General features: G+C 42.8%; 1 long non-coding RNA gene across 2 annotated transcripts; it reads left to right on the top strand.

The window, feature by feature from the left end:
* The first annotated feature begins 18925 nt into the window (after positions 1-18925).
* On the top strand, positions 18926-66504 carry LOC141047598 (uncharacterized). Of its 2 annotated transcripts, XR_012219842.1 has the most exons (4): positions 18926-19079; positions 19160-19188; positions 40836-41005; positions 66240-66504. It is a non-coding gene; the product is annotated as an uncharacterized lncRNA (long non-coding RNA). The 2 variants fall into 2 exon arrangements; XR_012219843.1 differs by lacking the exons at positions 40836-41005; positions 66240-66504 and adding an exon at positions 24144-25983.
* Positions 66505-72089: the final 5585 nt, after the last annotated feature.

Genomic DNA, 72089 nt, shown 5'->3' with positions numbered 1-72089 from the left:
CTCTCCTCATATTGAGTGGGCATCAGGGAAAATACTGGCCTGGAGCAAAAATTGTGAGGGAAAGTGTCTGAAGGGCAGTCTTCTGGTGGCTTCCACTGAAGTGCCTGCGGATCTCTCTGCACTTCCTAAACCCTACCATCAGTACGCGGACGTCTTCTCCAAAAAATCTGCGGAGACGCTCCCGCCACACCGCCCATATGATTGCCCGATAGATCTCATGCCAGGCACAGAACCTCCTAGAGGCTGTGTGTACCCATTATCACTCCCTGAGACAGAAGCTATGTCACAATACATCCAGGAGAACCTGGCTAGAGGTTTCATCAGGAAGTCGGTGTCGCCAGCTGGTGCAGGGTTTTTTTTCGTTCAGAAAAAGAGCGGAGAGTTACGTCCCTGCATTGATTACAGAGGTCTTAATGCCATAACAGTGAAGATCAAGTACCCTCTTCCGTTGATCTCTGAACTGTTTGACAGGTTGCGAGGGGCCCGAATCTTTACAAAACTAGATCTACGGGGGGCATACAACCAGATCCGCATTCGCGAGGGAGACGAGTGGAAGACAGCCTTTAACACCAGGGATGGCCACTATGAATATCTGGTCATGCCCTTTGGCCTATGTAATGCGCCAGCTGTCTTCCAAGACTTCGTCAATGACGTCTTCCGCGATATGCTGTCTACTTCGGTGGTGGTCTATCTGGATGATATACTCATCTTCTCGCCAGATTTGACCACTCACCGGAGAGACGTATACAGGGTCTTCGACTGTTTACGGGCAAACTCTCTATACGCCAAGCTGGAGAAGTGCCAGTTTGAGCAGGAGTCCTTGCCGTTCCTGGGCTATATGATCTCGGCCCAGGGATTGGCTATGGATCCGGCCAAACTTCAAGCGGTGATGGACTGGCAAGAACCCCATTCACTCAAAGCGGTGCAGCGCTTCTTAGGGTTCGTAAATTATTACCGCCAGTTTATACCGCACTTCTCCACATTGGTGGCTCCTTTGGTTGCTCTAACCAAGAAAGGAGCTAACCCTAATGCTTGGTCAGAACATGTCTCCAAGGCCTTCTTGTCTATCAAATCCCACTTTGCTGGCGCTCCCATCTTACATCGTCCCGATGTGAACAAGCCATTTATTCTGGAGGTAGATGCCTCTTCCGTCGGTGCAGGAGCAGTCCTCTTCCAGAAGGATGCTCAAGGTCGGAAGCATCCTTGCTTCTTTTTCTCAAAGACCTTCTCACTGGTGGAGAAGAATTATTCCATCGGTGAAAGGGAGCTGCTGGCCATGAAGTTGGCCTTTTCTGAGTGGAGACATCTCCTGAAGGGGGCTCGATTTCCCTTCCAGGTATACACGGACCATAAGAATCTGGTTTATTTGCAAACGGCCCAGCGCCTGAACTCCCGTCAGGCTAGGTGGTCGCTTTTCTTTTCCCGCTTCCGCTTCACCGTGCATTATCTCTCCGGAGAGAAGAACGTCCGTGCAGATGCTCTTTCACGCTCGGTGGTCTCGGCAGAAGAGGGAGAGGCTGAGCCTCAGCTTATTCTGCCGCCGGAGAGTTTTACAACCGTGGCTCCAGTTTCACTCGAGTCAGTGCCACCGGGCAAGATCTTGGTTCCTCCTCAACTACGGCCGGAGGTCCTCGCCTGGGCACACGCCTCCAGGGTAGGTGGTCATTTTGGCAATAAACGGACCACCGAACTCCTGGCTAGGTCATATTGGTGGCCACATATGGCTCGAGACGTTAAGGAATACGTGCAAGCATGCATTTCGAGTGCTCGGAACAGACCCTCTAGACAGAGGCCGGCGGGGCTGTTATATCCCCTGCTAGTAGCGGATAGACCGTGGGAGATGGTTGGCATGGACTTCATAGTTGGCCTGCCCAAGTCTGGTGGCAGTACGGTCATCTGGGTGGTCACAGACCATTTTTCCAAAATGGTGCATCTGGTGCCACTCGCACGCTTGCCTTCCGCTCGTGGTCTTGCCACCTTGTTCATAAAGCACGTGTTCCATTTACATGGAATGCCGGACAAAATCGTGAGTGACCGAGGTCTCCAGTTTGCGTCTCGGTTTTGGAGAGAGCTCTGCAGTCTACTCTGCTTCGAGCTAAACCTGTCCTCCGCTTACCGTTCCGAGACGAATGGCTTGGTCAAGAGAGCCAATCAGACCTTGGTTACCTACCTGCGGCATTTTGTCTCTGCCAGGCAGGATGACTGGGCATCCTTGCTACCTTGGGCTGAATTTGCCCTAAACAATGCGGTGGCTGATTCCACTGGTCAGACGCCCTTCCTCCTAAATTACGGTCAACATCCACGCGTCCCCGTTCCGATGCCAGTGTCCTCCACTGACTCCAGGGTGGCAGACTGGGCAGTGGAGGCCCGGGACATTTGGGATCGCACTCAGGATGCTATCTGTGCTTCTAAAGAGAGGATGAGGGTGTCCGCCGACACGCATCGGCGACCCGCTCCAAGCTTCTCCCCTGGCGACATGGTGTGGCTCTCCACCCGAAATATCAAACTACGGGTCGAGTCCCCTAAGTTCGCCCCGCGATATATTGGACCTTTCAAGGTCCTCGAGCGAATTAGCTCGGTGGTCTACCGCCTGGCTCTTCCTCCACATTTAGCCATTTCGGACGTGTTTCATGTGTCCCTCCTCAAACCAGTTCACATGGCCCGGTTTCTGAGTCATCTGCCGGGTCGTCAGACTTGTCGTCTGACAAGTTTGAGGTTAATGCCATCGTTGGGCGCAGGTTTGTCCGTGGGAAAAAATTTTATTTAGTGGATTGGAAGGGTCATGGGCCCGAGGCTCGGACCTGGGAGCCGGTGGAAAACATCCACGCACCGCTCCTGATCGCGGCTTTTGAGCGCAGAGGGCCTTAGGAGGGGAGTAATGTTAGGCATCGGATTCTTGACGCTGCACAGCGGGAATCCAAAGCCAGACATCCAGCGGTCTCCCATTCTCCTCCGACCGCTCCGGGTGCTGCTCAGACTTGCTCTGACAGCCTGGATGTTGCTGCCACCTCTGGTGCAGCAATGGTAGCGCAACCTGTTCTGCAGGGAACCGCTCCAGAGGCTAAGTCCTCATGCCGTGCTACTGGGCATGCCCGCAAGGTGACCTCTCACTGGAGAGCATCGGTCACATGCTCAGGTCCTGCGTTGGATCTGATTGGTCCTTTCCAGGGTACTGGAAGGTCCCGGAAGCGCATGGCTATAAAAAGTCCGCATGGCGTCTCGGCCATGCGCTAGTGTAGCATAATATGCTGTGTGTGTATGGTGATGGATGCATGGACTGGTGTCTGACTTATTATGAAACCCCTCCCTTGGATACTACGAATGGTGACTGTGTGTTGGGTTAGTCAGCTCCAGATTGTGGCAAGCTACACGCCACTTTGCTTTCCACGCCTACACTAGCGTCCGTCGGTGCCCGGTTCTCGCCACCGACGCTTGCGGCTATAGTTGCCGCTATGCTGCATTAACAGCAGCTATTGGTGTTCGCGGCTGCGACGCCACACGCCGGCTCCTGTGATGCTAACAGGGCTAGCATCGTTACATTTATGTATGCCCAGCGACTCTGTGTCTGAACAGAGCCGCTCCTAGCGTTCGGGTGAGGTTAACCCGTGCGCACTACTTCACCTTCTGGTGCATCTGCCATTGTCCAGCAGCGGTCTAGTCACCTACCGCACGGTGGACCCCGGGCAGCGAACGCACCTCCTATTATATTTGGTGCGTTCCGCCGTCCCTAACACCTTAATTACCTGTTTCCAAAAGAGGGGTTCAGTTGCATAGAAGCACATGTGAAAGTATCTTGTTAGATTGCAAGCTCTTTCTCTCTTTTCTCTGGAGTTGTCTGTAAAGATTTTAATTTTTACACTATCATAATGATATACACAGAATAGCTACTTGGAATTCTTTAGGAAGGGCGAAGGCCGGTTTCACATTAGCGCTTTTTCAGCGCGCGCACGGCCGGGGGTAGCTCCGCCCCCGAGCCGGCTCTCTGCCCGGCGTGCCCGCCCCTTGCTTGTAGCGCCGCCTACTAGCGGACAGCGGCGCCTGCGATCGGCGCACCCTATCTTTAGCATAGGGTGCGTAGATCGTGCGCAGGCCGTGCGCTAGTTGCGCTTTGACCTGCGCTGCGCACTTTTGACGGTGCGCCGTGCGCTCCAAAATCAAACTTTTCGGATTTTGGCGCACACGGCGCACCGTCAAAAGTGCGCAGCTCAGGTCAAAGCGCAACTAGCGCACGGCCTGCGCACGATCTGCGCACCCTATGCTAAAGATAGGGTGCGCCGATCGCAGGCGCCGCTGTCCGCTAGTAGGCGGCGCTACAAGCAAGGGGCGGGCACGCCGGGCAGAGAGCCGGCTCGGGGGCGGAGCTACCCCCGGCCGTGCGCGCGCTGAAAAAGCGCTAATGTGAAACCAGCCTTAGTAGACATTATACCATACATAGTGTGGTGTATTGACCACTATGTCCGCTAGGGGGCGCTGTGTCTCAGGACGGGTGTACAGGCACATTCAGTGCGGTAACAGGAGCAGGGTCCTAAATGACCAGTATGTATCTCAAGGTGGGTGGCCTTGGGATGCAGGCTCGAGTATTGATCAGCAGAGGTACTGCTGATATTTCTGTTACAGTGTGTCAGGGAAGCCTGTATGTGTCTGTGTGCAATAGAACCTTTAGTTAGGTCATAGCCAGGTGATCACCTGTGGGTGTGGTTACAGGGCTATGTAATTGAGGTGTCTAGCACATGTGAGAGTGTGGGGGAGTCTGTCAGAGTGTGGACAGACTTCCATGTGTCCAGGTGGGACACTACAGAAAGTGTATATGGGGAGGACTACAGCTCCCAGCATGTGCTGAGACTCTCGGTTCGAGTCTCCTACCACGGACGTTTTGTGTTCCTTTGCCTGAGCTGAAGGTTACGTTTCAGTGTTACGCCGCCTTGTGGGTTTATGAAGTGAATAAACCACATGAACTTTGGGAAGAACCTGTCGCATGATTGTCCCCCGCTGCACCTAAGCGAGTCACATCCTTACAATAGAATCTACTTAGTATAAATAGAATCCATTGAAGGTTTAGCTATTGATGAATATGGTAAAACTATTTTTTCTCAAATGTTGTATATCACTAAAAAATTAATATCCCAATATTGGATTACTAACCACCCCCCCACAATCCCAGAATTTATAAACAAGATTAACTGGCTGCTGAATTTGGAAAGATGTACTGTATTTATTTAATAAAAACTTCTATCTAGAGTTGAGTGAAACGGGTCGGTTAATTTCAAAAGTTGCCTACTTTCGCAAAAGTCGGGTTTCATGAAACGAAACCCGGCCATAGCATGAGGTCAGCCACGAGGTCGGCGACCATGGCACCAAAGTCGCGTTTCAAATGATGCTTCAGCGCCCTTTTACAGCCGATGATGGAGTACGCACAATGTGGGCAACGCGATGACATGGGCAGTGGTCACCACCATCTCTGAGAAGGGCATGCAAGTGATTGGCTTGCTAAGTGTGGCGTCACAGGGGCTATAAAAGGGCGTGCACGCCGACCGCCATCTTACTTCTGCTGATCTCAGAATAAGGAGAGCTGCTGCTGCTGCTGATTCTGTAGGGAGAGCGTTAGGCAGGGAAGAGGATACAAAAAACTGCTTCTGCTGCTAGCGATTTTGCCTGTACAACACACCAGTTAGTGTGCAGTGCAAGGAGAGGCTATATTTTGGTGCATCAGCTCTGTTGGTTATTAGGCTGCCTTATAAGGCACCCTGATAGCTGCATTGCTGTTTTCACAGTGCTGTGCAAAATGTTTTTTTAAAAGCAAAAATACTTTTCATCCTCTTTTTTGCCCAGTTACCAAGCGTTCATTTTTCCACACTTTTGTGTGCATCAGTCCTGCTTATTAGGCTGCCCGCTGCCATACTTGGGACTGAGAGCATCATTGTCAGCTTGCTAAAATCTCTAGGGAGATTCAAATTCTCCCCAGTCCTATATAGACATTTTATACACCATCTAATTTCAGCCTGTTATATTGAGGCGTAATCTACACTGGGCCTGAGATAATAGTTCAGTGTCCTCAAGTCTGTAGGGAGATTCAAATTCTCCACAGTCCTATATAGACATTTTATACACCATCCAATTTCAGCCTGTTATATTGAGTTGTAATCTACACTGGGCCTGAGATAATAGTTCAGTGTCCTCAAGTCTGTAGGGATATTCAAATTCTCCCCAGTCCTATATAGACATTTTATACACCATCCAATTTCAGCCTGTTATATTGAGGTGTAATCTACACTGGGCCTGAGAATAGTTCAGTGTCCTCAAGTCTGTAGGGAGATTCAAAATTCTTCCCAGTCCTATATAGACATTGTATACACCATCCAATTTCAGCCTGTTATATTGAGGTGTAATCTACACTGGGCCTGAGATAATAGTTCAGTGTCCTCAAGTCTGTAGGGAGATTCAAATTCTCCACAGTCCTATATAGACATTTTATACACCATCCAATTTCAGCCTGTTATATTGAGGTGTAATCTACACTGGGCCTGAGATAATAGTTCAGTGTCCTCAAGTCTGTAGGGAAATTCAAATTCTCCCCAGTCCTATATAGACATTTTATACACCATCCAATTTCAGCCTGTTATATTGAGGTGTAATCTACACTGGGCCTGAGATAATAGTTCAGTGTCCTCAAGTCTGTAGGGAGATTCAAATTCTCCCCAGTCCTTTATAGACATTTTATACACCATCCAATTTCAGCCTGTTATATTGAGGTGTAATCTACACTGGTCCTGTGATATTAGTTCAGTGTCCTCAAGTCTGTAGGGAGATTCAAATTCTCCCCAATACTATATACAACTTGTACCTTGTTTTACAGTACCATATTGCTGGTGGTATTTTGGGTACATTTTCCCAAAAATGAGGAAGTGTGTTGGAAAAGGTCATGGAAGTGGGCATGGGTTGCCAGCTGGTAGTGATGGTGTTGGTGATGGTGGTGGATCTGCTGGTAGTGGCAAAAGCACAATAGCACCTAATGCAGGAGGTGTTGAGCCTGCATCATCATCTGGCTCCTCAAGGCCTCGAAGGCTCCCTTTTCTGGGAGTAGGTAAACCGCTTTTAAAGCTGGAGCTTCAGGAACAAGTTTTGGCTTACATTGCTGACACAGCCTCCAGCTCTATCGCCTCCTCTTCTGAACTTTCAAAAAATAAAAGCACTGAGTCGTCATTGGAGGCTCATGGTCAGGAACCACACCTTTCCTTGCGTCCTTCACCCCTACCAAAAGTAAAGGATGCAGCAGGCCACACTACAGATTACTCCATGGAGCTCTTTTCACATACCATGCCTTGGTTATCAAGTCAAATCGTGAATTACCCAGTCCAAGAAGAATCTGACATGGAGTGCACTGATGCACAGCCTCTGCTAGATTTATCTGCTGGTACATTCACTCAGAGCACTACATTATCCTCGCAGTGTACTGAGCCAGAATCTGACCCTGATGAAACTCAGGTGACCCTTCCTGCATACTATACCACCTTACATGGTGACACAGAGGAAGGTGCACATGACATTGAAGAGGAGGTGATGGATGACCCAGTTGTTGACCCAGATTGGCATCCATTGGGGGAAGAGGGTGCCGCTGCCAATAGCTCAGAAGAGGAGGAGGAGCATCCGCAGCAGGCATCGACATCGCAACAGCTGTTATTTGGCAGGCCTGGAGCAGTCCAAAAACGGGTTACAAAAACCAAAAGAGTTGCAGGACACCTAGGCCAGACGGTCAAATTAGCACAGCGTGCAAGGCCTCAAAATGTCTTCCATAGTAGGAAGAGTGCAGTGTGGCACTTTTTTGAACAAAATCCTAATGATCAGGCAAAGGTTATCTGTAAGAAGTGCGCAAAGACCTTTAGCCGAGGGAAAAATCTGAGAAATTTGAATACCAGTTGCATGCTTAGACATTTAGCCACCATGCACTTGCAAGCATGGACGGACTACCAAAACTCATGTACCACATGTGCAACTGCTCCCAATGAAGGTAGTCAGCAACGCTTCATCATTTCCCCCATTGTAAGCCCACCAGTTAGCACACCACCAGCAGAAAATGTTGAGGTGTCGTTGCAAGGCCAAAGCAGTCAGGGAATCACAATGTTATTGCTACAAAAGACTGAATCTAGGCCAACAGAAAGAACACCAACTCCATCACCATCATCAACCCTCTCTTAGACCGCCATGTCCACCACTAGTTCCACCATATGCAGCTCTCAAGTCCAGCTCACCCTACCAGAGACTATGAGTAGGACAAAAAAGTATTCATCCTCTCATCCGTGTACACTGGGTTTGAATGCCCACATTGCCAAGCTAATCAAGTTAGAGATGATGCCGTACCGGTTGGCTGAAAGCGAAGCTTTCTGCGAACTCATGGCCTACGCAGTACCACGCTATGACCTACCCAGTCGGCATTTCTTTTCTCGCAAAGCCATCCCAGCCCTACACCTTCATGTGAAAGACCGCATTGTCCATGCACTGAAGCAATCAGTGAGTGGAAAGGTGCACCTCACAACAGATGCATGGTCCAGTTGGCATGGCCAGGGTCGTTACGTGTCCATCACTGCGCACTGGGTTAATGTGGTGGATGCAGGGTCCACAGGGGGCAGTGGCTGTGGGACAGTGCTACCTAGCCCACGGTATAGGAAACAGATGGGTGTAGGCATTTGACCCGCCTCCTCCTCCTCCTCCTCCAGAAGCCAAAGCTCGTCCACAGAGCGCAGTCGCACGAGCACTCCATCTGCAGCTGCCAGTGTTGCACACTCAGTGTCCCACTATCGAACAGCTAGTGGTAAGCGTCAGCAGGCTGTGTTGAAGATGATGTTTTTGGGTGACAACAGACACACCGCGGAGGTACTGGCCGACTACTTGCAGCGACAAACTGAGTCATGGCTGGGCAGTCTACATCTTGAGGCAGGCAAGGTAGTTTGTGATAACGGCCGGAATTTAGTGGCAGCCATAGCCCTTTCAAAACTCCCACACATACCTTACCTGGCTCACACCTTGAACCTGGTGGTGCAGTGCTTCCTGAATAATTATCCGGAGTTAACAGGCCTGCTCCAGAAGGTCCAAAGACTGTGCTCGCACATCCGCCGGTCGCCCATACACTCCAGTTGTATGCAGAAACTGCAGTGATTGCTCCAACTTCCCAAGCACCGCCTAATTATCGACGTTGCAACAAGATTGAACTTCACCCTGCACATGGTTGAGAGGCTGTGCGAACAGAGGCAGGCTGTAATGCATTTGTGGGAGGATACACGGCCAGGCACTTTGAGGGCAGACATGGAGTTGTCGGGTGTGCAGTGGTCGAAGCTGAAAGACCTCTGTAATGTCCTTCAGTGTTTTGAGGAATGCACACGGCTGGTAAGCGCAGACGATGCCATCATAAGCATGAGCATCCCACTTATGCGTCTGCTCATGCAAACTTTGACGCACATTAAGGAGCAGGCATCTGCAGCCGAGGAGGATGAGGAAGAGGAGGGAAGCCTTGATGACAGTCAGCCATTGTCTGCTCCAGGATCTCTCCTGGACGAGGTGTAGGAAGAAGAGGAGGAGGAGGATGATGAGGGGGATGATTATTCAGGGGAGGAGGATGCTTCTCATGGGGCAAGAGAAATTGTTGGCGTGGCAAGGTCTGGTACAGGGTTTGTGCGTGACTGTAGGGATGTGGATTTGCCAGAAAGTGCTCCTCCACCCAGCACTCGCAGTGCATCATTGACACCTGGAACATTGGCCCACATGTCAGATTATGCCTTGCAGATCCTAAAAAGGGACCCCTGCATTGCCAAAATGATGAATGATGATGACTACTAGTTGGCCAGCATCCTGGATCCACGCTATAAAGGCAAATTCCAAAACATCATGCCACAGGAGAACCTTGCCCTAATATTGGCTAACAAACAAGCAACTCTGGTAAACCGTTTGTTTGAGGCTTTCCCAGCACACAGCAGCGGTGATGGTTCTCCAATGAGCCGTAGGGGGCAACATGGAAGAGGTGTTCGTGGTGCACACATCAGAAGTGGCGTTGGAGACAGGGGTTTCATGACCATGTTGTGGACTGATTTTTCAAGTCCCGCTCACACGACTGGTAATTCTGCATCGATAGAAAGTGACAGGAGACAGCAGTTGTCAACTATGGTTGCAAGCTACTTCTCGTCCCATATCGATGTTCTCCCTCACAGGTCATTCCCCTTTGACTATTGGGCCTCTAAACTGGACACCAGGCCTGAATTGGCATAATATGCCTTATTGGAGCTCACTTGCCCTGCTGCTAGTGTGCTATCCGAAAGAGTCTTCAGTGCTACTGGATCAATCCTGACAGAAAAAAGGACCTGTCTGTCGACCCAAAATGTTGATGATCTAACCTTCATTAAAATGAACCATGCATGGGTTTCAAAGGATTTTGTCCCACCTTCCCCTGATGACACATAGGTTGCCAGAAAAATGGCTCGCTTTTGTCCTTTTCTTCCTCTGACTTCTCCGATTCCTCCATTTGCAGCTGCTGAATGTCGAACTTCAACATATGCCATTTTTTAAACCTCCCTAACTGGGCTGCCTCCCCCCCATGGCTGGGGTCACCACCTAGGGCACGCAACCGTGCGAGTGCTATTGCCCTGGACAGGTGGGTGGGCCGACTCTTGGGCGCCGGCACTGGCACGGGGTCCCTCATAGTGCAATCAAGTGTCTCTGACGGTGGGGGTGCACACCCGCCGTCAGACACACAGGCGTACTATGAGGGGCCCAGTGCCAGTACCGACGCCCAAGAGTGGGCCCCCCTTGCTTGGTCAGGGCCCCAGCATTTGCAATATTTACCTCTCCCTGCTCCTCCGCTGTGTAGTCTGGGCTGTCAAATCCCTGGGACTGCCATTACAAATTTGGTGAACTGATAGATGATGGTTAAGACGTAGCTATGCCCTGTCCTGCTGGCCGGGCTCTAGCTTCAGATGATCAATGGTTCTATTTCTTATGGACGTCGGCTCACAATGAGATGCAGTGGTGGTTTATCATCAGCTTTCACAGTTTTCCTACTCACAGACGTGTGACATTCCTGCCCACATTTTTAAATGTGCCCTCTCATGCCAATCCAATAGAATCGCCTACAGCCTGTGGTTTCTGTCTTTTGCACTCCAAAGTTACCTGACAGATCATGATAGGCAGTGAGGACCATGTCTACATCTCTCACTGTGATCAAAATTTGATGGAGATGAGTAACGGTGATGGGATCAACGGTACTGCGATACAGCAACCCTTTCTTCACAAAGAACTGTTTTCGCTGTCGCCAAGTTCAAATTCTAGCTGTTTTGGGCGGTGTTAGAGCCGTTCATCGAACTACAACACTTTGATTAAAATTTGGCTGTTCGAGTTTCCGTTCAAGAACGTTTCGTTAAACAAAAGTGTATCATTTTTTCACATTAATAATGGTTTTCAATGATAATAGACAGTTTTAGGGCATAGTAGCGGTGTCTGGTAGCCAGCGGTGTAGTACACCTGTGAAGGAGCTACACCATGTGTGTTTCTAATAATTTTTTACCGCATATTGTCCTGAAAATCCTTTTGGGCCTTGTAACTGTGTCTGCTACTCAGAAGAGGAGCCCACCCGTGAACCGAGCTATGCCGCCTGTTTATGAAAGAACCAGATTTTGACTGCATTTACACCACTTAATACTTTGGGCCTAGTAACTGTGTATGCTACTCAGCAGAGTTGGCCACCTGTGAACCAAGCTATGCCGCCTGTTTATGTAAGAACTGTGTGCTACTCAGCAGAGGAGCCCAGCTGTTAAGCAAGCTACAGCACCTGTGGTTTGGACACTTAATTTTTTCACATTCTTTCTGGAATGCCATTTAGGCCTAATTCCAGAATTACGGTTGACCTGCACTTACTGGGAAATGCTTGTTCGCAGGGAAGAATTGTAATCCCAGATCCCCATCACTAACGGGGTTCAGCGTGTTATCCGCACCTGTAAGCGATACATGCCGGTCCTTTCATTGTAGCACGCGTGCAGCCCCGGACATGTAAGGGCATGACAGACCTGTTATTGCCTGATCTCACGTGCCAGAGTCTCGCGCGTCCCTCTAGTAAGCTGGACGCGGACCGCGGGGGCATGCCTGAGTCTCATTCGTTAACGGAATTAAGCTTGCAATCTGTGCAGCTTTTTTGTGGATGGCATGGTTGAGGTTGCCCGTGTTGAGGCCAATTTAGCCGCAGGCTCCACTCCTGATGGTGCCCTTCTGGACATTCCTTTAAGGTTCAGCTTTGCAACCATACTGCCCCCAGAAACCAAACACTTTTCCTGACAGTGACATTCTGGTCAAAGAGCGCGATGACATCACGTCTGTACACCCTCTGCCTAAACAGACCAAGTGCAGAGAGATGGAAGATGGGGATGACGAGGAGTCCAGAGTACATGGATTCCCTAGTGATGAGACTTATTTAATTGTTTTAAAGGTTGGGAGCAATTTTTGGGGAGCACGATACTCTGGAGAATGATATCTGGGACCTACCATACACTGGAGCATTCCAAAGGTGGACATCAGTCACTGGAGCAGCATTTACAGGGCCCATTATACACTGGAGCATTAGAAATGGGGCCCATTACATGTGGAGTATTATTTGGGCCCATAAGACACTGGAGCTTCATCCATGGTGAGCAACATATTCTGTAGCATTATGTGGAGCTCATCATATACTGTATGGAACATTATAAGGGACCAATGATTCTGTATGGAGAAATATATGGGCCTCATTACTCTGTATGGCGCACTATGCGGTGGCCATAATACTGTATGGAGGAATATACTGTCTGTTTTTGGAGCTATTGGAGAATTTAAAATGGATATCAGTCATGTGATGTAAGAATTGAAGTATTTTTCATTGTACTGTACCGCTATTTCTCTGCTGTATCAAAGGATCATGAATTGTGTCATGTGTTAAAGGAGCCCAGTGACACTCTTTGGCCCTGGGCCCACGAATATCTGGAGCCAGCACTACCCCCCCACAACTTTAGCCAAATAACCCCCAGTTTTCAATGCCTAACTATTATTATAAAGTAAATTAAGGTTGACAAGCTTAAGGAATAAAAATTGATGTTTTTGGTGTTAAAATGGGCACTGTAGGTTTGTTTCCTGTCCTCCACTCACTGCCGACTTTTCTTCTCCATTGACTTACATTGGGTTTCGTGTTTCAGTCAGACTTCAACTTTTCACAATAATCGGCCGGTTTCGTTCGACCCGACTTTTGCGAAAGTCGGGTTTCGTGAAACCCGACTCGACCCGAAAAAAGGCAAAGTCGCTCATCTCTACTGCTATCGTACAGTTTGAAAAACTTTAGGACTCTTGGCTTGACAAATCCGGTTGTGCATCACTAGAACTGAAAAGATATACTGTAATTGGGGATAAAAAACATCTGATTAAAAAAAACAACTCTGTTTTTGAGATGGAGAATAATTTAAGTAAGAAGTTAAAAAGTTATTGGTTTTTACATGCACTTTGCAATTTTACCCATGTAAGAATTTGAGACAACTCCTTCAACCTTGGTGATATTGACTAAGTCTACATAGTAAAGTGAACTGGTTAGCTGCGAAAAAGATGTAATATCTGCCTATTGCGTATGCCTTGGTGGCTAGTGTAAAAGCTGATAAAAGGGTAAAAAAAAATTTATATGAACAAAAATATGCTTAGAATAAAAAGCCCATTTAAATACTGACAACAATAATGACATATTCTCATTAACACTGTTTTCTCTTGCAAAGCTTTTAATGTTACATAATAATAATAATAATAATAATTTTTATTTATATAGCGCCAACATATTCCGCAGCACTTTACAATTAAGCGGGGACATGTACAGACAATAAATTCAATACAAGTTAAGACAATTCAAACAATGACATTAGGAGTGAGGTCCCTGCTCGCAAGCTTACAATCTACAAGATTGCATTGTTTTTTATTTTAAATGCTTTTATGTTATGCTTTGAATAAGATATTTTTACTCATTTGCTTAGAAAAGAATTATGTTTTAACTTTTATGTTGCAATTAATCCTTACATATTCAATGATAAAAGTTCTCTTTCTCTTTATATATGCATTTTACCATTTCTCTTAAATCACTGTTAATTTATACGCTCTTTATTTGTCTACATGACGGGAGATTTATCTACTAATTAATGTCACTGAATATTAGTTGTTCAGGAATCTGTCAAAGCTTCATCACTTTTTTAAGTTAGAAAGTCAGTTACAGTTTTATATACGGAAAATATGTTTTTTATATTAGTAAAATAGAAAAAAAAGAAAACTTTTATCAATTGCATTGCCATTATGGTAAGTTATTACATTGATTTTGATTGACATGCTTAGTAAACAATGAAAACGTTCAACAAAGTTTTCAAGGTATCCATTAAATGTTCTTACCAATAGACAGAGTTTTCATCAGCAGTTACTGTTCGTTCTGGCAGTCTAATTATCTGTGCAGCTATTGCTGCCTTTATTGCATCTCTCTAGCTTTGTCAGTATAAATAGGTTTCACATAAATAAAAATACTGTTAAAAGCCTCCAATTAAAATGCATATTTCGGATATAATTCCTTTGCTAGGAGAAATCATTTTGCTGAAAGCAGCCTTTTCATTGCCGTAACCGTGCAGAAGAACTATCCTTACTTTGATATATGCTATATTAACATGAACCACTCTTGTGACATACAGCAGATGTTAACACATTCAATCTGGAGTAATAAATAGTTTTTAGGCTATTGAATCTAGGTTTTGGCATTGTAGCATCTATGTTAAAACATTTACAAGAAAACAGCTTACCTTTGAGGATGGGTTCTGTGCAATATTTTTTATGTAATGGTTAAGTACTAAAGGCATAAACACAAAGAAAAGTCAAAGTAAATATTCAGCCGGTAGCATGCCAGGAAATGCATTTTTTATTTGCATTGTCTTAAAACAAATTTTACGAATAGCAAAGAAAGATCAAATGTTATTATTAGCAGAAGACAGAGTTTTGCAAACTTTTTACATTTTAACAAGGATTTCTAATTGCAGACTTAAAAAGTATCCTTATAATACATACAGATTGGCATAAAAAATCAGATAAAAACTTTACCAGAAAAGGCAAGATTCGAGATTGCAGTCCAGGAAATCTCCATTGCAATCATTTATGCAGCATTGAAGATCATCACAATTTGGATTCTTTTCCATTTTATTGCTTTGAGCAATTATGATACACTACATAGAAAAAATTATTGTGACAAATTCTAGATCTAGCTAACACAACACCGGGATATCACAGGATAATTCAACATCTAGTTTGACTTTGGTCAATGTCTTGTGCAGTGCTAAGTTTCATTAATCCTCTTAAGTGAGATAAACTAAGAGTGATAAAGCTATCGAGGTGGTGAATTGTGAGTTTTGATAATCTTTGCCACATCTATACACATTACACCTTCAGAAAATTTATAACAACCTATTCTAAATCCATAGACATTAATATGGAGTTGACTCAAGATTGCCGCTAGATCAGCTTTCACTATTCTAGAAACGCTTTCTACAAGGATTTTGCAGTGTCAGTGAGTTTTTTTTTCATTTATCCAGAAGAACAAGTGTGATGTCAAACATTGATGTTGGACTAGAGAACATGGCTCACAATCTTCATTTTAGCCTATGCCAATGGTGATTGTTTTGATGTCAGAGTTCTCTGTGGATCAGTCAAGTTCCTTGATTCCAAACTACCCCCAACCTTCCATTTATGGATTTTACTTTATGCACTGGGATACATTCATGAAAAATCAAAAAACAGCCTTTTCAAACTGTTTCCTGCAAAGTTAGAGGCATACAATTGCACAAAATGCTTCTCTTCACTGGATCTATGAGACCTACTCCTGAAAAACAATCTCAAAGTAGTCATGCTGTGACTGTACGTAAATAGGAAAAGGCTCCCTGCACTGTCCCTAGATATGAAACCCTAACAATCCCTGCTCCCAAACGTACTTATAAAGGTGAGAAGGTTTGGGCCACCAGCCTTATTATTCTCCTGTTATACTCTATGCTGTCCCCTCCCCCAGGAGGCCTGGGACAAACAGGAATAACGAAAAGCAACTAACATCCAAAACATTCACCAATGATAGAGAGGTAAATAAGGAAGGGTAGAAATGTACAAACCAAATGGGAATAGGAAAATGATGAATGCATGCAACCCAAAATAGCATGGAATAATCTCCAGCAGCAACAATGATCTCCAACTCAGCACAGTGACTCCAAGGAGCTAGGAAGTAGAACTTTCACTGGCAAAGAAGAGAAGTTTTGGTCAGATTTTATAGAGAGAGGAAATGACTATGTCAGGAACAGCTTTGATATGGAGCTGCTAGTTTCTAACCAGCAAAGAAAAGGGTCCTTAACCTTTTCAGCACCAAAGGAAGTGAAATCCATTTAACATGAAACACAAGCACAAAGGCTAATTGGAAGTTCTGCTATTCAAAATACATAGCGATTTTTTAACCCCAGATCTCCAAAAAGGACATGATCCATTCGTGACAAAAACATTGTCCTTCCTTCATAAAAGTTTACAGTTGGCACAATGCTGTGAGGCAGGCAATATTCTCCTTGTATTCTTCCAAGTCAGACTTGTCACTTAGTCAGCTAGAGAATCATGAATTGTCAATCTATAGAACACATTTTCACTGCCACAGGGCTCAGGTAACATATGCTTTTCAACACTCCATCCAATGATTGTCATTGTTATTGGCAATATTAGTCTTGCATTCCACATGCTATCAAATGAAAACTCATGCCACAAAGATCCTAGTGCATAGTTTTGTTTTTATGCTAATAAACACCAATAACCTCGATCAAAGGTGTCTAAGCCAAAAAGCAAAGCAAATGTAAGAAACAACAAAGACACAAAACTTTAGAGACTTAGGAACGGTCCCCCCTAACAGCATATTGGTAACTATGGACATAAATAACTTATATACCAACATTGATCACTTTAGAGGTATTTCGGCTATAGAGAATTTTCTTGGTAGCTATACGGAATTTTCTTCTGATCAGAAACAATTCTGTGTCTCGTTATTGAATTTGATCCTTAAAAGGAACTGTTTCCTATTCCAAGATCAGTTTTTTATAAGCAAGTTGGGACTGCAATGGGCTCAAACATTGCACAGCCACATGCTAATATTTTTATGGAACACTTTGAATCCTTACACGTCTATACCAATGTACTCTTCCAGAAGCATATTTTCCTCTGGAAGAGATGCATTGATGATATTTTTATCATATGGAATGGAGGTGTAGGGGCATTACAGCTATTTCATACTACCATTAATCAATTGGTTCCCAATCTTACATTCACTAGGCAGTTTGATTTTCACAAAATCAATTTTTTGGATACCAATGTTATTATTCATAGTGATGGCACCCTGTCCACAGATCTATTTGTTAAAAATACGGACAGGAATAGCCTCCTACATTTCTCAAGCTGTTACCCTCTACATGTTAAAAAATCCCTTCCCAAATCCCAATTTTGCCATGTAAATAGAATAGTATCCGATAGTGCTGTTCAGACTATTTGTCTGAATGAGATGAAGAAGAAATTTAAAGACCTGGGTTACCCAGATTCACTATTGAGACCAATAGTATCTCCCAACCAGAGAAATACTACACCTCGAATGGTTTTTGTCAATACCTTTCATCCATTTTCCAAATGTATTAGTGGTATAATTAACAAATATTGGCCTGTTCTAAAAGGCTCCTATCCTAATATCCCTGAATTTTTGAATCCCCCTCTTATCTGTTATAAAAAATCTAACAATTTATGTAACCTTTTGGTTCAAGCGGATATTGGATCTACAGTGCGCAGGGATAAACAGACTTTCCTGGCTACACCTCATAAGGGAACACACCCATGCTTACATTGTCTTCAATGCTCAAATGTAATAAAAGGGGAATCATTTCTTCATCCTAGAACTAGGAAAAGAGTCTCTATCAATGGATATCACACGTGTGACTCCTCATATGTTGTGTATCTGGTGAAGTGCCCATGAGGTCTCGGGTATGTTGGGGAAACTACCCAGCATATCCGGGACCGCATTTCTCAATACAAATCTACAATCCGGTGCAAGAGATTGATGTTACCACTGCCTGCACATTTTTCAGCTGCCAATCATAATGTGGCACAGATACGTTTTCAAGTTAGAGAATCCGTACCGGTATCAAGAAGAGGGGGTAACAGAATTCTGAAATTAAAACAACGCGAGGCATTTTGGATTTATACGCTTGATACTATGGAACCTCATGGTCTAAATCGGGAATATGAGATATTTTCTAACTGAATTGGCTATGTATTGATCATATTGTTATTGTTATACTGTAGGTATCTGTTTTACTATATTGGTCTTCTGGTTATTAATACCATATTTTTGTATCTTACAGGTCAATTAACTGGTTGACAGGTATATATGGCAGCACCTCGCTTATTTCTACCTTTATTTTTTTTCTCTTTTTTTTTCTCTATTTTGGATACAGCCTTTATATAGCTGTTAACGTGGGTTCTATTTGTATTCTTCTTGTCTGCATGAAATGTCTTTTTCCTTTTTTCTTTTCCATTTTTTTCTATTTTTTTCCTTTTCTACTTTTATACATTATGATCTCTAGAAGATTTTTTGTGTATTTTTTTGTATTCTACACACTTTTAGCTTGCTTATAATTCATAACAGATCATAATAATTTTGATTCTATTGAAGTGTATTCACACTTCAGCGCACCTCTCTCTGTCTATTCTTATTCTCAGAAATCAAGTGCAGTTCAGACCAGTTGGCCTCTTTTCATCTTCTACATGGGCGTTTCCGTCTGTGTAAGATCCTAGTTTTAGGATACATTTAGTTCACTTTCTCTGCCATGCATGCTCAGTGTGAATTGGACATCCTGCTTTTTTTCAGGACTTATTCCTGATAATTTACATACTGCAGCTGGGAGCAATTATGTCTGGTTAAAAGAGACGTGCATAGCACCCTCATTACACACTCTCTAGAAGCGCTGGCATTAGACACATATGCACATATCCTTGTGACCCAGGTATATATTTTCTTTTGCATGTTCCATGCAGTGTATTGCCACTTTTTTCTTGGATACTTATGATTCTTTTTATCTTTCAGTCTTCACCTTTTCAACTTTGTTCACCAAGGTAATTATCTTTTTCTTTTTTTTCTGTCTTGCTGCCGTACCTGCCAATACTGAGACCTTATATAATATGTAGATATACAGTAGATGTTGTTATATTTAATATAAACAAAATCCTGATGCAGCAACCTTATATAGTTTATATGGATGCAATGATACTCCACATATAAATGTAATTAAATTTGATTATTGAAATAGTATCTAGTATATGAGAATATAAAGGTGGTTGTGGACATCTAGTCTATTGCTAATATAATATATATTTTTATGACATTCTCATTTTGTGACATTTTTATTTTTTAGATATTGATCTTTGTGGATAAAAGGATACTTCTTTTGTAGGATAATGTTGGATATATTTGTATCTGGACGTTCAATATATTATCCTGATTATTTGTTTAATTTATGTTTATTGTTTATATTCTGTGGTTGTTTCATATGGCTAGTCACATATAAAAAAAATTTGTTTCTATGTTTAGATAAATTGTGAATAAGGCCTTTTGGCCGAAACGTCAATATTTTTTGTCATATAAGCCAAGCATATGTTTCTAACAGAGAAAATATGAAATTTTGAAATAAATCAACACCTTGCATGAAATTAGTGCCTCAAGGTTTTCTCTCTAGAACAAACACCAATAGCCTCAATCAAAGGTGTCTAAGCCAAAAAGCAAAGCAAATGTAAGAAACACCAAAGACACAAAACTTTTATAGAAAGACTAAAAATAAGTTTTTATTATAATATATATATATATTAGTTGAATTTCCTGAAATTCTCATGTCCCCTGCAATCATCACATTACATGGTTTAATGCAGCCACTCAAGGGGCTATCACAGGTAGTATGAATGATGTATGTCAGCCAAGCAGTGCAATTTTAAGCTTTTAAAGTGTAAGGATATCATATGAGCAGTGATGGACAAACCCGAACAGTAAAGTTTGGGGTCCGTACTGAACACTTACTGACTCCGAACATGGACTTCTCCAGGAAGTCTGTGTTAGAGTTCAGGTTTAGCACCTCGAACATCTGCTGTTTCCCACACTGTCATTTGCATGAAAGAACGAAAAACACCGGCCACTCTGATCGGCGGTATAATAATTACTGCAGGTCAGACAGCTGGTATTCTCAAGCTGTTAAGGAGCCATGGATATTGACCCCCAGCCTAAAATAGCTTTGCCCAGCTCTTCTCACTTGCCCTGTGGTTGTGGCATATGGGGTAATATTTTTGGGGTTGATGTCAGCTGTCTAATGGACTCCCATCACTAGATAGGAGATCAGAGAGCACAGTTCAATCCACATAGTGATAGAAAAGAAGGAGGGCCATTTTAAACCCCTCAGTACTCAGTGCTAATTTGATCTGACATATGGCATACTTGTCATCCTCACCAGATGTCTTTCCAGTCACTGGGATCTTTCCAGCCTATAATTTAATATTTGATATTCTACTTGCACTTTGACCTATTTGCTCTTTATCTTGATCTGCTCACAGTCTAATTTTAGCAATTACACTATTTCTTATTATATCTCAAATCTACAGGTATAATAGCATTACAGTGCCTAAAATGTTATTTAATTCGCAACACTGTTCATTGTTTTATCTACAGCACTATTTGGACAGCATCACTGTCTAATTGGATGAAGAATATACGCACATAATGCATAGTATATATCACTATAGTTTTGCTAGTATTGGAATTATCACAACTTTGCTCAGCAAAATAAAGGGAATATTTCTAGACTCTACTCATTTATTATTGTTCATTGGGTGACAGAGAATTCTATTCACCAATATAATTTGATAGATTGGACATTTTTAGACACAATGTTAATAATTACAGGTGCTTCTCACAAAATTAGAATATCATCAGAAAGTTAATTTATTTCAGTTCTTCAATACAACAAGTGAAACTCATGCATTATATAGAGTCATTACAAACAGAGTGATCTATTTCAAGTGTTTATTTCTGTTAATGTTGATGATTATGGCTTACAGCCAATGAAAGCCCAAAACTCATTATCTCAGTAAACTAGAATAATTAACAAAAAAACCTGCACAGACTTCCTAAGCATTTGAAAAGGTCCCTTAGTCTGTTTCTGTAGGGTCCACAATCTTGGGGAAGACTCCTGACTTGACAGATGTCCAGAACGCAGTCGTTAACCTACTCCACAAGGAGGGTACGCTACAAAAGGTCATTGCTAAAGAAGTTGGCTGTTCAGAGTGCTGTATCCAAGCATATTAAGGGAAAGTTGAGTGGAAGGAAAAAGTGTGGTAGAAAAAGGGATAACCACAGCCTTGAAAGGATTGTTAAGAAAATACCATTCAAAAATTTGGCAGAAATTCACTATGAGTGGATTGCTGCTATAGTCATTGCTTTAAGAGCCACCACACACAGATGTATCCAGAACACTGGCTACAAGTGTCACATTTCTTGTGTGAAGCCACTCACGACCAATACACAACGTCAGAAGCGTCTTACCTGGCCCAAGAAGAAAAAGAACTGGACTGTTGCTCAGTGGTCCAAGGTGCTGTTTTCAGATTAAAGTAAATTTTGCATTTCATTTGGAAATCAAGGTCCCAGAGTCTGGAGGAAGAGTTTAGAAGCACACAGTCCAAGCTACTTGAGATCTAGTGTGGAGTTTCCACTTCTCTAAAATTTCCTGGTAGATTGCTGCGCTAACTTTGGCCTTGATAAAACACAGTGGACCTACACCATCAGATGACAGCTCACAAAACCATCATTGATTGTGGATACTTCATACTAGACCTTGGAAGTCAAAGTCCCAGAGTGTGGAGGAAGAGCGTAGATACAGACAATCCAAGCTGCTTGAGGTGTAGTGTGAAGTTTCCACAATCAGTGGTTTGGGGAGCCATGTCATCTGCTGGTGTAGGTCTACTTTTGTTTTATCAAGACTAAAGTCAGCGCAGCCGTCTACCAGGAAATTTTACAGCACTTCATGCTTACCTCTGCCAATAAGCTATTTGGAGATGGAAATGTCATTCTCCAGCAGGAGTTGGCACCTTTCCACACTGCCAAAAGTACCAATACCTGGTGTGGTGTAGTGATTACTGTGTCCACTAGGGGGCACTGTGTGAATGTCCCAAGAGAGAGGATGAGTGGCAGAATCCTGAAGGACCATTATGTATCTCAAGGTGGGTGGCCTTGAGATGGAGACTTATGTATGTGTGTTGATCAGCAATGATATTGCTGAGGTGTTGTTTTAATGTGTCAGGGAGAAGTCTCCAGGTAACTGGGGAGACGGGCGGACGCAGTTACCTGCAAACCCACCCAGGGGGTGTGTTTGAGAACATTGTGATAAAAATGTGTGAATGGTTCAAGGACCTGTGATGAGGTCATAGCCATGTGACCTGGTGGGCGTGGCTATGGACCTATAAGGTGGCCAGGATAGGTCACATGTGGTGAATGCTGTGACCCGGTTGGTCCAGTGTGGAAGGTCCCACTGAGATGGGGCTTCCTGGCTAACATCCTGTGAACTGGCTGTGAGTAATGGCGGCATGTGCCTGTTAGATCCCTGGAGGGAATGAACGTGTGCAACATGGGGAAGCACCATGAGGAAACCTTGGCAGGGTGAGATAACTTGGGGCTAGGAAGCCTGTGCATTGAACAGTGCATAATTTATATGACTACAGGATAACAGAGGGAAACACTGTAATGGACACTATGCTGATTATATGCTGTTTTCTGTTGCTGTGATGGTTTATGATGCTGAATAAACCGAAGGGACTATGATTGTTTTGTGGAAAACCCATGCCGGATCTGGTTTTGTGGTGGCTAAGCGAATATCCCCTACTTGAATGACAGCGCTACCTCACAATGGTTTAAAAACAACAGTATCACTATGCTTGATTGGCCAGTAAACTTGCCTGACCTTAGCCCCATGGAGAATCAGTGGGGTATTGTCAAGAGGAAGAGGAGAGACACCAGACCCAACAATGCAGATGAGCTAAAGGCTGCTATCAGTGCCTTAGGTTGATCGCCTCCATGTTCCGCCCCCTTGATGTAGTAGTTGATGCAAAAGGAGCCTTAACCAAATACTGAGTACATGTACTGAACATGCATTTTAGTAGGCCAACGTTTTGAATTTTAAAATAATTTTTCAAGCTGGTTTTATAACGTATACTAATTTTCTGAGATAATGACTTTTGGGTTTTCATTGGTTGTAAGCCATAATCATCATTAACAGCAATAACCACTTGAAATAGATCACTCTGTTTGTAATGACTATCATTGACAGCAATAACCACTTGAAATAGATCACTCTGTTTGTAATGACTATTGTAATAGTTTGTAATAATAATATTTGTAATAATATGAGTTTCACTTTTTGTACTGAAGAACTGAAATAAATTAACTTTTTGATGATATTCTAATTTTGTGAGAAGCACCTGTATATGCCAATAATGACTAATAGTGCTATCATTACTCTAATGCACAGTCAAACAGTGATATAAAGTACACATATTTATACTATCCATATGTATGTGTGTCCCACAAATTAATAGCTGTAAACAAACATATAGATGCTAATCTATATTACCTCTTTAGATCTATGTAGGAGGAAAATGACACACTGGATAACCATCCCAGAATCCTTATCCAGAAACATGCGGGATCAACTGAAATAGATACATCCCATTTCTATGCAGTTGTTCATCTTGCAAAGAAGAATTTCAGCATCAGTGGTAAGGAGTCATCAAGAGTTAATAACAACATAAAACTAGAAATAGTGAAAAAAAATAATAAAAATTAAAAACAAAAGTATAAGACACACAAGTTAAAGGTAAAAACCAAATCCAGAAACATAATATTATAAATATGAAACAACTCAGTTGCTCGATGAAGCCATCCTGTACCATTGCGCCCAGAACTACAATCCACCTGCATTCTTTTTGAACTAATAAGAGTTTTCTGTCTCCTCTCCTTTATATTGTTTCAAAAACAGAATGAGGCCTACAAAGAAATGAACACAATACCTACAGTCAAATATTACAGAGGTTAAAATATTTATCTGAGGTTGTTTTGCTGCCTCTAGAACTGGGAATCTTGACTATGTGAAAGGCATCATGAAATCTGAAGATTACTAAAGGATTTTTGTTCACAATGTACTGTAGTGCCCAGTGTCAGAAAGCTGGGTTTGCGTCCTAGGTCATGGGTCTTCCAGCAGTACAATGACCTCAAACCTACTTCAAGAAGCACCCAGAAATGGATGGAATCAAAGGATTGGAGAGTTCTGAAGTGGCCAGCAATGAGTCCGGATCTAAATCCCATTGAACACCTGAGGAGAGATCTTAAAATTGTTGTTGGGAGAAGGCATCCTTCAAATATGAGAGATCTGAAGCAGTTTGGTCCAAAATTGCTGATGAGAGGTGTAAGAAGCTTGTTGATGGTTATAGCAAGCAATTGACTGCAGTTATTTATTCTGAAGGGTGTGCAACCAAATATTAAGTTGAGGGTGCCAACAATTTTGTCTGTCCCATTTTCGGGGGTTTGTGTGAAATTATGTCCAATTTGACTTTTTTTCTCTGTTTTTTTTGTGTTTTTCCAATACATACAAAGGTATTACACATGTGTATAACAAAACATGTGCAATTGCAATCATTTTCTAAATCAATTTCAAGAGTGCCAACACTTTTGGCCATGATTGTAAGTTTTCTACATAAAGGATAAAAGGTTGGGCAGGATTTTGCTCAAAAACATTGTGCTCATGTTTATGTTCTTTTAGTTTACTATTTCAGTTCCTAACAAAGCAATAATGTCCTTTGGGGGTTAACAAGGTGCATAACACTCCATGAACTCCCAAGCTATAATCTAAAAGGGTTTGAATGTTTCCAACTTCAAATTCCTCCTGGATTGTTTAACTTTCCTTCACATTTATTAGTCTCTGCTTAAAGACTGGAAACATTTAGTCTTGAAGAAAACCTTTCTTTTTATTGTCTCCCTTCTACATATATAATAAATAGTCCTATAGCCAACAAGGTACTAGTATTTTAATTGCTAGCTGCCTGTACTTTGCTTAACAAAAGAGGCAAATCAAGACCAGTCACTTTATTGTTCTCCAGCTCTACGTTTCTCAAGGAAAAACCACCTGTGCTTTAATCTTTCTGGTATACTAGGATATTATGCGACATCGGAAGAATGGAACCTATTATTTAGAAATCCTTTGCTCAGCTTGGGTCATGTTTTTAACAGCAAATACATTGTTCTATAACTAGCACAAGTAGAAAAATTGAATTGAGCTTTGATTCTGTAGTTGATTTTTTGAAGCAATTCTTTATAGCCTTCTCTAAAGTGAAAGCATGTTTCTAAGGCAACGTTTTTCAATGCTTTCTTTATGTCTTAGGGACCCAACAAATTCTTTAAGTTCACCTGCAAATAGTTTGCTTCTTTTTTCTCAGTGACAAATCAATGGCTGTCTTCAATAATTCAGCTAGCTGCATGACTGCCAAATAGTGTAGCACCTTTAACTTTCATACAATGACTACGTCAAATGACAAAAATACATGACCGGGCCTAAGACTAAGGGATGAAGTCCACAGAGAAAGAAGGTGAAGATGGAGCCAATAGTGGTTAACCAAATCTGGTGAATTCAGTAAAACATCATAGCTGAATGTATTGACTCTTCCACAACTTGTAGTCTCCAACCTTCAGGAGCAACTGAACCCCTTACTTGTATTAGGGCTCTCATAGCAGTACCACATGTTGCTGATGCTCTTACCATATATTCTATTGCTTTATCATCTTTATGTATTATCTGTCAATTAAAAAGAAAAATGTAACACTGTGAAAAAGAAGTGGTTTCTTTATTTACTCACATAGAATCATAGAATCGTAGAGTTGGAAGGGATCTCCTGGGCCATCTGGTCCAACCCCCTGCTCAAAGCAGGATTCGCTAAATCATCCCAGTCAGATTTCTGTCCAGCCTCTGTTTGAAGACTTCCATTGAAGGAGAACTCACCACTTCTCGTGGCAGCTTGTTCCACTCATTGATCACTCTAACTGTCAAAAAAAGTTTTTTCTAATAACTAATCTGTGTCTCCTCCCATTCAGTTTCATCCCATTGCTTCTAGTCTTTCCTTGTGCAAATGAGAATAAAGCTGATCCTTCTACAATGTGACAGCCCTTTAGATATTTGTAGACAGCTATTAAGTCTCCTCTCAGTCTTCTCTTTTGCAAACTAAACATTCCCAAATCCTGCAACCTTTCCTCATAAGACAGGGTTTGCAGACCGGTCACCATTCTGGTCGCTCTTTTCTGAACTTGCTCCAGTTTGTTGATGTCTTTTTTAAAATGTGGTGCCCAAAACTGGACACAATATTCCAGATGAGGTCTGACCAAAGAGGAGTAGAGGGAAATAATGACTTCACGTGATCTAGACTGTATGCTTCTGTTAATACATCCTAGAATTGCATTTGCCTTTTTTGCTGCTGCATCACACTATTGACTCATATTCAGTCTGTGATCTATTAGTATACCCAAGTCCTTTTCACATGTGCTGTCACTTAGCCCTATTCCTCCCATTCTATATATGCTTTTTTCATTTTTATTGCCCAGATGTAGTACTTTGCATTTCTCCCTGTTAAAAACCATTCTGTTAGTTGCTGCCCACTTCTCCAGTTTATTTAAATCTTTTTGAATCCTCTCTCTCTTCTCTAGTATTAGCTATCCCTCCTAGCTTTGTGTCATCAGCAAATTTAATCAGTTTACCCTCAATTCCTTCATCTAAATCATTGATAAAGATGTTGAACAATACAGGGCCCAGGACAGAGCCCTGTGGTACCCCACTTGAGACATTCTTCCAACTGGATGTGCAGCCATTTGCGACCACTCTTTGGGTCCAATCACTAAGCCAGTTATGAATCCACCTAACAGTTGCCTTGTCCATTCCATACTTAGTCATTTTTTTCAATAAGGATTGTATGAGAGACTTTGTCAAATGCTTTGCTGAAGTCAAGATATACTATATCTACAGCATTTCCTTGATCCACCCAATCAGTGATACCATCATAGAAGGAAATTAAGTTAGTCTGACATGACTTATTAGTTACAAACCCATGCTGACTCTGGTTAATCACTTCATTCTTATCCAGGTATTGACATACATGTTGTTTAATAACATGACATTGACACTTCATATCGCCACTGTAGCCAATCATTGAGCTCATTAGCGCCAGTCGTGTACATTTGCATAGACGCTCAGTTCAGTGATTGACTGCAATGGTGATGTGAGCTGTCATTGTGACGTCACCACTGTAGTCAAAATACTGAGATCACAGAAATGGCAGGAAGTTAGTGCTGGATGTGGGAAGGATGACTACCTGCTTTATTTGCCATGTTATGTATTCAAAAGTATTTTGGGTCCACTTTTCTTAAAGTGTAAAACAATTATAAGGTAATAAAGGTTGTTGTCCCCTTCTCAATTAACAAGTTTGGTCCCTTAAAATAACAACACTTATACTCACCTCCGGTGTCTGTGCCATTCCAACGATGTCGGCCCTCACTCTCCCAGGGTTCTTGTGATGTTGTTATGTCACATGATCCCTTTACCCCATCACCACTGGCTTCACTCTTCTCATATTTGTACGAATCAGACATCAAGAGGAAGGCAGAGCTATGGTTGGCCACCCACTTACTCTTGTTGACTGATATGTTTGAAGGCAGTGAGAGTGAAGCCAGCACTGATTAGCTGCAGGAGTAGAGTGACATAACAATGTCATGTGAAGGAGAGTGAGTGCCATCACTGCTGGAAGGGTGCAGGCATCGGAGGTATTTGTGATTTTATTTTAAAATACATTTGTTCAAAAACATCATTTTATGGATTAAATATCTGTCATGCAGACAGTGTAGAGGGCCTGATGTTTTAAAATGTAGCTTTTCTTTAGAAGTGGCTTGTCATACAGAAATAGTGAACATAACATTAAAGAAATTTGTAATATACTTTACATTCATGAGTTGTTGAACTTTTATAGCTGCGTTGCCTGGACCTCTCCTCAATTGCCTGATGCCAGCTTTTTGATGGGGGTGGTCCAGATTAGATAGCATGGCCTCCTGCACAACACAAGTCCATCATTTTGAACCTATAAGCTAACATTTTGATTCACAGTAAGGCAAAAACCCCAGGAGACAAATGCTAATTGCTCTAGATGGCAATTATTCTAGATCCCTTGATTAATGTTGTAAGAAAAAGTCCTACTGAGAGCTGGAAGAGTCGGGAAGAAGTTCCACAGACGATCTCTTATCAAGCTGAGGTTGAAGGTTTATTCGGAGATACACAGCAAAACAGATACAGAATAACAGAGGAGTTGGAATATGCGGGCAAAAACAGGAATTCAGACAGGCAGAGATTCGCTAGGAAGTCTGGCGATGATAAGGCTCTGTGCCCTGGCCATGGTGAGGCACAGTGGCATGATGGCGATGGAATGGCCCCGATCGACAGTAACAGGGGCTTCTTATACATTATCAGAACAAAGAAAGCTGCATTTTGCCGCAGAGGGCGTTAACATTATAATTCTAAGGCGTTTTCATGGTAATCTACAGAAACGTGGTTTAGAAAAGAGAATATAATGACATAATACGAAGATATTAATTAACATTTCTCCAAGCAACACTAAAACCCATAAGTCATTGGTATCTATGGCTACTGTCCTAAAATCTTATCATTGTCTCCAGTCTAGGTCCATAAATTCTTACATCCTGACATTTTAACTACTCTACTCTTCGCTACCACACTATCACGTATAAGCATACTGACCATATATTTGGTAACCTGTGACCCTATTGATTGATCCAATCTTCCTCTACGCACATCGGCTGAGGTTGCTAGGAGGCATGATCTCATTTTCCATCCTCCATTTAATTCATTTTATCAGCTCTTTTGTAAAAGTTGAATCTTCTCTAACTTTCAACAAAATGGCTGCTAGAGACAACATGGCCGCTCAGTATATTATGACTGACCATTCTCTTACAAGTCCCCCTCTTGTACTCTATCCAGAGTACAACATACAGTACTGTAATATTCATGGGTGAATTACTGAAAATAAGAATATTGAGGTAATTCAGCACTTTATGCACGTGTGTTTGTAAGGCAAATGTCCTTAAAAATAGAACAAACACATAATAAAAAAAATAATTCAAATAGTCCCGAAAAAATAAGTTGCACAATAGTCAATTCTTTTGGTCTTGTCAATTCTTTTGGTCTTTTTCTTCTCAAGTTGCACAATAGTCAATTCTTTTGGTCTTGTCAATTCTTTTGGTCTTTTTCTTCTCATTCTTTGTCTTCTGGATTTTCCTTATCTTCTCCCCCTCTCACACTATCAGAGTCCCACTGTATAGTGTGAAACATCTTCTCCTGATCATCCAATAGGTTCATGGTCCCAGGAGTCGAATATGAAAATCTTCAGCGGACCTGGAGAAAATAGAAAAAAAAGAGTGGAGTATCAGTCCTTACCAGAAATTTCAGTAAAATAATTAAGAAGTCTACACTGATTGATATGAACCATTTTAATCACCTTTTTAGCTTGAAAATTTGAGCAAAGACTTAATCATTGTTGTTGGGATGTAAAGCACTAGTCTATCATTAACCCGTTTGTAGTACAAGCATTCCCCCTCAATGGGCAGGGACTCAAGGGAATTGAACAGAGATGAGTCTCCATCCTTCTCCTGTGCTTTTACGAGATCTTGAAGAGAAGAATAAACAAGGGGGGGCTCTCGGGGTTTTTTTTAGTAACTGCAGCGATGACTTCTTGGGGATATTTGTCCTCGCCTGTGAGTGCAGCTTCCCTGGCTGCATGATCTACATATGCATTGCCAAGGATGTGAGGGTCAGGAATCAACCTCTGGTGTCCTTTGATTTTACAGAAGGACCATAATTTTGGGAATTCTTTACCCCGTTGCTCAATTTGTTTTAGAATGTCTGCATGCTGCAAGGGCTTGTTCTGAGAATCAACCATCCCCCTAAGGGCCCATACATTAAGATATAGAGTGAGTGACGACATGACATATGCGCTATCACTGAAGATATTCATTGGCTCTGGACACACGAGAATGACCTGTAGAGCTGCTTCCAACTCAGCTCTTTGAGTGGAGAAATGACCAGGGAGTTTATACTGCAGCAGCAATGGCTTAGCTGGAAACCACACAGCAAAGCCTGTGACGTAATGCCCCTCATGCCAATAGCGAGCTCCGTCAATATAGGCACAAGGGATTCCCTCTTGAAAGTCTGCTTGGAAGGGAGAGGGAGTAACATTAGCCTGTTCAATTTGACAATCGTGACTTTTTCCTGCATACTGCATCATCTGGGCTAAGTGATATTTCTCACCCACTTCGATTTGTAAGTCTCTAGTCTCAAAATCAATGATCCATTGGGCCATTCTCTGTGAATTAATACCTGAAGCTTTTCCTTTCAGCAAAGTTTTTAAAGTGACATGTGGGGTCTGTAGAATTAAGGGAGCAAATCCCACTATATGCTTCACTTGATTCATAGTCCAGTGCACGCCCAGTAGGTGCTTCATGCACTGAGTGAATCCTTTTTCCACGGGAGTAAGCAACCTAGAATAATAACCTAGGGCATACAACTGACTAGATACCTCTGGGCTTTCTTTGGGCCATTTTTGTAGGAGCACAGAAGAAATAGAGATATCACCGGTGTGAGTCTGAATGTAGAAAGGCTGGGAAGGGTCAGGGTTAACCAATGCAGTAGCTGCCGTAAGGGCGCGCTTTAATCCCTCAAAAGCCTGTAAAGCTGCTCCCTCTACATTAACAGGGTCAGAGTCATTATCAACATTTTTCAATAAATCATACAGTGGTTTAGCCAAATAAGCAAAATCTTCAATGAATTCTCTGGAAAAATTAATAAGACCCAAAAATTTTCTGAGTTCAGTAATATTAGTTGGTATGGGGACAGCCTGAATAGCTTTAACCCTATCATGCATGGGCTTCTTTCCTTCTGCTGAGACAGACACACCCAGAAATGTAACCTCTGATTTCATCAATTGTACTTTATCTAGACTCATTTTGAGACCTGCCTCTTGTAAAGCCTGACAAACATTTTCAAGGGTTTCTCTGTGTTCACATTCATCGACAGTTTGAATCAATAAATAATCAACATACTGTAAGACTTTGTCTCCGTAACCAAGGGATTCTAACATCTGAGCTAATGCCTGATAGAAATACACAGGAGAACTGTGAAATCCCATGGGCAGCCGCGTGAACAAGTATTGCACATTCTCAAAGTGAATGCGAAGCGGAGGGCAGATTCAGGTGTTAGGGGTACTGAGAAAAAGCCATTTGCAATGTCCAAGCAAGAAAATACTTTACAATCACTGTTCAGCTGCGACATAACTTCAGGGACAGATGCAACAAGGTGAGCAGCTGAGGGAGTGTACTTATTTACAAGTCTCAGGTCTACTACCATTCGAAAACTGCCATCTTCCTTTTTTACAGGTAGAATAGGACTGTTACATGGAGAATTACCTTTCACAACAACACCTTGCTTCTCCAATTCACTGACTGCAACCCTTATGTAAGGGATGGCATCCTCAGGAATACGGTACTGACGCTGGAAAGGTGGCAGTTTTTCACCATCAATTTTAACTTGAGTTTGCATTAACCCACAATCAGTTTTCTTTGAGATCCACAATTCAGGGAACTTTTGCTTCAATTCATTCTTTAAAGCATCATTGTCAGTGTTTTCAACATTTTCATTAGCACATACTCCGAAACTAGCAATGGGTAATTTATGACTCTCCTCCTCCTCTACAGGGACAATTACAGAACAGATAGTGGCTTCTTTCTTCTGCCACAAGACTTTGTTACATAAATCAATAACAATTCCCATTGCTCCTAAAACATCAGTTCCCAAAATAGTGTACCGTAACTGTGGGTTTACCCAAAAAGCGCATCGAAGACCTCTTTGCTTCGATCCCCCTGTGTCCTGAAATCTCAGGTTTACTGGACGACTTTTTTACTGCTTGAATACAGGAGCCCCCAAATTCTACCCAAAATGGTAGTCTCAGGCAGTCCAGGGGGTGACTGCAATTTGTGTCTTTTTTACTGAAACTGAGGCTCCTGTATCGATGAGGATGTCCTCCCAAGGCAGCCCCTCTATTCTCCCTCTGACATAAGGTCTACCGTCCCTGCCCAGGGAAAGGGGGGCAAGGAAGGTAAGGGGAACAAAGGGAGCACTCCATCAATCAGTGTTACCTGCCGTGGGAAGCCCGAAAAATCCATCATCCCCTCCACCTCCGACCCAAAGAGATCCCTAGTCAGGGTCCGGTCCCCATGTTCCCGTAGCTCCTTAGTCAGCGGAGCAAAGGGACGAGGAGGAGTGACCCCTCCCTGAATAGCATGGACCTCCGGGCGCGGATGAGTGAAAGCTATTGGGGAGGGAGCAGGAGCAGAAGGCTCCTGTGAGACTGGGTTAACCATTTGAAGAACGTTGTACTGCTGATACTGCCTAGGGTCATTCACTGCTGGATACGGAGGTCTAACTCCGAAAGGTGGTCTAGAGAACTCCCGGGTCTGTTGGGGGTTAAATGGTGCCCGGGGTTCTCGGGGAACAATCCCTGGCACAAGGCTGAGACAAAAACGTCTAACATGTCCCAGATGTCCACAAAAATAACACAAGGGAGAACCTCTCATGGGATCCCGTGGGGGCTCTGCCGAACGGGACCTGCCCATTCTCGGCAGCTGGCTGTACCCCCCCGGAACTCCTGGCCTCCCGGAATCAGCAGATACACCCCGAGGAGAATGGCACGCAAAAACATTAGACTCATCACCCTTCACCTTGGACTGCATCGTCCTAGCAAAATACTCCCTTACCTTCCTCCCAATTAGGCAAATTTTTAATAAATTTAAGATGGATCAGGAACATTTGGCCAGGGATTTTTTTCTCGGGGTAGAAGCAGCATCACACCTAACCTAGGGTCTGCATGTGCTGGAGCTGTCGGAACAATATATCTTTCCTCAACTGTGTCTGCATAAGCTGGAGCTGTTGGGACACTATATCTTGTTATGTACTACTTTACTCATTCTCCTAACTCTTCTCCATTCTACAACTGTATTTACATCAGCACTGTGTCTTGAAGCTGCAGGGTCCATCTGTGACATAACTGCTCTCAGCTGCTGCTGCTGCTCGCACCCCTCCTCTCTGTGCTTCCGTGCTAGCTCCAGCATCTCACTCAGCTTTTCTGATCTCTCCCTATACGCTGCCCCTCCCCGGGTGATCATGTTAACATATTGTTGTGTAGACTATTTATCAAGAGCCTGATCAAAGGTTATGACTGTCTTACACAAAGCCACTACTTGGCTATTAGCTTAACCTAGTGAATTCTTTCTATCCAGTTCCCTGTTCTCGGTGGTAAACCAACGCATACAATTTAACCACGTGGTTTCCACATTAACCCCCTCCAGCTGGGGTGTGCCAGCATATTTCTCTGCCTGCTTCCGTAACCACTCCATATTTACAGTGGTCTACACAAGGACGAGTTTTACTCTGTCCTAGTATCAACAAATGCAATTTAAGCAAAGTTAGATATTCACACCTCTCAGATGGAAGACCTCGCTGCAGCTGTTTGGGGTCGACCAGATATCAAAAGAGGTGCAGCCGTGATTCCAGCCTCACTCGTTATGCTTGCCAAGCGTCTCCCCACGCCCTTTTAAAGCTTCTTGCTACCCGGCACAACAAATTCTCACATCCTTGTAGATAGCTTCTTCTTAGTTACTCATCTTTTTATAGTCTTTTTCTTTGTCCGTGGTTTTATTATAAAAAAATCGGGCAGGCGGTTTCAGAGCGATCACGAGAGGTTCTCCTTCAGGCTGACTTACTTTGACCGGTTTAACATATGGCCACACGCGTTTCTTTTATTTTTTCTCTTCCTCTTCCCACCTCCAAGCCCTCATCTGCGGCTTCTTCCGGTGGTTCTTCTGGAGGCAGCTCTCCGGAGCCGCTCCTCCTGGCTGGCAATCGCCACTTGTAAGAAAAAGTCCTACTGAGAGCTGGAAGAGTCGGGAAGAAGTTCCACAGACGATCTCTTATCAAGCTGAGGTTGAAGGTTTATTCGGAGATACACAGCAAAACAGATACAGAATAACAGAGGAGTTGGAATATGCGGGCAAAAACAGGAATTCAGACAGGCAGAGATTCGCTAGGAAGTCTGGTGATGATAAGGCTCTGTGCCCTGGCCATGGTGAGGCACAGTGGCATGATGGCGATGGAATGGCCCCGATCAACAGTAACAGGGGCTTCTTATACATTATCAGAACAAAGAAAGCTGCATTTTGCCGCAGAGGGCATTAACATTATAATTCTAAGGCGTTTTCATGGTAATCTACAGAAACGTGGTTTAGAAAAGAGAATATAATGACATAATACGAAGATATTAATTAACATTTCTCCAAGCAACACTAAAACCCATAAGTCATTGGTATCTATGGCTACTGTCCTAAAATCTTATCATTGTCTCCAGTCTAGGTCCATAAATTCTTACATCCTGACATTTTAACTACTCTACTCTTCGCTACCACACTATCACGTATAAGCATACTGACCATATATTTGGTAACCTGTGACCCTATTGATTGATCCAATCTTCCTCTACGCACATCGGCTGAGGTTGCTAGGAGACATGATCTCATTTTCCATCCTCCATTTAATACATTTTATCAGCTCTTTTGTAAAAGTTGAATCTTCTCTAACTTTCAACAAAATGGCTGCTAGAGACAACATGGCCGCTCAGTATATTATGACTGACCATTCTCTTACAAATGTCCCATCTCCGAAATCTAGTACTAAAGTAATAACCAGCAATATTTTATTTTTTAAGAAAGGCATGCAGGTCCTCCTTGCACTTGATTAGTACATCAAACATTACGACATCAGTTCCATAATCTCACTGCTCCTACAGTAATGAATCTGCACCTGTTGTCATGATTAGGCTTCTTTTCTCTAGAAGAAGAGACCCCTTGTCATATGATGTAAAAGTTTGAAAGATCTCTGTTCTGTCCAATAATATATTTGTACATTGGAATAAGATATCTACATGTAACCTGATTTTCCAAATTGATAACCTGTCTGCTAACGGGCCCATGAGATGGGGGTGCCAATGTTAAGTGACATCCATAAGATGCAGACATCATTACAGAGAATGATGCAGGAGTTTACCTTAAGCTTACCTGTGTATCTGAGTGACTCAGCACAGCAGGCATGATGATGTCATTACATTGTGCCTTCTGTATGGACGGAGCCTCAGACAGCGCACTACACTGACCGGAGTAGATATCAGGGTATCAGCAGAAGGTGAATAGTTTGCATTTTTTTATATTATTATTGTCAGTATTTGTAGGGGACATGGTTCCTTGTGGGGGCATCATAGTGTGTGCGTGTGTGTGTGTGTGGAGAGAGATACAGGGCTATTAAACTGTTTGTAAGGGTCCATATACTGCATTGGCCATCATATTGTGTGTGGGAGTTCTCAAACTGCAAGTTAGGGTTATAGTAGGCATCATTTTGTGTGCGGGGCTGTAAGGGGCCTTATACTTTGAGGGGTTGTGGATGACATCCTAATGTACATGGGAGCCCTTACACTGCCAGTGGGATCTGTGGGGGACATCATATTTTGTGTAGGAGCCCTTAAACTATGTATAGGGTTGTGGGTCCTCATATTGCATGTTAGGACTGTAGGGAACAACATATTTTGTATGGGAAGCCTCATACTTTGTGGGGGGCTGTGGGTGACATGATACTATGTGTGCGTGCTCTCACACTGACTGCGAGATCTATTGAGGAATTCATATTATGTGAAGGAGCTCTCTGGGGGCTGTAGAAACAATTCTACTGTGTATAGACGGCTGTTGGGCCATCATGCCATATATAGGGGAGCTGTGAGGTCCTCATATTGTGTTGGGGCACTATAGGAGCATCATGCTCTTGGAGGAAGTATACTGTGTTGGAAAAACTGTGCACAGTATTATAGTTTGCTAGAGGCTCTGAGGTATCAGGGCCTCATTCAGATGCCTGTTTTTTACATCCATATTCTATCTGTTGTTAAATATAAAGCAAATACTCATTATAATCTACGAAGCCATTTACATATCAGTGCTTTTTGTGAACTATACTTTGCATCCTCACAAAAATAATGTCCAAGAAGTATCATTTCTCCTTGCGGAGAATGACATGCTAAGCATGTCGAGATGAGGAGTCTTAAAGCTGCAATGCTCCACTGGGAAATATGCTAATTAGGCAAATTGTCTCTTCAAAGAGGAAGAGGACTAGAACTCTAGTGCCGCCTATTGGAAGTAGCAATCCTAAAAGTCAATGTTGACCCTTTAACGAGCCAGAGGAGCATTGCGGCTTTAAGACTCCTCATCTCGACATGCTTAGCATGTCATTCTCCGCAAGGAGAAATGATACTTCTTGGATATTGGTCAGATGCCTCTCTCACAGCAAAGCTAGATCTCACACTTTGCACTGTTGAGGGGAAGTACACCGAAACACAGTGTCTGTAAATTGAGATTCTGGCTTGGCTTTTATCCTAAGTCATATAGCAAGGCTCGTTAAAGGGTCAACATTGACTTTTAGGATTGCTACTCCCAATAGGTGGCATTAGAGTTCTAGTCCTCTTCCTCTCTGAAGAGACAATTTGCATAATTAGCACAAAAATAATGGAAATGTCTGTACTGGGTCTGCATCATATATTTATATTTTGGACAATTTTTTTATGTAGGAGGGGCAAGTAAGAACAATTTGTGGTTTCTCAGTGGCATTTTTATTTATTACTTTTTTACTTGCTATTTTTTATTTATTAATTCACTTTATTTCTCACTCATTTACCACATTGTGCCACCTTTAAGATTATAAAAGACCTTTGAGGTCATTCAGTTCTTTTCTTGGTTCTCTGGCCTAGAGCACCATGATAAGACCTGCCTACAGTCTGGGGCTGGGTGAGGACTTATTTTTTGTGTGCTGAGCTCATGTTTTTTTAACAAACACAACAAAAAATACCACTGTGTTTGTCCATTTTGCCTGCCACTGGCATTGCACCCGCTTATAAATAGACCAACCCTCATCACTAGTGCGCCTAGGCTTCATTATTGAGCTGATTTTTTTTGTTACCATTTTGGTGTAGATGCGATGTTTTGATCACCTATTGCATTTTATTGCAATGTTGCGGTGACAAAAAAAAATGAAATACTGATTTTTTTTCTTTTTTTTTATTGTTACGCTGTTTACCAGCTGGATTAATTTTTTTCTACATTTTGATAGATCAGGTGATTCTGAATGCAGCTATACCAAATATGTGTATTTTTTTACTATTGCTTTATTTTGAATGGAGCAAAAGGGGGGTGATTCGAAATGTTATATTTAAAAAAAGTTTAATATTTAAAAAAAAATTTTTTTTACTCGCTTCAATAGTTTCCTTAGGAAACTTGAAGCTACAATCATCTAATCGCTTATACTACACATACCAGGGCTGTCTAGGTGTAGTAAAAATCAACCTCCATTATGAATGCCGGCCAAGGGCCAGCATTCATAGCATATCAGCAAAGGCAAGCACGGGAGTCTTGTGCAGACCCATGCTTGTCATGCCAACCCATTGGCTCCCCGCAATTATGTGACAGGGGTGCCGATGGCCGGGTTTTTGTGACGTGCTTCCAACAAAATCAAGTTAAATGCCACTCTCAGAGAATGACAGGGGCATTTAACATGTTAACTGCCACAGTTGAATTGCGTTTCCACCCGTTGCTGTTAGGGGCACATGACAGCTGAACAGATCAACTGTCATGTGCCTGAAAACATGCATGCTCAGCACCGGAGCCCGCATCAAAGGGGGATGCATGACCTATGACGAAGCTATACGTCATAGGTCATGAAGGGGTGATAGGATTTTTAGTGTTTATGAAGCAGCTACTTCATGACGCATTAAACAAGTGACATGTTATACAAGTCATCTGTCAGGAGATTTTCCTGTGAAAATACAGTCGAAAAGAATACATTTAATAGATGGCCTTTTACTCTTTTATTTTACCCAGGTTATTTATGAGGCCAACATGATAATTTTTTAGTCTCTTATTATTTATGTAATTAAAATATTTATTCTTACTTTCTTTGGCAATATGTGAGTATGTTAATGCATTTATACTATATTACGTACTAGTTGAATACCTGCGGCTTGGCTCTCGGAAAATATGTTAAATTGTTGGTTATGGTAGCTAAAGTAAAATTTACAGCTGTCGTACCAAAGGATGTCATCTAGAAAGATGAATTGTATCTCCTAATATTTTGCAGAAAATGCTTGGACTCGGGATTTGTTCCTGACATGTATAAAAGAAGTGGTTCAGGAAGTAGATCTAAAGGTGGCAAACTGAATTTGATCAGCACATACAAGTTGATTCCAAGTTAAACTTCTTTGCTTGACAATGTTTGCATATCATGTCCATTTTGCCAGTTATGACTTTATGATGTGACCTATAGTCTTGAATTGGGTTGTAGTGTAATGCTTCGAATCTCAAATCAGCCTGCCTACATCTTTTCACATGTTGCATATGTCGTATGGGGTCATTTTCACAATGTTCATCTTTTTGTTCAGATGTTTTAGGGTGGTGTTTGTGTTTTATGTGTCTAGAGAGGTCTGGTGTTTGTGTGGCGTGTTTTGGCATTTGTGTGGTTTTGTGCTTGTGGGTTGCTGTATGTGTGCTCTCTGTGTGATGTTTGTATGATGTTTGTGAAATGTTTGTGTGTTGTGTGTGATGGTGCTGCCCCTTTGGCAGCGACTCTTTGATGCCGTCACTAAAATCCGTCCCTGTCAGTCACAACTGTTGCTTTCCCCTCAGCACTTTTTCTTTCACCTTCACATTTCTCCATTATATGTATAGGGCCTAACTTCGGGGGGCCCAATCACATGACGGGGGGACACTAGTGAGATTTAACGTGCGTGGTATACTGCCCCTGTGGGTGGAGAGGGGGGCGTGCCAAATTTCACCAAAATCGGGCGAGAACTGTGTATTTGTATAGAGTGGGCTACTACATATTTTGAGTTTTATATATATACATACATTCAGACAGGTTTAGGGAATACAAAAAATTAAGTGGGGATGCTTCTTTAAAGGCTAAGTTAAAACTGATTATTTGTGGGTACTATTGTCCAAGTGACCCTCAATCCATACATTTGATATGCTGTTCAGCCTACTGGTTAATAATAGGTCTATAAATGTACTGCCTCTTGTTGGGTTCTGGACAGATCTTTTATTACCTCATTATCTTTCATTATTGTCAAAAACCTTTTTCCTTTACTGGACCTGCAGGTTTCTGCTCCCAAATTAATGTCATGGTAGTTAAAGACACTAATGATAATTACTTTGCTCTGATTTGCTGCATCTATTTGCTTTATAAATAGATTTTCTGCTGTTTCTGTTACACTTAGAATTCCTATTAGTATTATAATACTCTTTCTCCATCCCCTTATTTCAACCCATGCGGACTATACATTTTCATGGGCCTCTCATATATTATCTAGCAGAATTGGCTTTAGGAAAGCTTTTTCATGCAGCAAACCTTTCCCACTTTCTTTTTTTTGTGCAGTTATTCCAGAACAAACTGTAATTTTGTAAACTAACTGCCCACATCACCATTGTTTCCGCTATATTTTTTCCAACCTTGTTAATTCTAACTCTTGTTAGTCAAACTTTTATTATCAATATATACAAATACTTAATATATTTTCTGTACCTTTATTTGTCCTCTCTGTATTAGCTATTCTAAAACACTGCCACATTCTGTTCCTACTTTCATTACTTAAGCCCTCCATTCACATCAGACTAATGTCGGCTGAACTTGGCAAAATTGATGGTTTCGGAGAACAGTCTAATCTGCGTGTAGACCATGGACACATGATTATCAGAGGCGTTAGCAATCTGGTTTGTTCGGTTTTGGACTGTCGATAAATCTCTTCTCTCTGAGATAAGCTTCTGCCACAGATGTCTGTCAGCGACTTTCACATAGATAACACAGGAGAGCTTGGCAAAGTGAACGTTCCTGATGATAGAAGGTGAGGCTGAGGTAGATGATGGCAGAAAGATTGGCCAAATCTTCGTTCAGTTGACTGCCATTTAAGTTGTATTTTTCTCTTCCTTAGAGTAATTGTCCTAGTTGCCCTGCCCCAGTCGTTGGTTTAAAAACTTGTCCAATCCTTGAGCCATTGTTTCTGGTAGCACAGCTTCACCCTTCCCATTGAGGTGAAGTTCATCCTACCATACAACCTGTAGCAGAGAACTTGACTCAGTTCTCTAGTAACCCCAAACCCCATTTTTGCATCAGTTTCTAAACTTTACTGCATCTCCATTTGGTGGAACAAAACTTACTTAAATTTATAAATATTTTTTAAACTCATGATCTACATATGACAAGCCAACTTATACTTCAAAACAGTTTCATATAATAGTATTAAAGTGATTAACAATGCATGAAAAATGCTTTGTCTATTTAGAAATAGAAATGTACATAATATTACATTTACATACATACTATCAACAAAACATGGAAAAAAAATCTTTATATCATTACATATAGTGTAAAATTGCATTTGTAGGTCCTAATTTTAAGAAACATTTGTGTTTATTGATATTCATAACTCTTGTGTTACAGAGTCCATTTCTCCATTCTCGTCTACATTTTCACTCAGTTGTTCCCTGGAGCAGAAACTCATATCAACGTTTCTATGATGCAATTCTGCTATATAACAAACTACTGATGCTCCATGCTTATTGCTGATAATGGCCGGAGGGAAGAAGAATACATTTCCCATCCTAGCTGAGGTACGTCCATTAGAGCCTTTGACCTTCATTCTAATGAAATGCTGTTAAGCAACATCTTGAGATGTGCACTCTGCCTGCAGGTGATGTTAAACATAGGCTTTCCCTAGGAAGAATAGCATGCAGAGCTATGAAAGACAGTACATGTTCTGGTCAATAATGCAAATATATAATCCTAAAGGTGTGTCATTATAGAGAAAATTGAGACGGGAATAGGAGATTGATTTACACAAACTCATTTTAAATACAGGAAAATCTTCTTTAAACTAGATTGCTAACTTCATTTTTAACTTCATGGACTCTTCTTTAGAGTGCCCTTTAGCCAATGTTATCTGTATATTTAAAGATCTTGATACAGATACTTTTAAGAAGACTCAGGACAGATTAAAACTTAACTGAGCTGTATCGGGGTCTTCATATTTATTCTTATTTATAGACTGTGATGCTCTTTGATAAATACAATTTGCTCTAAATAATTTCCCTGCATGTCATGTATTTTATGTATGTTGGACTTGCGGGAGACTCTTTTCTCTACTAAACACCATAAATGTCATACGTATTATCTGTCAAGTAACTACTTGAAAAAAAACTTTCTCAAATAAACTGAGAACCAGGAATTATGAATCTTGGAAACACATCTATCAACTGGAGGCCTCAGATCGTATAACAAAATCTCTTGTGATCATATGAGTACAGGAACTGCTTTGAAATTAGAATGAATAAATGTTCTTTTAACCTAATTGTCCTAACTGGCATTATTTTTTTTTTTACAAAATTCAGATCACTGTTCATTTGTTCACAATTCTATTTCCAACATTAAAAAGGAAGTATTTAAAGAAGCTTAAGATGCCAAGTTTTTAAAATGAATAGATGGAGAATAGGAAACAAATTAAAAAATTAGTCAATGAAACACATTTATGGCCTATCCAAAGGAGCTAAGCTCCTTTAGTAAGTAAAGGGGGTTTTACACATAGCGATATTGCTAATAATATCGCTAAAGCATCACCAATTTGGTGACGCAGCAGCGATATCGCTAGCGATATCGATATGTGTGATACTTACCTCCGACCGGCTCCCCCACTGTCCATCACTGATCGCGCGAGATTGCGCAGCTCCATTTCTCGTCAGGCGCTTCCTGCTGGGCTTCCTGCTGGCGCCGACAAGCAACGTGTGGACGCGGGCCGGAGAACGTCAGGATCGCCACGTCTGAAAGGTAAGTAACGACCGCTAGATCACTGCTGCATCGCTGTGAGATCTGCCTGTGTGACAGCTCACTAGTGACCATTTAGCGATGCACCAGCGATCCTGATTGGGTCGTATCGCTGTCGGGATCGCTGGTGCATCGCTAAATGTAAAGGGGCCTTAAGAGTCCTAGAGGTGAGATCCCTGCTATGATTCATTTATCACTCTGTTTATATCCCAGCATTGCCAAATCTATTGACTGTCCTACATATCTCAAATAGGATAATTTGTTCTCCAAACACAATAAAAAGTCCATTGCCTTCAGTAAGGCCATCAGATATAATTGTATCTGTTCCATCCCAACAGGGAGCTGGCTTCCTCATGCCTGCAAAGCACAGGAAAGGAGGAAGCCTTGTGCAGTGCCTGTGACAGATCGCTGATCTGTCACAGTGATCTGTGATGTGACAGATAAGCGATCTGTCACATGACAGCTATGTCCCCCCTGGGACAATGTAATAAAGTTAAAAAAAAGTGTAAAAATAATTTTAAAAAAATCGCTAAATAAATTGAAAAAAAAAATATTCCCTAATAAATTCATTTTTTGGAAATAAAAAAAAACAATAAAAGTACACATATTTGGTATCGTTGTGTCCGTAATGACTCGCCCTATAAAACGGTCCCATTAGTTAACCCCTTTAGCGAACTCCTTAAAAAATAAAAATCGAAGCAAAAAATAATGATTTATTATCATACTGCCTAACAAAAAGTGCAATAAGCACGATCAAAAAGACGCATATAAATATCCATGGTACCGCTGAAAACGTCATCTTGTCCCGCAAAAAACGAGCCACAATACAACATAATCAGCAAAAAAATAAAAAAGTTATAGCTTGCAGAATAAAGCGATGCAAAAATAATTATTTTTTATATAAAATTGTTTTCATTGCACAAAAGCGCCAAAACATAAAAAAAACTTATATGAGGCATCGCTGTAACCATACTGACCTGAAGAATAAAAGTGTTTTATCAATTTTACCACAGGTGGATCGGTGTAAACGCTGGTTTTTGTTCATTTTGCGTCCCAAAAATCGGAATAAAAAGCGATCAAAAGATGTCACGTGCCCGAAAATGACACCAATAAAAATATCAACTCGTCCCACAAAAAATAAGACCTCACATGACTCTGTGGGTTAAAATATGGAAAAATTATAGCTCTCAATGTGTGGTGATGCAAAAACTATTTTTACAATAAAAAGCGTCTTTTAGCGTGCAACAGCTGCCAAAAATAAAAACCCGCCATAAATAGTAAATCAAACCCCCCGTTATCACCCCCTTAGGGAAAAATAATAAAATTAAAAGAAAATGTATTTATTTCCATTTTACCATTAGGGATAGGGTTATGGCTAGGGCTAGGGTTAGGGCTAGGGTTAGGGCTAGGGTTAGGGTTAGGGCTAGGGTTAGGGGTGTGTTGGGGTTAGGGTTGGAGTTATAATTGGGGAGTTTCCACTGTTTAGGCACATCAGGTGCTCTTTAAATGCAACATGGCGTCTGATCTCAATTCCAGCCAATTCTGCGTTGAAAAAGTAAAATGGTGCTCCTTCCCTTCCAAGCTCTGCCATGCGCTCAAACAGTGTTTTACCCCCACATATAGGGTATCAGCCTACTCAGGACAAATTGCCAAACAACTTTTGGGGTCCAATTTCTCCTGTTACCCTTAGGAAAATAAAAAATTGGGGGCAAAATTATCACTTTTGTTGGAAAAAAATGATTTTTTTATTTTCACGCCCAGGCGTTATAAACTTCTGTGAAGCACTTGGGGGTTCAAAGTGCTCATCACACATCTAGATAAGCTCCGTGGGGGGTCTAGTTTCCAAAATGGGGTCACTTGTGGGGAGTTTCAATAGTTTAGGTACATCAGGGGCTTTCCAAATGCACATGACACCCGCAGAGCATTCCATCAAAGTCTGCATTGCAAAACATCACTACTTCCCTTCCGAGCCCCGACGTGTGCCCATACAGTAGTTTTCTCCCACATATGGGGTATCAGCATACTCAGGACAAATTGGACAACAACTTTTGGGGTCCAATTTCTCCTGTTACCCTTGGGAAAATAAAAAAATGGGTACTAAAAATCATGTTTGTTGAAAAAATACGATTTTTTTATTTTCACGCCCGGGCGTTATAAACTTCTGTGAAGCACTGGGGGGTTCAAAGTGCTCACCACACATCTAGATAAGTTCCTTAGGGGGTCTAGTTTCCAAAATGGGGATACTTTTGGGGGCTTTCCACTGTCTAGGTACATCAGGGGCTCTCCAAAAGCAACATGACACCCGCAGACCATTCCATCAAAGTCTGCATTCCAAAACATCACTACTTCCCTTCTGAGCCCCGACGTGTGTCCATACAGTAGTTTTCTCCCACATATGGGGTATCAGCATACTCAGGACAAATTGGACAACAACTTTTGGGGTCCAATCTCTCCTTGTACCATTGGGAAAATGAAAAAATTGGTGACTAAAAGATCATGTTTGTGGAAAAAATACAATTTTTTTATTTTCACGCCTGAGCGTTATAAACTTCTGTGAAGCACTGGGGGGTTCAAAGTGCTCACCACACATCTAGATAAGTTCCTTGGGGGGTCTAGTTTCCAAAATGGTGTCATTTGTGGGGGGTTTTCACTGTTTTGGTACATCAGGGGCTTTCCAAACGCGACATGGTGTCCGATCTCAATTCCAGCCAAAAGCGTCAAATGGCGCTGCTTCCCTTCCGAGCTCTGCCATGCGCCCAAATAGTGGTTTACCCCCACATGTGGGGTATCAGTGTACTCAGGACAAATTGCACAATAACTTTTAGGGTCCTGTTACCCTTGGGAAAATAAAAATTGGGGGTGAAAAGATCATTTTGTGGAACAAATATGATTTTTTAATTGTACGGCTGTACGTTATAAACTTTTGTGAAGCCCTTGTGGGTTCAAAGTTCTCACCACATATCTAGATAAGTTCCTTGGGGGGGTCTAGTTTCCAAAATGGGGTCACTTGTGGGAGGTTTCCACTGTTTAGGTACATCAGAGGCTCTCCAAACGTGACATGGCGTCCGATCTGAATTTCAGCCAATTTTGCATTGAAAAAGTCAAACGGCGCTCCTTCCCTTCTGAGCTCTGCCATGCGCCGAAACAGTGGTTTCCCCCCACATATCAGGTATCAGCGTACTCAGGACAAACTGCGCAATAACTATTGCAGTCCAATTTCTCTTGTTACCCTTGGTAAAATAAAAAAAATTGAACCTGAAGTATTTTTTTTGTGAAAAAAGTTAAATGTTCATTTTTTTTTAAATATTCAAAAAATTCCTGTGAAGCACCTGAAGGGTTAATAAACTTCTTGAATGTGGTTTTGAGCACCTTAAGAGGTGCAGTTTTTAGAATGGTGTCACTTTTGGGTATTTTCTATCATATAGACCCCTCAAAGTGGCTTCAAATGTGATGTGGTCCGTAAAAATAAAATGGTGTTGCAAAAATGAGAAATCCCTGGTCAACTTTTAACCCTTATAACTAGCTAAAACAAAAAAATTTTGGTTCCAAAATTGTGCTGATGTAAAGTAAACATGTTGGAAATGTTACTTATTAAGTTTTTTGTGTGCCGTATCTCTGTGATTTAAGGACATAAAAATTCAAAGTTGGAAAATTGCAAAATTTTCAAAATTTTCGTCAAATTTCTGTTTTTTTCACAAATAAACGAAAGTTATATGAATTAAATTTTACCACTCGCATGAAGTACAATATGTCACGAGAAAACAATGTCAGAATCACCGGGATCCATGGAAGTGTTTCAGAGTTATTACCTCATAAAGGGACAGTGGTCAGAATTGTAAAAATTGGCCCGGTCATGAACGTGCAAACCACCCTTGGGGGTTAAGGGGTTAAAGGATATTTTTTAAACTAAACTACCTTCTCACCTATGTTGATGATCAATTCATAAAAGCCACACGATGACCTGTAGATGCCAACTATTTCAATATTGAAGGGAACAATTATCTACCTGTGGTAGTGACCTACATTGCACAGATAGAATCACTAATAAAAATAGCTAGAAACCTGAATCACATTCAACACAAGGATAAACAGCTGAAACAACATTGAAAAACCCTCCCTGATTATGTTACTTAAATCCTCCAGATTTAGGAAAGATCATGATTGGAAGCTCAATGCCTTTTGATACTCCAAAATTAACCTATCCATGCAATCAAATAATAGATATAGGGCCCAAACACATAGTAAGACTATGAGATTCCAAGCATGTTCTATATGCAATGTGATGTGCCTGAATCTGTGCGCTAAAAGTCTTAAGGGGGTTTTACACTAAGCGAGATCGCTAGTGATATCGCTCAAGCGTCACCGATATTGTGACGTGACAGCGATCACGCTAGCGATCTCGTTAAGTGTGAAAGGTAGCAGCGACCGGACCCCCCGTCGGCTATCGCTGATCATGCTCGAATGTGCAGGTACATTTTTCCATCGCTGACGTCCCGCTGTCCAGTAATTATCGTTGTGTTTGAAGCTTAAAAACGATGAGCGACGTCAATACCGACGCATGGCTCAGCGACACAGGCGTGACTTGCCGGCCACGCCTCCTCTTCCCTATTGGTCTTTACAGCGCTGACAATGTGCGAAATGTATCTGACAAAAAAGCTATAAAAGACAACGCTGGAACGCCTCATTCAACACTTTGTTCCCATGCATAGTGGATGTTAAACGGTTTAGAAGCTAACCATGGTGCTCCAGAGATTTAAACTGAAACGCTATTACGTCCTCTTTAATGACGCCGCCGGCCAATGACAGCGCAGCGGTGACCACCAATCGGCGCTTTGGGGGGCGTTGTAAATTAAACGCTGAAGCACGCCCACCGAGGTCTGAATCGTTTTTTGTTTAGTAATGTGAAAGGTACTCAACGAGCAACGAGGTCGCTATGCAGATCGCTGATCTCTCGAGTCGTTGACGAGAGTGGACTGTTTGAAAGCTATCTAGCGATCACGTAACGACACAACAGCGATCTATGCCTGGTCGGATCGCTATCGTTATCGCTGGTGCGTTGCTTAGTGTAAAAGGCCCTTTAGGCTACTTTCACACATCAGGTTTTCAGCGTCAGGCGCGATCCGGCGTCGTGCCGGAGCGCCGGATCCGGCAAATATTTCGTAAAACTGGATGTGACGGATCTGTTTTTCTGCCGGATCCGTCTTGTTCTTGACAGACAAAACCGGATCCGTCTCATCCGGTTCATCCGGTTTTTGTTCCGTTTTTCGACGGATTACGCCGGATCCGGTTTTTAAAATCGCCCCTTGTGGCCTTCCGAAAGGGATTGGCTACTGAAAAACTATATATAGCGTGTTCCTACAGCCCTTCTTTGACAGGTTGTAGAGGAGAAAGTGCAGGTTGGAGAGAAGAGCAAGTTACTGGCGAAGATGGATGTTGTGATTGGAAATATTTTGAAGAATTTGGCGGATTTTACAGCGGAGGCGAATCGTTTGAGGGTGATTGTTCTGGAGAAGGAGAGAGCGAGACAGCAGCGCATCAGGCATCGTAGACGACGTTTGTGGATCCACCCCATCACAGCCAAGAGAATGACGCGTGGGGTCTATTCTACACTCTGCATGGACCTTAGACGAAACCCGGATAAATTTTTTGGATATGTTCGGATGAAAATGGAGAATTTTGATTACTTGGTGGAGCGCATTGCACACCTCATAAGAAAAGCGGACACCTATTGCCTCTTCTCTGTTTCACCTGCAGAGCGTCTGATGGTGACTTTAAGGTAAGCCACATTTATTGGATGTGCTCGCATCAGAGCACACTTTCACTGCAATCTTGTTGGTGGTAGTTTGTATCTCAAAGTGTTATAGCTGAGTTTTGGTATGTAATGCTGTGATTTTAAACTAATTGATTGTTTTTTAATTCCCCACAGATTTCTTGCAACTGGAGAATCCCTTTCGTCACTGCATTTCCAGTACAGACTCGGGATTTCCACCATATCTGGAATAGTGAAGTACACATGCCGTGCACTGTGGGACTCCTTAGCTGAAGAGTTTTTACCAGAGCCCACAAAAGAGAGGTGGATTGAAATTTCAGAAAAGTTTCAACAGATATGTCAGTTTCCGAACTGCTTGGGCGCTGTGGACGGGAAACATATCCGCATTGTAAAGCCAGCCAGATCGGGATCGGAATATTTCAATTACAAGAAATATTCTTCAATTGTCGTCATGGCCATCGCTGACGCGGAATACAAATTTATTGCTGTTGATATTGGGGCCTATGGCCGCTCCAATGACTCTCAAGTTTTCAAACTGTCTGCCATGGGGCGTAAACTGTATGGAAACACCTTCCAGTTCCCACCCCCTAGACCGCTGCCGCAAACATCTGGTCCACCTATGCCATTTGTCTGTGTAGGGGATGAAGCCTTCCAGCTGTCAGAACACCTTTTGAAACCGTACTCTAGCAGATGATTGACAAGAACAAAACGCATTTTTAATTACCGCCTCACAAGAGCAAGAAGAATGGTTGAATGTACCTTTGGTATTCTGACAGCCAAATGGCGGGTCCTATTGACTGCGATCAACCTCAAGACAGAAACTGTGGACGAGGTGATCAAAGCTTGCGTGGTACTGTGGGGAGGAGGACCCCCATACAGTGATTGGGCTGGAACCAGGGGGACCGCCATCAGGGTTATTGAAGAAACCACATCAGGGGGATTACAAAGGGAGACATGCGATTGAAGTTGTCAGGGCAACAGGGGGCGGGGCGAGGGTAAAAGGAGCAGGGGACGAGCTGAGGTGGCAGTTGGAAGAGATCCTGACAGGAGAGAGAGAGCCGTGTGGCAGGGGGAGGACTGTGGCAACTGACGGTGTGGGGAAGAGAGACAGGCAGGAGACTGTCAAAGGAAAATTTGAGACTGTCCGAAGAGCGACGCATAAGAGACTCTCCCTGGGAGTCCCTCCCCGGATACATACAGATAAATTGACGCCCACTGATTCCCTCCGTGCTGTGACAGGACCGGGATCTCAGGCGACCGCTGCGACGAGACAGCAATCCGGTATAGTGGCCAGGACACTGCCCCCCTGTCTTCTCCCACAGCTGCGACCCCGTCATTACCGACCTCAGGGGATGCCACCTCGCTATAGGCGGCCGCAGAGCCCCTGTCCCGCTTACTGAGGGGACACTGAGCAGAGTTTGTTAAGATTTTATGTTTTTGGACTGCGTCATGACCTGGCTGGGGGACGAGCGCCTTTAAACGGACGCCTGGGAGATTTATCCCCCCGAACAGTTTCTTCAGGGCCTGTTGTGCCCCACCGTCCCCATTTCTTCAGGGCCTATTGCGCCCCACCATTCCAGCTTCTTCAGGGCCCGTTGCGCCCCACCGTTCAGTTTCTTCAGGGCCGGTTGCGCCCCATCGTTCCGGTTTCTTCAGGGCCTGTTGCGCCCCATCGTTCTGGTTTCTTCAGGGCCCGTTGCGCCCCACCGTCCAGTTTCTTCAGGGCCTGTTGCGCCCCATCGTTCTGGTTTCTTCAGGGCCCGTTGCACCCCACCGTCCAGTTTCTTCAGGGCCTGTTGCGCCCCATCGTTCCGGTTTCTTCAGGGCCCGTTGCGCCCCACCGTCCAGCTTCTTCAGGGCCTGCTGCGCCCCATCGTTCCGGTTCCTTCAGGGCCTGCTGCGCCCCACCGTTTTGGTTTCTTCAGGGCCGGACGAGCCCAAGTCCTTCCGGGAAATCGTGGATTACAAGGCAGCCACATCTGCAATCCCTGAGTGGTTGTGAACTCGAGCGACGCCCGGAAGGCTAAGTGCATTATAGAGAATAAGGACCCTTTTTGTTTGAATGTTTGTTTTACGAGTCCCTGCGAGGACAAATAGGTGTTTCCCCTTTTGTTTGATCGAAGCAGTTTAGCCCTTGCGGCTTTAAACTTATAAAAGTTTATTTCACCCCACATTCAGTCTCGTGTCTCGTCATTGCATCCTGTGAGCCTGCTCGCACCTCTACATTTGGCGTAGTCGGCAGGATCGCCACCGCTAATACATCATCTTCTGCGGCAGGCCTGCCTTAAAGAATGGAAAAGGACTTGGACTGTGCTGCTTGGATTATAAATACCTGTGGATTACAATTGGCTCTTCGGGGTCCAACTCTACCTCCGTGATCCCTTTACCCTCTCGTCCGAACAGCAGGAAATAAGGAGTATAGCCCGTTACTCGATGTACCCGATTATTATAAACCCACACTAATTCAGAAACATATTCAGGCCAACGAGCTTTCTTGTCACTCTCCAGAGTGCGTAGCATTTGAATCAATGTCCGATTAAATCGCTCACAAGCCCCATTCCCTTGCGGGTGATATGGTGTGGTCCGGGATTTATCAATCCCATAAAGATGATGTAGTTCCTCCATAACTTTCCCCAAAAAACATGCTCCCTGGTCGGAATGTATGCGTTGAGGACAGCCGTACACTTGTATAAAGTTTCTGCAAATTGCGGAGGCGGCTGACTCCGCGGTCTGGTCTCGAGTAGGGGTGACCACAGCGAATTTGGTGAAATGATCCACCATGACGAGGCAGTGTTCGTATCCCTGGAATGCGGGACCAATGTGCAGATAATCCACCGTCAGGAGCTCAAAGGGTTCTGAAGTCACAATCGTCTGTGTTGCGGCCCTCTGAGCAGGCGGTTTGGCCAATTCACATAAGCGGCAGGTACCGCAAACTTCGTCCACAACAGCCGACAAACGTGGGTGATAAACTTTCTGTTGTAACCATTGCAAAGTCTTTTTGACTCCAAAGTGGGGACCGTGTGCTTGTACTAGATCAATGCCCCCAGAATAAACTGGAGTCACGTTGGCAAAGAGAGTCCTTATCGGGTAGTACGCCGTATCCATTCAGAAGGACCTGTGTACGAAATACGGCCCGAGCAGGATGAAACACTGCCCACTCGCATTGTGCATCGTAATATGTTACGCCTGTGTATTTCTACCGACCCGAAGCAACTGGAACCCGTCCCGAAGACATCCGAACCGGAGTCCATATGCTGGGACTCAGATGACGAGGATTTCCCTCCAGTTCCCAAGGGCCCTCCACCCAATAATGAGCCAGTTGACACAATTAACCCACCGGCATCTTGCAGCCCACCGACGTCCACCACCCCAGAAGATTCCACCCCAGTCGAACTTAGACGCTCCGAGCGGACAACAGCCGGCAAACCCCCCGAACGGTATGAACAAGACCAGTTCGTATGGCAACAAATATTGACACCTTTACAGACCAATCTAAATAGACTAACACCCTCGCCCGAGGACTGGCGAGCTTACAGGGTGGGGGAATGTGGGGAGGAGGACCCCCATACAGTGATTGGGCTGGAACCAGGGGGACCGCCATCAGGGTTATTGAAGAAACCACATCAGGGGGATTACAAAGGGAGACATGCGATTGAAGTTGTCAGGGCAACAGGGGGCGGGGCGAGGGTAAAAGGAGCAGGGGATGCGCTGAGGTGGCAGTTGGAAGAGAGCCTGACAGGAGAGAGAGAGCTGTGTGGCAGGGGGAGGACTGTGGCAACTGACGGTGTGGGGAAGAGAGACAGGCAGGAGACTGTCAAAGGAAAATTTGAGACTGTCCGAAGAGCGACGCATAAGAGACTCTCCCCGGGAGTCCCTCCCCGGATACATACAGATAAATTGACGCCCGCTGATTCCCTCCGTGCTGTGACAGGACCGGGATCTCAGGCGACCACTGCGACGAGACAGCAATCCGGTATAGTGGCCAGGACACTGCCCCCCTGTCTTCTCCCACAGCTGCGACCCCGTCATTACCGACCTCAGGGGACGCCACCTCGCTATAGGTGGCCGCAGAGCCCCTGTCCCGCTTACTGAGGGGACACTGAGCAGAGTTTGTTAAGATTTTATGTTTTTGGACTGCGTCATGCCCTGGCTGGGGGACGAACGCCTTTAAACAGACGCCTGGGAGATTTATCCCCCCGAACAGTTTCTTCAGGGCCTGTTGTGCCCCACCGTCCCCATTTCTTCAGGGCCTATTGCGCCCCACCATTCCAGCTTCTTCAGGGCCCGTTGTGCCCCACCGTTCAGTTTCTTCAGGGCCGGTTGCGCCCCATTGTTCTGGTTTCTTCAGGGCCTGTTGTGCCCCATCGTTCTGGTTTCTTCAGGGCCCGTTGCGCCCCACCGTCCAGTTTCTTCAGGGCCTGTTGCGCCCCATCGTTCTGGTTTCTTCAGGGCCCGTTGCGCCCCACCGTCCAGTTTCTTCAGGGCCTGTTGCGCCCCATCGTTCCGGTTTCTTCAGGGCCCGTTGCGCCCCACCGTCCAGATTCTTCAGGGCCTGCTGCGCCCCATCGTTCCTGTTCCTTCAGTGCCTGCTGCGCCCCACCGTTTTGGTTTCTTCAGGGCCGGACGAGCCCAAGTCCTTCCGGGAAATCGTGGATTACAAGGCAGCCACATCTGCAATCCCTGAGTGGTCGTGAACTCGAGCGACGCCCGGAAGGCTAAGTGCATTATAGAGAATAAGGACCCTTTTTGTTTGAATGTTTGTTTTACGAGTCCCTGCGAGGACAAATAGGTGTTTCCCCTTTTGTTTGATCGAAGCAGTTTAGCCCTTGCGGCTTTAAACTTATAAAAGTTTATTTCACCCCACATTCAGTCTCGTGTCTCGTCACTGCATCCTGTGAGCCTGCTCGTACCCTACAGTACTCCACAATTTTGCTATCTGCAAGGAACCCATTTCCATTGAGGACACCTCTGAAGAAACCACCTTGCAAGATTACCATGACATTACCACTAGAAGTTCTGTGACGGTTTCAGTAATGAGGGACAATTTTGCACTATACTTTATGTCACCTCAAGGCAGAGTACACTGGTAGGATGACAGAGTGTGAAAGATTTGTGCCCTTAACCAAACTTGTGTACCTTCTGTACCAACAGTATATACCTTTGCCAACCAAAGTTGGCTATGTTGTCATGGTCTTACTATTTTTAGCTTTAGGCCACAGGTGTGTACCTGGTTGTGTTTTATGCAAAGTATTTCACCTTGTAACAAAAGTTGTGTACATTGTTAGGAAATCACCAATAATAAACACAACTTTTTAGGTGAAATACTTTGCTTCAAACACAACCAGGAACACAACTGTGGCAAAAAGCTAAAATTTACCCACAGTTATATACCTGGTTTTGAATACGTTTTTACCTTTGAAATACCCTGTATTTAACCTTTTTTTTAAACATAGTTTGCCGCAGAAAGAAATGACAGACAACCATTGTGAAATGATAATTTAACTTTTATTTAAAATTTTTTTTTTTTGTAAAATGTTTTTAATGTGCAAAAAACTTTTTTAATAAAGGTTTTAAAACCAATAGGCATTTTTATTAAAAAACACATTATAAATCTGTGTAGTGTGGGGTGGGAATACTGCTGGAGGGGCTGCGGGACACTTCGACACTGGGAGTGTGGAGAGAGGACTGGGATCGTGGTGGGGAAGGAACAGTTAGAGGTGAAGGTGTGGAAAAAGCTACAGAATGGGTGGACATGTGGGAGGCAGAAGAGGTGGTGGGCGGTGGAGTGGAGGGTTGGGCAGGGACTGTAGGAGCAGATGATGTTGATGGCAAGTTGTATGGGGAAGGAGTTTGGTACGGGGAAGGAGTTTGGTACGGGGCAGGTTGCTGGAAGTGGGGAGATGTCTGGTACTGGGGAGGTTGCTGGTACTGGGGAGGTTGCTGGTACTGGGGAGGTTGCTGGTACTGGGGAGGTTGCTGGTACTGGGGAGGTGGCTGGTGCTGGGGAGGTGGATGGTATGTAATAGGAGGGGGAGGATGGAAAGTGGCTGGAGGGGGTGCAGGTGGAGGAACTACTGGGGTGGGAGGAGGAGGTTGGGAGGTAACGTGCAGGAGAGCACCGTGGCATGAATGCATTACATGCATCTGCTGGGTAGGAGAGAGCGTTTCCATGCGCTCCACAACAGACCTGAAAAAGGTGTGGTTTGCGAAGATCTTGCTTCTGAATGCATGGTTTGCAGAAGTGTCTTCACCTCCAGAATGCTGGAGTTGATCTGCTGAAAGCCTGCGGAGATTTGCTCTGACAAGACTTTTAGACAGCTCTGGAAAGATGCATTCAGATGCAAGAACTCTGGCGCATAAGTCTTTTCCTGACCCCTCTGCTGCTGCCGCCCAGTACCCGCAGGTGTACTAGAGGTGGCAGGGGCAGAAGGGTGGGGTAAAGGGAAAGCGATCTCCTCACCAGCAGCTTCATGTAATGTAGGCGGCCACGATGCTCCTGTGCTGGTGGATGGGACAGATGGATCGAATGTGTGGGAAGGCTGGGAAGGTGCAGATGTACCGGGGCGGTCGAAGTGTCCCTCGGTGCCGGTCTCCTCAGGGATCGCCTCAGAAGGGTCCAATCGTGCAGGCTCCCGAGTGCTGCTCACCGTGCTGTGGAATAAAGAGAAAAAAAAAAAATTAAAATAGTGACATGGTATGGCCCTGGCTGAAAAAAAATTGTTACATCTAAACATTTTTTTTCACATGTGGTGTGTAATATTTACCTTCTGGTGACCATTGTTTCCCAGAGGAACGACAGGGCTTGTGCGTACTTGTACTTGCTCCTGCGCCCTCCAGATCCACTCGGGGCCCGCATCTCTTTATTGAACTCCTTCTTGAAACGATCCCTCACAGACCGCCACCGCTTCACAATTCTGTCCCCTGAAACGAGAAAGGAGTGGTTAGTATACAACATCAGTGTTTCCCAAACTCCAGTCCTCATGGTCCCCAGGGGTCATGTTTTCAGGATTTCCATAGTAAATGGAAATCCTGAACACATGATCTGTGGGGACCACGAGGACTGGAGTTCGGGAAACACTGGTTTACATCAAGCAACCGGTACTGTATATACTTACGCTCTTTAATCTGGGCCCGAGTATCGAGGTCCTCCCAGCGGTCCACAAGGAGCGAACAGATTTCCTCCCAGAGTCGTTGGGTAACGATCAGGTCAGCATGGCGGCGGTCAGCCATATTCCATAGCGGCTCCCTTTCTCTGACGAGATCGATGAGGTGGTCCACATCAATCCCTCCATCCTCACCGTCAGAGTCGGGAGCACGCTGTGAAGGCTGTTAAAGAAAAAGACAAAAATAACATAATTAGCCTCCACAAAAGAAATGAAATAAAAAGTGCAAAAAAACAAAGCAAAAATATTATACTTACACGCTGGTGACCGCCGCAACGCTGTCGTCGACGACCCTGGGAGGCACTGCGAGGACCTCTTGGCCGAGCACCGGATTGGGAAGACTAGAGAAGAAAAGAAAAAATTTTATGTCTTTGGATGTAGGCATTTGTTTGCTGTGTGTGGTCTACAGAACATTGTTTTCTATGTGTTGTGTGTAGTGTGATGTTGTGTTTCTGCGTTTGATGCAAAAAACTTACCAATTGTGAGCCCACTCCAGGTGTCTGTCCACCCCTTCCTTCTTCTTCTGGGAGCTCCTCTTCAGCTTGTGATTCCTGTTTTGAAATAAAAGGCAATGAATAGACATATATTACAGAGATGATGGATTTTGGAAATAAAAACTTACCGTCAAACGCTGACGATGCGAAGGAGGGCTCCCAGAAGAAGATGTGCTGTCTTCCTGCTGGCCAGACTCCATGCCTGTGGGTGGTGTTACTGCTGCTGCCAGTGCTGCCACTGTTGCTGCTGCTGCATCTCTTGGGCGGCTGTTGAATAAAGAGAAACAAAGGGCCAATGAATATCTTGATATTCCATGGCCCTAGTTTGGAGGAATGGGGGATTTGATAATTACCATCTCTCATCTGCTGCTGGACTCCCCTCCCATTGTTCAGCATGCTGCTCCATTTGGGGTGGTGGTGGTGCTGCTGCAGTGGTCTCCTGCCTTCTCCTGCGCCTGGTTCCTGTCTTGGGTGGCATGTTGGGTGTGGCTGAGGGTCCCACTGTCATGCTATTATATATGTGTCTTGTGGGCAGAGCTACTGAGCATGCTCAGACCAAAAAAACTGGATCCGGCGCATTGCGGCGCTCATAGGCTTTCATTGTGTGAAAAAGCCGGACACGCCGAAGACAAAAATCGTTACAGTAGCCGTTTTTTCTAGACGCCAGATCGCGACACATTGCCGGATCCGGCGAAAACCGGATGAAACGCATGGCCATCCGGCTCGATCCGGCTCTAATGCAAGTCAATGGGGGGAAACCGGATCCGGCATTGCATTTCGCCGGATCCGGTTTTTGTCAAAAGTGCCGGATCGCGCCTGACGGCGAAAACCTGATGTGTGAAAGAGGCCTTATGTAGGTCTATATGTTGAAGAAATAGATCAGAAAGTTCAAATATAGATAAAGAAACATAACCACACTTTTACATACAAAAATATAATATGCCTAATATTGCTACTTCCAACAGGTGGCAATGAAGACACTATTTTATTCCTCTGCGAAAAAATCTATTTCCATATATAATTGCCCAGAGGAGCATTATTTAGCCTGTAAGTCTCTTTATGCCAAATTGGCACTCTCTACTTTATCCCTTAGACCCCTTAGTCCAATGCTTCACACCCAGCCAAACAGTTCTTCTACTTTGCACTGATTACGGGCAAAAACCCTGATACACGTGTCAGTAAATGTAGCTTCTGGTTTGTCTGTATATCCTTAGCCACATCTTCAATCTGACTTTTAGGATTGACACTTGGAACAGGTGGCGATATAGATCCTGGTATCTTCTTTTGGGAAAAAGCCATTTACCTATGGATAAACATTTTTTTGGTCCAAGATACAATATAAACCGTGTAAAAAAAGGTCATATTAAGAAGCAATTTCAAATCACACAGAGGCAGAAGAGTGCAGCAAAAAGTAGGATACTCTTTGATACATTTCAGAGAAGAGAGAAATGGGTTCCCCCTAGTGCCCCTCGATAACTCTGTGAATAACGGCGATCACAAAAAAAGTGTGTCGGCTGTTTCAATCATTTCTCTCTTTTCTGACATGAAATGCATGCCAGAAGAGAGAGATATGTTACCAAAATAAAAAAATTGTTAATCAAATGCCCCTTTGTCACCCTCATAGCTAGATAAAAAATTATAAAATAACAAAATTATTTTTTTTTCCATTCTTTGCAGTTAGAGTTAGGGTTAGGGTTGGGGTTATGGTAGGGTTGGATTCAAAATTTGTGTTTTTTCAAAAGTAAAAGAGAAAAAAATGATATGATGGCTAGTGTTGAGTTCAAGTTCTTGCCACTGAAGTTTGCATCGGGTGCTCGGGTATGCAGGGGGTATTTTTTTGGTGTCTAACAGCTGAAAAACATGTAGCAGGGACTCAAGCATCACCCATGATATTTGGTGCATAATCAAGCACCCGATGCAAACTAGAGTAGGGAGCACTTGCGCTCATCACTAATGACAACCTATTCAATATGAGAACCTAATGTTATCAAATTCTGTGTAGTACCTGTGGGTTCAAAATGCACACTATATTCATGGATAAAATCCTTGAGGGGTGTGGTTTCCAAAATGAGGTCACTTGTGGGGTGTTTCCACTTTTTAGGCACATCAGGGGTTCTTCAAGCGCGACATGGCATCCACTCTCGATACCACTGGAATAAAACATCGGATAGGAGATATCAATGTATTAATTTATTCAGCTTCCTATGACTTACAGTGGGGCAAAAAAGAATTTAGTCAGTCAGCAATAGTGCAAGTTCCACCACTTAAAAAGATGAGAGGCGTCTGTAATTTACATCATAGGTAGACCTCAACTATGGGAGACAAACTGAGAAAAAAAAATCCAGAAAATCACATTGTCTGTTTTTTTTTTCATTTTATTTGCATATTATGGTGGAAAATAAGTATTTGGTCAGAAACAAGCAATCAAGATTTCTGGCTCTCACAGACCTGTAACTTCTTCTTTAAGAGTCTCCTCTTTCCTCCACTCATTACCTGTAGTAATGGCACCTGCTTAAACTTGTTATCAGTATAAAAAGACACCTGTGCACACCCTCAAACAGTCTGACTCCAAACTCCACTATGGTGAAGACCAAAGAGCTGTCAAAGGACACCAGAAACAAAATTGTAGCCCTGCACTAGGCTGGGAAGACTGAATCTGCAATAGCCAACCAGCTTGGAGTGAAGAAATCAACTGTGGGAGCAATAATTAGAAAATGGAAGACATACAAGACCACTAATAATCTCCCTCGATCTGGTGCTCCACGCAAAATCCCACCCCGTGGGGTCAGAATGATCACAAGAATGGTGAGCAAAAATCCCAGAACCACGCGGGGGGACCTAGTGAATGAACTGCAGAGAGCTGGGACCAATGTAACAAGGCCTACCATAAGTAACACACTACGCCACCATGGACTCAGATCCTGCAGTGCCAGACGTGTCCCACTGCTTAAGCCTGTACATGTCCGGGCCCGTCTGAAGTTTGCTAGAGAGCATTTGGATGCTCCAGAGGAGTTTTGGGAGAATGTCCTATGGTCTGATGAAACCAAACTGGAACTGTTTGGTAGAAACACAACTTGTCGTGTTTGGAGGAAAAAGAATACTGAGTTGCATCCATCAAACACCATACCTACTGTAAAGCATGGTGGTGGAAACATCATGCTTTGGGGCTGTTTCTCTGCAAAGGGGCCAGGACGACTGATCCGGGTACATGAAAGAATGAATGGGGCCATGTATCGTGAGATTTTGAGTGCAAACCTCCTTCCATCAGCAAGGGCATTGAATATGAAACGTGGCTGGGTCTTTCAACGTGACAATGATCCAAAGCACACCGCCAGGGCAACGAAGGAGTGGCTTCATAAGAAGCATTTCAAGGTCCTGGAGTGGCCTAGCCAGTCTCCAGATCTCAACCCTATAGAAAACCTTTGGAGGGAGGGAGTTGAAAGTCCGTGTTGCCAAGCGAAAAGCCAAAAACATCACTGCTCTAGAGGAGATCTGCATGGAGGAATGGGCCAACATACCAACAACAGTGTGTAGCAACCTTGTGAAGACTTACAGAAAACGTTTGACCTCTGTCATTGCCAACAAAGGATATATCACAAAGTATTGAGATGAAATTTTGTTTCTGACCAAATACTTATTTTCCACCATAATATGCAAATAAAATGAAAAAAAAACAGACAATGTGATTTTCTGGATTTTTTTTTCTCAGTTTGTCTCCCATAGTTGAGGTCTACCTATGATGTAAATTACAGACGCCTCTCATCTTTTTAAGTGGTGGAACTTGCACTATTGCTGACTGACTAAATACTTTTTTTCCCCACTGTACATGCCCATATAAATGGCTTAGGAAGGTTGATCATACAAGTTTTCGCTACCTCACCTGAGAGAAGCAGAAGGTAGAAAAATAGATCCTGAATCCAACAATGTATCACTCAGTTTACTGGGTGCAGAGCTTCAGACACTGATTGAGTATTTTAGGTTTAGCATGAAGCAGAGCTGAGAAAGCTAACCAGGCTCTGTATGTACTGTGAGAAAGTCACTGGCAAAATGCTGGGGGAAGATATGTTTCACTGAGGCTATTATCTTCAGTGATTTCAAAGACAGAAGTATGCTCCAGCACATAATGTGTTGAGCGTGATCAATCGGCCATTTTAGGTGCTGGGTTTTTTAGTACAACCATAGAGCGTGTGGAAGGTTGTCCCCCTTATCTCCATCCCAGGGTGTGGTCTGGGGTTTAAATATTCAGCTTTCTGAGGCATTCAGTGTCCAGTGTCTGGAGAGACTAAAGCCCCCGTTACACACTGCGATATCGCTAGCAATATCGCTGTAAAGTCACCGATTTTGCTAGCGATATTGCTGCATGTGATAATTACCTCCGACCCGCTCCCCTGCTGGTTATCGCCGATCGCTCGAGAAGCTCCTGGACCATTCCTCGTCGGCCACTTCCTGCGGCGCTTCCTGTGGCACCGACGAGTGACGCGTGGAGCCGGGCGGGAGGACGCAGGATCGCCACGTCTGACAGGTAAGTAGCGATCCCCGTCCCCAGCGATGTCGCTGGTGAGATCTGCCTGTGTGGCAGCTCACTAGCGACCACCTAGCGATGCACCAGCGATCCTGACCGCGTCATATCGCTGGTCGGGATCGCTGGTGCATCGCTAGGGGTAACGGTACCCTAACTCCAGAAAGATGTTTGTGCTAAACCTGAACCAGTATCTTGCTAACTCTGAGCCGCGCAATTACAAGGACTGTGTATTACATTTTTGTTTTTTCTTAGGCCAGAAAGGCTGTGATTGTTTTCTTTGCCAACTCTGCACTGAGTTATACAGTATCCATTATAAACCAGTCTAAGGTTTAAAGAGACAGTGTTCCTGAGTCTTCCTCCGTATGCAGCTGAGTGAGCCGATCTACCACAATACAATGTGTATAGACAGTGAGTTGTTTAACACAGAAGAAGGTGGAGTCAAACCAGGAGGGACATGCTGATGTGTCCAGCAATGATACCCTCCTGATGCTAAAACAATCATTGCAAGTAAACAAAACTATAGAGCTTGATAAGAGAACCATTGCTGAAATCTGTGTTTGAACCCCTACAGTATGCTGTCTTCAGATTACGTAGCAAAAACCTGCTGAACGATTCCCTTTAAAACTTTTCAAAATGCACAGGGAGTCTGAATCTAAAATAGATTCAGTCAGTGGAAGAGTTAAAATTGCAAGATAACTAATTTGTTTGTTTAATAAATATAGTGATATGAAAAAACACATTGCCTTTTTTAATACATTTATCACAAAAACCTGATTTAAACAATAGGTCATTTTCTGATGACACAGTATTTTTAAAAGGTATCATCTTTGCAAGATTATTATTTTGTTTCTCATACTTAGAGCAATCAGTCTTTCTTCAACAAACTAACAGTATGCCAAAACCTTGTTTTCTATTTTGATAAATCACCTATTATGTGGATGCATATATATATATATATATATATATATATATATATAGTTAGGCCCATATGTATTTGGACAGAGACAACATTTTTCTAATTTTGGTTCTAGACATTACCACAATGAATTTTAAACAAAACAATTCAGATGTAGTTGAAGTTCAGACTTTCAGCTTTCATTTGAGGGTATCCACATTAAAATTGGATGAAGGGTTTAGGAGTTTCAGCTCCTTAATATGTGCCACCCTGTGCTTGCATTTGGAAGGTTTTGCTGTGAAGGAAACATGCGGTCAAAGGAGCTCTCCATGCAGGTGAAACAAACCATCCTTAAGTTGCAAAAACAGAAAAAACCCATCCAAGAAATTGCTACAACATTAGGAGTGGCAAAATCTACAGTTTGGTACATCCTGAGAAGGAAAGAAAGCACTGGTGAACTCATCAATGCAAAAAGACCTGGGCGCCCACGGAAGACAGCAGTGGTGGATGATCGCAGAATAATAAGTAAAGAAAGTGTAGTCAGCTTACCCGTCTGCAATGCAATCCCCAAGCCTGCCAACGCCCAGCACAGACTGTGGTGAGCATCCACATCAATTAGGAGCAAGAGGAAAAAAAAAAAAGTGATCCAGCTTGAGACGGAGGCGGCTGCAATTTACAAAGCTTTATTGGACAACTTAAAAATATGTTGGTTCTTTAAAAATTTCTTATAGCAAACACCAAGCACACCAGTGAGGAGGATCATCGCGTTTCAACTAAAAAATAGCCTCAAGTTGGATCACTTCTTTTTTTTTTTGATTGCAGAATAATCTCCATGGTGAAGAGAAACCCCTTCACAACAGCCAACCAAATGAACAACACTCTCCAGGAGGTAGGCGTATCAATATCCAAATCTACCAAAAAGAGAAGACTGCATGAAAGTAAATGCAGAGGGTTCACTGCACGGTGCAAGCCACTCATAAGCATCAAGAATAAAAAGGCTAGACTGGACTTTGCTAAAAAACATCTAAAAAAGCCAGCACAGTTCTGGAAGAACATTCTTTGGACAGATAAAACCAAGATCAACCTCTACCAGAATGATGGAAAGAGAAAAATATGGCAAAGGTGTGGTACAGCTCATGATCCAAAGCATACCACATCATCTGTAAAACACGGCGGAGGCAGTGTGATGGCTTGGGCATGCATGGCTGCCAGTGGCACTGGGTCACTAGTGTTTATTGATGATGTGACACAGAACAGAAGCAGCTGAATGAATTCTGAGGTATTCAGAGCCATACTGTGTGCTCAGATCCAGCCAAATGCAGCCAAACTGATTGGTCGTCGTTTCATACTACAGATGGACAATGACCCAAAACATAAAGCCAAAGCAACCCAGGAGTTTATTAAAGCCAAGAAGTGGAATATTCTTGAATGGCCAAGTCAGTCACCTGATCTCAACCCAATTGAGCATGCATTTCACTTGTTAAAGACTAAACTTCAGACAGAAAGGCCCACAAACAAACAGCAACTGAAAACCACTGCAGTGAAGGCCTGGCAGAGCAACAAAAAGGAGGAAACACAGCGCCTGGTGATGTCCATGAGTTCAAGACTTCAGGCAGTCATTGCCAACAAAGGGTTTTCAACCAAGTACTAGAAATGAACATTTTATTTACAATTATTTAATCTATCCAATTACTTTAGGTTCCTTTAAAAACAGGGTGGCACATGTTAAGGAGCTGAAACTCCTAAACCCTTCATCCAATTTTAATGTGGATACCCTCAAATGAAAGCTGAAAGTCTGAACTTCAACTGCATCTGAATTGTTTTGTTTAAAATTCATTGTGGTAATGTCTAGAACCAAAATTAGAAAAATGTTGTCTCTGTCCAAATATATATGGACCTAACTGTGTATGTGTGTATATATATATATATATATATACATATTTATTTATTCTTTAAAGGGCACCTGCTACCTGATTTAAACTGCAAATGATGAAGTGAGGGAGAGGGACTGCAAATGATGAAGTGAGCAGGGGAGGGAGACTGCAAATGACGAAGTGAGGGAGGGAGAGTGTGGTGGCAACCATCACCACAATGCAGTGGCCGATGTAGCATGATTAGTACAGGAGTATCAACCCTACTAATGAATAAGGGACACGGATATCCAGCATGGATCATGACACTATATATGTGAACTGGTGTTCAATGGGAACTGTTAATGAGTAATTAGTGTGGAAGTGGTGCAGAAGAGGAGTTTTCCAAGAGTGGGGTGGAGCCTGGGTGTAGTCTCAAGGGGGACTGAAAATTTTGTCAGTATGGAGCCATGAAATTCCTAGTGGCAGGCTTGTGTAAAGTTGTTCATCATGACAGATAACAATAAGGAAATGCATAATTATTTATATGAAGATCATAGACGTAATGAGGATTGTAACCATGGATATGGAACAGCTTCCATATACACGAAAGCTTCAATGATCTCTTAATTTAGCTAAAACAAATTCAGAGCAAGTACAAAGATAATTCATCTTAATTGGACCTGATATGTCTGCTCAATTTGCAATGGTTTATGCTCAAAAGTTTTAAGAAAAATATAATAGGTTTAAAAAAAATAGCATTTCATACAGAATTACTCTCACTTTGGTGGCAAGAAACGGCTTCAAAAATTTGACAGCATTTAGATATTGTGGAAAATAATTGATAGAAGAAAATGAGGCATTCATTTGAGTTAATATTCATAAACCAATTTTCTTCACTGAAGATATGCTGTAAACAATGTTGTTACCCTAATAAGTACACAATTTTATTTTTTCTTGCTTATTTTTTCATTTTTGTTCCTGGAAATGTAATTCTTACATTGTCGCCTGCCTTTCATTTAAGCACTATGAATGTTAGACTAAAATGCATATTGCTATACTTCTTGTCAGTCCTTGCCTGTGTCCTCTTTTTGCTTTTTCCACTGAGTGTTCTTCAGCACATAGATGCAAACATTTCAAAGAGCAGAGTAAGTATGACAAGATGAAAGGAAGAGATGTCCTCTGACAAACAACTAGACAACCAGTTAGAAAAGATGCATTTTCAATCCGTGTGTTTCTTCTTAGGCTAAAAAAAGTTTGTTGTTAAAGAAGCTGACTTTAGTATTGTCAGACTTCAATATAGTTATAATGATGAGAAATTATTTGGTATATGGAATAAAATTAAATTATTCGTGTAACCTCAACCAAAAATGAGCTCCAATGATTTTAAAGTAGTTTACTAAAATACTTTTGATGAGCTCACTATAAAATGAAAGGAAGATGGCAATAAAAAAAATTGCATAATGAATCAACAGATTTCCAATATCTATTATTCCCATAGTTCTAAATTGTAAAGGCCAAAAAACTGGAGTCAACATAGTCTATTATGGTAAGGTGCCATAAAGATGAGAAGTGATTGATAAGGCGCTAAATTTAATAACTTTATAGCACCAATATAAAAAGAATTAAAAAGACGGGGCAAAAAATCTCCATTGGTGGGGATGAAGGCAGCAAAAAGTAAGACACAAGATACACGGTAAGCAGGTAATAGGAAGAGAGTAAAGGTGGATAATGCAACTGCTGACAGAAGAACCCGGTGAGTACTTGAAATGTGCTTCAAAAGCTGGGTTTTACAAAATGATAAATGAATATGTATTAACGGACAGTGACAGATAATATAGGTGAGTGCTGTTAAAAGAGCATCACACTTACAATCCCTGCCTTTGTTTCGTGCAGATGATTTGAACCATCCATCCACGATGCCAGTATATTCAAAGTAAAATAAGTATTAATTACCTAATGGGAAGGTGGTGCCAGGGTCACTGCGGCTGCATTGGTTGCTGCTTTCACCCCCATGCCCGTTGAGCGCCATTTCACAATAGCTCTTCTTCCAGGGCATGGCAGGTGTAAGGTATAGCGCATGTTAAGCATCATGGTGCTGATGACTCAGATGAGGTGTGGGGGCATTTCTATGGCGACTGAGTTCCGAGTCCTGTAGCAAATGGGACTTCCAGAATCGCGCTCCGTGATATGCAGTGCTGCGGTCACGTGGGTGAGCGATTCCGGAAGTCATAGGAGAGTCCCGGGCTGGCGAGTGTGCTGAAGACATCTAGAAGGTAACGCTCATTCAGAAGAATGAGTCGAAATGTTGTATACGTTATAATAAACCGCTGCACTGCTAATGTGAGTGGGAAGAAAAGGATCTGAATTGTGTGAAAGTTGAAGTGCATAAAAGGAGAAGTGAAGGAAACAATGATGTATGAGGGGTGTATTAAATTGATAAAGGAAATTATAAAATACATTACAAAGGATAAAAAATTGAAAGATAGTGAAACAATTATTGATGAGTATAAGGGAAATGACTCAATAGTAACAAAAATAATGGGGAATGACATATATCTTAATTATCATCCAGTAGGGCATAAAGAAATACCTACATGAACCATAGTGGGGAAAAAGGGTAATGCTAATAAAAGTTCAGAAGAAGAGGGGAAATAGCTGTTTGATGCTCACTCCTGGGGTGATATAAGGCAAACCATCGTCCTGCCTAGTGAGGACAGGGAGTGCATTGTTTATTTAGGGACAAAACTTCATAAAGTGCCAATGTGCATGTTGTGCCAAAAAAGGGGTTTAGTGAAAAGAAACAATAAAATAGCTATATACAGTATAGTATGTATTATTCATAATACAATATACAGTACATGAATAATAAAATAGCTATATATAGTACATAATATTCATATTAAAACTATCAAAAATATACATGAACAGTGACATCTTTGCCATGATAGAAAGCCAGTGCATAAAGTGACGAGTGTACTAATGTAAATGAAAAGAGATGATGGATTGCCCCTGGACAAAGAAAAGGGAGAACTAATGTTGTGGTTTTGGATACAAAGAGGGGGGGTGAAAAGAACCAGAACAATATTAAATGCACATGGGCAGTACACAAAAAAAACAATATCCAATAACAAAAGGAAGGGGGAAGGAGGAGGGGCTGAAAAGTTGTAGTACAAGGATATAAACAAAAGGGATATAGATCAGATATAAATATACTAGGTAACAAAAATTGCAGAGCAACGATTGGAACCAGGAAAGGATCTTCATGTTATGCTGTTGTTTCCTTTGCCATCCTTTGTTAGTGATAAGGGTTTTTCATTTTTTGTGTATTAGGTCATAGCTGCGGCGACCACATCCACTTATGGTTACTGAATATATCCAAGCAGCGCATTTGTCCAAATCAGAGAAGTGTCATCAAAGAGGAAGATGGAAGAAAGGAGCACCATGTACGAAAACACAACCTAATGTAAATAGGACAGAACAAGTAAATAACATGCAAATAAGGTAAATTTAAAGTAAAGAAAACACTGTTGGAGATAGACCTTTTTATTATAAAAAACTTAAAAACCTGACCTGAAGGATACAGCTAAAAAAGAATTAAAGCTAAAACTTTCATTCAAGCCTGATGGTGTTATTGTGCCCAGCCGATATATTCATATGCTTTCATGTTGAGCTAAAAGTTTGCTCAAGTCTCCCCCTCATATACCTACAATTTGGTCAATGCCCATAAATGTAATGCCTTTGGGGTTGGAATTATGGCAGACTTTAAAATGATGAGGTACGGTTTTAAGAAGTGATCAATCCTCAATGGTTTTGCCTTTATCATTGTCTCTGATATGTTCTCTCACCCTTACTTTTAGCTCACGAGTTGTCAAACCGAGGTAAAACAAATTGCAGAGACAAGTAGCATGATATATTACTCCCTGCGATTAACACATGAGATGTTCTCTGATAGTGAATCTCCTTAATCCGTCAGAGTTGGGGAAGTCGTATGCTTTCTTCATATTTCCACAGGCTTTACATAAGTCACATGGAAAAAAGCCCTGTTACATTGGTTTCCTTAGTAACTATGAAGTTGGATTGTAGTGGCTATGAACTAATAGATCTTTTAGGCCATGACTTGTCCTTGCCACTACTGAAGGAAAGGGCGGAATGATTTTCCTGAGAATGGGATCCATCATAAGGATATTCCAATGTTTTTTTTGAAGTTTTTTGAGGTCATCCCATTGATTATTAAAGGTAGAGATGAACCTTACCTGTCATATGTTCTGTCTTGTGCGCTGGGTAGATAAAATTATCCCTTAGCCCTCCTATATCCATTTTTAATGCATCGTTTGTTGCATCTCCTACTCATGAATCTGTGTGCCAAGTCTGCTGCCTGGCCCTCAACATTGTCATTTTCTGAGCAGATCCTTTTTGCTCTGAAAAATTGACCAGTAGGGATACCTTTTATGGTAGCAAGGGGATGTGAAGATGTGGCGTGCAGGAGGGAATTGATGGCCGTAGGCTTTCTATAGAGATAGGCGGTAACTATACCTTCTGAGAATAGTCCTATTCTGAGGTCAAGACATTCTAGATCCCTTCCAAATTTATGAGTCAATGTAATGTTTAGATTATTTTCATTAAGTTTATCCATCAAGATGTGGAGGTCATCCAATGTTCCCTCCCACACAAACGAAACATCGTCAATGTATCTGATAGGGCTGGCGGAACGCACCAAATTATAAATAATTGTAGGTGCGTTCACAGCCCGGGGTCCACCGTACAGAGGTGGTACACTGCTGATAGGTAATGGTGGAAGAAATAGAGCGGCGTGAAAACAGTCACACGTTGGTTACGTCACCCAATGTGAACAGGAGCGAACTCTGTTGACTCACAGAGCCGCACAACCGCTGAACGCAAATACCAGAGCCTGTTTAGCTCACATAGTCCGGCCAAAAAGTGAACAGAAAGCAGCCACAGAACTCTACCTCAAGGACATGGGGTTAGAGTTCCTCTAGGCCCTCTGAGCGCATGGCATCGCTGCCGCGAACGCCGCTATAAACGCTGGCTACGGAGTGTGGAGCACGTGCACTGTGGCGTGCCAAGTCACTGATGGGAACGAATGCCTGACTCCGACTCTGCCCTACCTACACCTAAGCCTGGGCGCTAGCAGGCTAGGCTGCACAACACATGCGTACCAAGGGTAGGGGTTTCATAATGAGTCAGTCACTAGAGACATTCATACGAGCATACATTACTCACTCCTCATTGTCCGAAAATACAGAGTATCCTAGCGCATGGCCGATTGGCCATGCAAACCTTTTATAACCGCGAGCATCCGGGACCTTCCTGGCTTCTCGGATGGGCCAATCCGAACAGGAGCAGGACCTGAGCACGTGACCTTCGATCTCCAATGGGAGCTCACTCCACGGGCATGCTCAGTGGCCTGACATGAGGACTTAGTCCCTGGAGAATCTAGCTGCTGAGCAGCCTGCATTGCCATAGCTGTGCCAGAGGTGGCAGCAGCAAGCAAACCCACGGAGGTGTTCTGGGCAGAGTGCCGGGACCGACGAGTTTGCTGAGCAACCTCATCTGCGGATGGGGAGGAATGGGAGACTGCCGGGAGCAGGGCTCAGGATTCCCGCTGTGCAGCAACAGGAACCCGACGCCTAACAGTATCTCATCCATTCATGTACCCACTGTATTTCCATGATGTTGTCTCCCTTGAAAATGTTCCTCTCCCTTGCCCCCCATAAGTTATTGGTATATGAGGGGGCACAGGAGGTCCCCATGACAGTGCCCTGTATTAGAAGGTAAGTATGTTTGTTGAATGTAAAGATGTTGTTTTTGAGGACAAATTCCAGGAGGATGAGAATCAAATTAGTCAGAGCTGGATCTAGATTGCTCATCTTAAGATACCAGGCTGCTGCCCATAGACCATCCTCATGTCTGATGGACATGTAGAATGCTTCCACATCAGCTGTGACCATGATCACATGGTCCTCTAGACAGAGGCGATTCAGTCTTAGTATATAAGAGGGAAGTGTTGATACAAGAGGTTTTAGATAATGATCGACAAAGTTGGAGATGACTTCGCAAAGGCCCCTTTTTCCAGATATAATAGGCCTTCCAGGGGGGAAGGGTGTCCTTGTGAAGTTTGGGGATCAGATAGAGGGTAGGTAGCTTTGGATGGAGGTTCTGTATAGTATCTACCATTTTTTTCGGCGTGATACCTTGTTCAAAAGCTCTTTCAATAATCTGCAGCAATTCAGCCTGAAAAATAGACAGGGTATTGTACGATAGTTTTGTATAGCAATGCGGCGCACATTTAAAAGTTTATACACTTATTTTTTATATTGTTTGATTGTTGAGATCACCAAGTTCCCCACCTTGTCAGTCTGCTTGAAAACTGCATCTTGAAGGGACTCTAAGTTAACCAAGGTTTTTGCAGTAAGGCTTCAATTTCCAAAGTTATCATTTTCATAACAACCTCAATGGCTGGGCACATGCAATACGCATTGGAGGAAATTTTTTGGATTTATTAAATAATTCATGTGGAAAATTACTGACCTCGGACATAGAATTTTCTTCTAGTAAGGCTTCCAGGTTTCTCAATGCCTCTTTTTCCTCTGCTTAGGTTATGGATAGTTTTTTGAGGGTCTTTCCAGGTGAAAAGATATAGATCTCTTACTACCAAAAAAGTGTCTAGGCAACATGAGAGTGAGAAGGTTAGGCTTTTTTCTAGGAGTTTAAGTTGAGCTATAGATAATTCGTGTTCAGATAAGTTAATTACCTTCAAGGGATTACCTGTGGTTCAGTGGCCCTTAGATCTTGTAAAGATAGCAGGAAAGCATTTGTAATATCTTTGTACATTTCACTGATGGAGGTGTTATTATCAGAGAGGGATAAGCCAGAACTTTCAGAAGGACTTCTATGATGAGAGAGTCCTTTAGCATTTTTATTGAATTTCCCCTTATTCTTGTAATTTTTAACCTTTTTGTTTTGCCAGCAGAAAATTTTGTTACTATCATAATTACTTAAATCTCTTTGAAAATTTTAAAATTTATTTTGGCAGACTTCACTCTCCCATTTGTCTGCACTGTTATTGAAGTCTACTAAGATTTTATCAAAATTTTCCACTAGTATGTAGCCAAGACCCTGGATATTTTACAACTCTGGAGGTCGCTACAGCCTTTGTCTCGATCACCATTTTAAAAGACAATGAAGGAATAAGTACCCTTAGCGTAATGTGTATCAGGGGGTCGCTAAGGGGTTAAAGTGCCTAGAGAAAACATGAGCACGAAATATAGCCCTGCCTGCAGACTGATTATTGAGTTTAATATGGAAATCACATGTTAAATGCTTAGAGACACCATTAGGCCTCTTTCACACTTCAGTTTTTTACAATCAGTCACAATCCGCCAGGTTTTGAAAAAAACGGATCCACAATTTTCTTTTGAGGATCCGTTTTTTTCCCCATTGACTTCCATTATTGGCGGATTGTGACGGATTGCCGTCCGTTCCATCCGTTTTTTTTGCGGATCCGCCAAAAGTTGCTGTCCGTCACCATCCTCAAAGATTTCAAAACGGAGCTTGCAACGTTTTTTTTTTTCTGGCGGATCCTCCAGACACTGATTTAACCCGAAATTCTTTCTGGGTGCCGGACAAAAAAAAAATTCTCTCTCTCTCCCTCTCTCTCTCTCCTTTTCCAGGCTGCGATTCCTTTAAAATTCTTCATTTGTCGAATCCGTCAAAAAAACGGACGGGTAGCATCCGTTGTGATCAGTACTAAAACGGATCCGCCATCCGTCCTTTTGGCGGATTTTGACTGATGCAAAAAACTGAAGTGTGAAAGAGGCCTTACATGGTTTAATTGAGAACTAATACTCACAAGCTTTCACTTAGCTTTGTTGACAGAAAAAGAGTTAGATCTGCTGGAAAAAGAGCAGGAAAAGTTTAGTGCACAAAAATTTAAAATTGCTCAGTCAGGAAGGAACAAATATCTAAATGGAAAAAATCACCACTCAAATGTCTCTAAAAACCTAAAACCTATCAATCAAATGACTTTAATTCCTGTTAAATTGCAATGAAATCTATTTTCCATAAACACCAATTATGGCCGCAAACAATAAATTTAATTCAGTCTTCCACCTATGGGAGAAGAAACCAGAACGGCTTCCAGTCCAGAACTATTTTTTTGTGGCTAATTGGTACTCGGTTTCATTAATCAGATGTAAATCTGTAGAAAGTTAATAATACCTTAATGATTTTATCATTTAACTTTTTTATTCTTCCTTTAGGTAGCCATATTAGAAGTATATCTTTCATAGTAGAAACAGAAACACAAACCAAAGTTAATGCCTTTAGTTGAAAGTGAAGACAATTTACTCCTTCAAATTGAGACTGAAGCTAAATGTATTTTTTATTTTTCAAACGTGAGCACAGTACTGTACATCTTGTGTAGTCATGGAGTTGCTCCAAATTGCTATGACCCGTTCTTTTCTCTATGGAGTTTGTGCTTTATCAGTATGATTGAGAAGTAAAGGGAATGTGTCATCAGATAATGACCTATTGTTTTAATCTATTCTTTCTAAACATTCTTTTTCGGTGATTACTTTGTATCTCCGTTCATACTCCACCCGAATGCACAAATGATACACCCTTTGAAAGGTAAACTTGCCCCCTTCAGCAAGAAAATAGCCAAACAAACCACACATCCACGATTTGATCACCAAATACAGGTTAAACATTAATTTTCATAAACCTCAAGTAAGGAGAAATGACCAGCAGGTGGCACCACAGTACCCCAAAGCACACTACCACAAAAGTTGCTTACAGACATCACAAGCAAATCCAAACATTTGCCTTGGGGGCTTTCCAGCTTGCCAAACTGCTTGCCCAGCCTATTTTAGCCAAATTGGATGATTGCACACTTCACTGCAGGTGAGTCACATATGCAAACATATTTGTAAACATGCACTACCTATTGAATTGCACACTTGCTCCGTTTATACTCCACCCGCACACCATTTGAAAGATCAAATTACCTGCAGGTGGCAGCACACTACCCCAAAGCTGCTTACAGACATCACAAACAAATCCAAACATTTGCCTTGGGGTCTTTCCAGCTTGCTCAAGTGCTTGCCCAGCCTATTTCAGGCACATTGGAGACTTACACACTTCACTGCAGGTGAGTCACAT

This window comes from Dendrobates tinctorius, unplaced genomic scaffold, assembly GCF_039654945.1.
Source record: "Dendrobates tinctorius isolate UK_male_01 unplaced genomic scaffold, ASM3965494v1 ptg000128l, whole genome shotgun sequence".
NCBI lineage: Eukaryota > Metazoa > Chordata > Amphibia > Anura > Dendrobatidae > Dendrobates > Dendrobates tinctorius.
This window is presented reverse-complemented; position numbering and strand designations above follow the sequence as displayed.